The sequence below is a fragment of the Cenococcum geophilum genome (assembly GCF_001692895.1).
Source record: "Cenococcum geophilum 1.58 unplaced genomic scaffold K441scaffold_3, whole genome shotgun sequence".
NCBI lineage: Eukaryota > Fungi > Ascomycota > Dothideomycetes > Gloniales > Gloniaceae > Cenococcum > Cenococcum geophilum.
In genome coordinates this window covers 191,631-261,157 of record NW_027137561.1, presented here as the reverse complement: position 1 = coordinate 261,157, position 69,527 = coordinate 191,631, and the positions used below count along the sequence as shown (strand labels likewise).

General features: G+C 42.3%; 10 protein-coding genes across 10 annotated transcripts; 6 read left to right on the top strand and 4 right to left on the bottom strand.

Moving 5' to 3' along the window:
* Positions 1–2,066: 2,066 nt before the first annotated feature.
* On the bottom strand, positions 2,067–2,708 carry K441DRAFT_536484 (uncharacterized protein; the record flags this gene model as incomplete). Its single annotated transcript, XM_067642419.1, has 2 exons — positions 2,067–2,439; positions 2,512–2,708. Coding segments are annotated over 2 exons (570 nt in total), but the record flags the coding sequence as incomplete, so codon positions are not given.
* Positions 2,709–5,464: 2,756 nt separating this feature from the next.
* K441DRAFT_155550 (uncharacterized protein) lies at positions 5,465–6,122 on the top strand. The gene is made up of 2 exons (XM_067640223.1): positions 5,465–5,795; positions 5,872–6,122. Exons 1-2 carry the CDS (start codon positions 5,551–5,553, stop codon positions 5,918–5,920), a joined length of 294 nt encoding a protein of 97 aa, XP_067509093.1. The 5' UTR covers positions 5,465–5,550; the 3' UTR covers positions 5,921–6,122.
* Positions 6,123–36,643: 30,521 nt separating this feature from the next.
* On the top strand, positions 36,644–39,017 carry K441DRAFT_651722 (uncharacterized protein). Its single transcript, XM_067647241.1, has 3 exons — positions 36,644–37,515; positions 37,565–37,682; positions 37,731–39,017. Exons 1-3 carry the CDS (start codon positions 36,962–36,964, stop codon positions 38,571–38,573), a joined length of 1,515 nt encoding a protein of 504 aa, XP_067509092.1. The 5' UTR covers positions 36,644–36,961; the 3' UTR covers positions 38,574–39,017.
* A 2,967-nt stretch (positions 39,018–41,984) lies between these two features.
* Positions 41,985–44,397, top strand: K441DRAFT_155352 (uncharacterized protein). The gene is made up of 6 exons (XM_067640222.1): positions 41,985–42,012; positions 42,078–42,686; positions 42,741–43,210; positions 43,268–43,385; positions 43,442–43,620; positions 43,687–44,397. Exons 2-6 carry the CDS (start codon positions 42,309–42,311, stop codon positions 44,144–44,146), a joined length of 1,605 nt encoding a protein of 534 aa, XP_067509091.1. The 5' UTR covers positions 41,985–42,012; positions 42,078–42,308; the 3' UTR covers positions 44,147–44,397.
* A 318-nt stretch (positions 44,398–44,715) lies between these two features.
* K441DRAFT_536448 (uncharacterized protein) lies at positions 44,716–45,900 on the bottom strand (the record flags this gene model as incomplete). The annotated part of the gene is made up of 2 exons (XM_067642415.1): positions 44,716–45,629; positions 45,693–45,900. The coding sequence occupies 2 exons, from the start codon at positions 45,898–45,900 to the stop codon at positions 44,716–44,718; spliced, it is 1,122 nt and encodes a 373-aa protein (XP_067509090.1).
* A 119-nt stretch (positions 45,901–46,019) lies between these two features.
* On the top strand, positions 46,020–48,282 carry K441DRAFT_651720 (uncharacterized protein). Its single transcript, XM_067647240.1, has 5 exons — positions 46,020–46,248; positions 46,300–46,347; positions 46,401–46,582; positions 46,633–46,901; positions 46,951–48,282. Exons 1-5 carry the CDS (start codon positions 46,194–46,196, stop codon positions 48,014–48,016), a joined length of 1,620 nt encoding a protein of 539 aa, XP_067509089.1. The 5' UTR covers positions 46,020–46,193; the 3' UTR covers positions 48,017–48,282.
* A 340-nt stretch (positions 48,283–48,622) lies between these two features.
* K441DRAFT_626512 (ribonuclease M) lies at positions 48,623–50,844 on the top strand. Its single transcript, XM_067646136.1, has 3 exons — positions 48,623–49,292; positions 49,353–49,647; positions 49,740–50,844. The coding sequence occupies exons 1-3, from the start codon at positions 49,033–49,035 to the stop codon at positions 50,445–50,447; spliced, it is 1,263 nt and encodes a 420-aa protein (XP_067509088.1). The 5' UTR covers positions 48,623–49,032; the 3' UTR covers positions 50,448–50,844.
* A 181-nt stretch (positions 50,845–51,025) lies between these two features.
* K441DRAFT_155278 (uncharacterized protein) lies at positions 51,026–51,403 on the bottom strand. Its single transcript, XM_067640220.1, has one exon. The coding sequence runs from the start codon at positions 51,316–51,318 to the stop codon at positions 51,064–51,066; it is 255 nt and encodes an 84-aa protein (XP_067509087.1). The 5' UTR covers positions 51,319–51,403; the 3' UTR covers positions 51,026–51,063.
* A 457-nt stretch (positions 51,404–51,860) lies between these two features.
* K441DRAFT_155306 (DEAD-domain-containing protein) lies at positions 51,861–53,899 on the bottom strand. Its single transcript, XM_067640221.1, has 4 exons — positions 53,681–53,899; positions 53,554–53,629; positions 52,902–53,498; positions 51,861–52,858 (listed from the first exon to the last, which is right to left on the bottom strand). The coding sequence occupies exons 1-4, from the start codon at positions 53,722–53,724 to the stop codon at positions 51,995–51,997; spliced, it is 1,581 nt and encodes a 526-aa protein (XP_067509086.1). The 5' UTR covers positions 53,725–53,899; the 3' UTR covers positions 51,861–51,994.
* A 681-nt stretch (positions 53,900–54,580) lies between these two features.
* Positions 54,581–55,916, top strand: K441DRAFT_155260 (rhomboid-domain-containing protein). Its single transcript, XM_067640219.1, has one exon. The coding sequence runs from the start codon at positions 54,701–54,703 to the stop codon at positions 55,505–55,507; it is 807 nt and encodes a 268-aa protein (XP_067509085.1). The 5' UTR covers positions 54,581–54,700; the 3' UTR covers positions 55,508–55,916.
* Positions 55,917–69,527: the final 13,611 nt, after the last annotated feature.

Below are 69,527 nucleotides of genomic sequence, written 5' to 3'. Positions count from 1 at the left end.
TACTAGAATCGCATTAGTTCTAACGGGGCTTCTACTTTCCCCGTTCCTGAGTTAAATAGACCGGTTTTTCTGGCTAAATGAGAATCCGCGAAATACCTGCCGCACTTAGCTGGCGCCAGATTTAGTATATAACGCCGTCGACTTAGAGTATACCGTCACGTGCGATATTATGGGGGTAGCCTTATAATGATTAACAAGCCCTACGACGGGCTAAACGGGTGGCCTGGACTTCTATATAACTTAAGGCTGTAAAGCCTGACCATATTGCACATCTTAATGTTCTTTAGGGAGACTTGATGATATAGACCTCATTACGCCCGATGCGAAGCTGAGAATACAAGTTCGCCTTTGATCTACTCGTTGCCTTACGGCCGCTTTTTGCCCTAGTTGCCTTGTTGCACTAGTCTCCTTTTTAAGGATACACACTCTCTTTGCTTCTATTCCATTGGCGCTCTTAATATCCTCAATTTTGTGCTGCATTTGGGTTGCATATTGGGCTGCCCATTATGCTCGATCCACGACCAACCCTATACGTTGGGTATCTCTTGTTGCTCTCCTTCTATATATAATTTTAGTCTACCTTAGACTAGCAGCCTCTATATTTACTGTATTTAAACCGTCTGCTAAGATTGCTGGCCTTTAGAATCTAATGGCTCTCCAAGCCTTGGTGGGCTCTGCATTCCAATAGCTACTTAACTATAATGTTAATTCCCTGCTATACTGTCACATATATATACTAATTTTTATAATAGTTTACAAAGGAGATCGCGCTTTTCAATTGCTTTTTGGGGAGGTATAAAGTTCCAATACTTGTTATCCCAAGCTTAACGGCATCTATTAGTGTAGGTTTAATAATGGGTTTTAAATAGTACGTGATGAAGAATATATTATAGTGGAGGCTAATATTTTGCACAGGCTAAACCCTTTAGTACCCTATATTTTGCGATTGGTATTATCAACTATTGAAACCACGTTTATTTTATTCTTTGTGCATAAGCTAAGGTAGGCTCGCTATTTGACTAAAGAGCGTGTAAAAGAGTGCAAGGAGAATGACTGTACACATCCCTTTCTATCTGCAAATGAAGTTGTGCTTTTACTTTTAATTGCTACGGAGCTTTTCACCTTTATAAGTTCAATTGTATGCCTTATTATATGCCTTTTTAATAACGGACAGGACAATCTTATTTTACTCGATCTTATTGTACTTAAGGTAGGTTTTGTAATACATTGCAGTTTATAAACTTACTAATTAGCTTAGATCTGTCTCTTCTTATCCTCCCTTAGAGCTGCTCGTTGGAGTTACCCGGTTGCGCTTATATTAAGCCAAAGCAGTAAGCGTATTAGGTCGAGATCGAATCCTACCGCCCTAGCTAAGAAGCTTACTCCGAACCCGAGCCTAGAGTATATCATCATATTTATAAGGGTTCTTACACGCGTCGCATCTTAATCACGTCCACCTGAAGGATCCGAACCTGCACAATGGCGTGCTTTCTGGGACAATGTGGAAATGGGGATGGACCAGGAGCTTATAGAGTATACTGGCAATCCATTAGATGATTTTCGTTGCGTAAGCTATTACTTTATTGGTATCTATGCAATGATTAACTCCTATATCTAGCTTCTTTCCTGCAGTGGCTACGATATAAATTGGACAAGAGATGAAGTTATTCCGTTTCAGTGTTGGGTCTATTTGGATGGAGTTAAGGAGGCGCTTCTTGGAAAATATCACGCTAGCGATCAAAAAGTTCCATACACAATCCTGGATGAGCGTGGCTGGGAGTCGTTTTTTAATTTAATGCGGACTTCAGGTTCATGAGCCAAACTTCTTGTATTATCTAACGCACCAAGGCCAACCGCAAAATATCAAATCTCCTTACATATTCCGGGATCAGCCAAATAACCTCCAATAACTCGTATAGCAAACTCCTGGCATTGGAGCCATCGACTGCATGTATGTCTCGGCTGGCGGATATATATTTTGAGCCACTCCCGCATTAAGTTCAAATCCGTGATATACTGCTCACTTGAAGAGGCCAGGCCCCCACCCCTGCTCTAGCGTCCCTTCTTTAGGCTGAGGGCGGGCTCTGGCAAAATTTGGGCGGGGGGTTCGCCTGCTGAGCGACAGTGTCAGAATTCACCATAGTAACTGCGCTCACAACACCACTCTGTTGCATGTTGAGGACGATTAAATTATGGACCTTCAATTCATGGCGGCATGTGTAGCACAGCGAGGTCGGCAGTTCTCCAGAGAATCCCGGATTTCTCTCACCAAACGGTAGAAAGCCATCACATCCACAGGAGCAAAAGAGGATAGGACCAGCCGGAACGATGGCACGCACACTTAATTCTTGCTGTCCTAGCTGCCAAGCCATAGGCTCCACGGCTCTCCAGGGCATTTGCGTTTCCGTAACGATCTTTTGCCACATTTCGGGTTTAAAGCTGAGGGCATTATTAGTTTATTTATTTTTTGGGAAAAGGTTAGAGGAAGGGAAGATGGTTGAGCATGCTTACCGATCATATAACCTAGCCATCATATTTTTTTTTTCGGAGTCCCAGGGAGCCCTCTTTTCGGGGTAGTTTTGGTATCGCAAACGGCAACTTATTAAGCTTCTCCCCGGTATTCGCTTCGCTATATCATCCCATTTCATGCCGTTCCCCCAGTGCATAATAATTAAAGCATCTTCAGCTGGAGCCCACCTTTTATCTTTAGGCAGTGGATTTTGCGCTTCTCCTTATGTGCGTTTGTGTCGATCGGAAGACCAAAAGATAAAAAGAATAATGACTCTGTCTCATTGTAAGAGGCCATAGATATCACAAGGGTACTTAACACTCTTATCAACATGAAATAGGCATGGGCATGGCAAACGGTAAAGGTTCAACTTTAGAAATACACGGAGCAGCTTGCATTTTATTGTTGGATCGGAATCGGCAGACTCGAAGATGTCATGAATATATATACGGAAGACAGATTGTAAGGAGAAGGAGGTTGTATGGGATTAGACAGCTTATGCGGCTAGGGAGGTGCATATCACGGCGCTTTAGACGTTTAAAAGGATAGGGAGCCCTCGGTAGTATTAACAAGGCAGGAGCATGGCAGACTTTAATTCCGACAATACGCAGAGCACTCCATATTTGTTCCATAGGCAAATTGGACACGCCGAATCCTCTGGCACGTTGTTAATGGAATTGGCGTACTTTCTCTACTAAATTTTGGTCTCTGGTAGCTACAAATATGCGTCGCTCTAGACATGGAAAAGGGTCCTAGGGACCCTTTATTAATAGGAAAGGGCAATGGATGGAACTCGCATAATACGATTTTCCTACTATCTAAACTGCATTTGGTTGGAGTAAACAGTCGCCTTGTGTGAAATAAATCGCTCAAAGCAGTGCTTCTCCCAAGCGAAACCAGTTTCTTATCCAATTCCACAAACAAAGCTTCTACTTCAGACAGGCTCATGAGACGCCCAGGATACATCCCCCGTATAGTTTGGCCAAAGTCTAGCATGCTGTCAACAAGCAGCGTACTGACACCGGCGGCAAAGTGAACAACTTAAAGGCAGCGCAAATAACCTTCATCAATCTTTACTACCCGCAACATCAACAGTGGCCCCACATTCCATCAGCCTTTGGAGCATGGCTGGAGGCGAGACGATGTTCGCCCTGTGAGGGCTTCCCTCATACTGGTTCGCATACACATCTGCGGCACACTCGCCTTCAATTCAGGCCTTAATTCCTCCAAAACAGGCTCACCGGTCTTCGTCACCTGCAGCGCCAGCATGTGAGTCATCCATCGTACACATGCACTCCAAGCCAGCTTGGCTGATACACACCGCAATCTGCGCCTCGCCGTTATAATGCGGCATTGAGAGCTTCGGTTTCAGGCCGATCAGGCCTTCTGCGTACATAACAGTCTGTGTCTTACAGCAAAGGTATAAATAATGGGCATAGCTTGTTTTATACCTCCCGAGTAGGTTTTGAGGCTCCGAAATAGAAGTTCGAACAAGTGTAAGCTTTGTCAATATAATCCACAGGCCTGCAGAGAATAACGCAGATGTTCTACGCTTTACTCTGAATTCCGCAGCGACGTCCCAAACCAAATTTTCGCCTTCATTTAGCTCGATACTCTCCATCTTTCTTTTTACCCAAATGAATCAACAACACCGCTTCAACTATTTTAAGATAATGCTTCCCTATCGAACCGAGGATGAAGCCGATAGAGCGAGAGCTCTGGAAAATTGCGTGGGCGAATTTAATATGGCGGTGGCCACACAACAATATCGTCGCGCAATCCCTTTACTGATGCGTATTTCATCCTTATTGTACCTAAAATTTGAACTTCCTCGCGACACTCATCTGCAGCTTATGAGGCTTTCTTTCGAGCTAGCGTTAGCACAAGGGTTGGATATCGACTATGCAAAATACTTTGGAAAATTGTTTATTGCTCTAGCAGGGTAATGGCTTTCTCAATCGTTTTTCCCGGTTTAACATTTTATTCACTAATATATTACTCACAGGCGAAAATACCGCCCCCGGGATGGGAAAGTCCCAATACTTGATTGGAGACGTCCTGTTAAAGAACTTAAGGCCGGGTTCCTGCCTGACGAATCCAGAACCGTTCATCCTAAAAACATACCCCGTCTTACCAGTTCTTTGATCCAAGTTTGCAAGACCGCAAGTCTTTATTTCGATCCGGAACAGGTTCCCGCCATGTTTGAGGAGTTGCTGCCCTACTTCAGCATTGTCAACCCGGAGCATGTACATACGGTAATTACGTTGCTCAATCTGTTGTTCCCAACAGCCCCTATGAAGCAGACTGCCGAAAAGCAACACCAATGCTACCTGCCAACTCTCTTTAATACTTGGTCCCAGGTTGCTTGCTCACAGTTTGCTGACGAGAATTTTGTCGATCTATTTTCCAGACTCGCTAGAGACTCTTTACTCGCAAGACATATCGCGTTCTCAGAGTATGGTGTCTTTACTGACCAACAATCTGCGCTTATTTTCACTGCTATTTTTCGGCTTCTAGACATACCTGATGAAAACTCAAACTCTGCTTACCGACAAGTTAGAGAACATTCTCAGAGAGCAAGCTTTCTTATGCAGGCGCAGTTTGATGACACTGAAAACCATCCTGCTGCCCAGAATGTCGCTCAATTGATTATAATGTCTTTGTCTCCCGCCTGTTTGGTCCATTCGGTCTCGGTTTTATTAAAGCTAGAGAACCTCCTACAAGCTGTTGAGATATACTTCCATCCATCAAACTCTGGCAACTGGACTTTAACCTTGTCGCAACTGATCTTCCATTTGGCTGACATGTTCGTCTTACGCTGGAATCAAGAGCGAAGTGGTGAGATGGAGGTACCAGATGAGAGGAAACTCGACAACGTTCTTAAGCGTCGATTCGTACAATGCTTACGGGAGGCTGTGTTCATGGGAATTTTCGCTGCGACACCTTCTGCCATGGAACTTGCTATATCAACTCTTCGACTCCTGGCCTTTCTCGACCAGAACTTGATCTTGCCTGGAGCCCTCCAGCGGATATATCCAGCCATGCAGGGTCTGGTCGAAGTCCACAGAACAATACCCTCGATCCGAGCGTTGAGCGTATTGTTCAACATTATGGCAAAGGCGAAAGGCTACAGGTGTCACATTATAACACTCCTTCGGCTTCTCCTTCCGGGCATTGACGCCAATGATCTGGAGAAGACTTCACACGCATTGTCCTGCATAGAAGTTGTATCCTACATAGTACCGTTCCACAACTTGACAAAGGAGAATATAGCGGGTCATGACGGGTAAGTGCAGGAAGATGACACAAATACCCTAGCGGAACACGACTCATACCTGGCTGACCGGTGGATAACTGAACAGATCGTCCGGTTGGAAAGCGGCGACATTATCGACTACAATGAAGAGTTAAACGACCATCACGAGGAAACAATCCTAAGGTCGTCCACTGCAAAAGTCCCAGGATTTGTCGATTCACTATTTGACCGAGTCTTCGTCCTTCTGGAGAAGTTGGAGAAGTTGGAGAGGCCTAATAGTTTCCGTTTATACAGCGATGACCTGGAAAATAAGGTACTGGACATGCTTGCAAGAGTATCTACTGCGTTTCTTGCAACATTATCGCCGGATCTGTTTGATATGGCGCTAGGTAAAACCGCCGGATTCGCAGCAAGTACTGGTTTTCAGCAAACAACATCCGCGGTGGGTTTTTTATGCAACGCGCTTGTGAAGGTTAACCCCGAAAAGTCTCTGAAGCGATTGCTACCCCTTCTCACTGCTGGTATTCGCAGAGAAATCGACATTCACGGAGCCGGCGCAACGGCAGATACGGAGATACTACCAGGGGATCGCACATTAGTGTGGAACATGCATCTGCTCCGTTACTCCTTGACCGAAGTTGGAGACTCTGTGCTTGCTTGGAAAGAAGAGCTGTTCGCTATCATCAAGTACGTGCAACTAAAATGCAAAGGGAGTCCTAGGATGATTGCCTCCAAAATCACCAAACGTCTCCTACATAATTTAACAGCTATATACACCGTCGATCACTCAATGCATGAGAAGGACGAGCTTGAGAATGAACTTACGCATGTATGGGGTAAAACTGCTGACCTGAAGAAATTCAATGTCACATGGCACAAGCCAAATGACAAGGAAATCAACTTTGCGGCCGAACTGTCCAGCTCGCAGTGCAATATGGCAATCAATTCTTTGACTAATTTGATTGGACCCACGCCATCTATCAAACGAGATGGTTCTGGGAAAGAGTGGTCCGACGAAATATCTCAATGCGTTTACCTTCTTCAATCAGTAATATCAGGCATCTCAAATCTTTTCGATCCTAGAGCTGACAACAGCGATCCTACCGTGAGCTGTGACGCCTTACGCCAGAAGGACGGAATTGACACAGATGGTGAGGAAGATAGTACCAACTTAGCTGAAACGGATGATGAGGAGCCAACCTTCCAGCTTATGTCGGGTTACCCCTTAGATCAAGGATGTGAGAATTACCAGTTGGTCCACAAGCTGCACCACGAGATAGGTAAAATTATTCACGAGATCTATCAGTTCCTATTCGCAAAACAGCAGAATAATCTGGAATGCTTCGAGGCGTTGTGCAATGCATCCAAGTCATGGTTCACCGAAATGTGTTCCTACAATGATGAAATGTTTGAAAGGTCCGAGATTCTCAAAGCTCGGCTTGCTCCATTTAAGTTCAAAGGGCTCCAAAAGGAATATCCAAGGCCGCTACTTGTTGAGCGGGCACAGCTTTATCATCTTCAGAGGTTGTATTGTAACGTGTACTCTGGGCCCCTAAAAGAACCAGAGCTAACCAAGCTACTTCTTTCTGACCTTGTTGATTTAAGCTTGTCTGCTTACGAGGAAGTTCGCCAGAGCGCAAGGGATGTAATTGATTGGATAGTGAACCGATTTTCAAAGACCGCACCACTCGTTATTCCACCACTTCTGGACGCGTTCACACGAGCAGTGGAGGAGAAAAATCCCACAAGTATTGAAGGCGCAATGACCTGTTTGTTATCCAACAACATACGGCGCGAAATTTCCCAGCATTGGGGATACATTCCACGTGTCATGAAAGCCTGCGTTGAAGCTACTCAAATTGAGAGCGATTCTGTGCAGAGTCTTTTAATAGACAAGGAATTGGAAATCATGCACATTGTCAGACCTCGAGAATGCGTGGTTATTCACCAGTATAACTTCGGAGACGCCATTGTCTTAAAGAAAGTCGAGGCCAAGATTCAGACAAGAAATAGCTTTATAGCGAGTGAGAAAGCAAAGTTGTCAAGGGATCTTATCCAATTGACCAAGGAATCTAACCAGAAGACAAAATGGTGTCTGATTATAAAGATCACAGAAAATCTCGAAGTTTCCTATGGTTCGATTGCTTCTGAAGCGTTTATTAACATGATTGTAAAAGCCTCCATAGATTCTCATCCTGACCTCCGTTGCATCTCTCGACAGGTTATGTACGAAATCTTCAAGTTGGTGGACATACGAATTTTCACTGAACGCAAATACAAGAATTATCTCCAAGACGCCGTCTCAGATCCTAATAAAACCCTTTGGACCAACTCCAATTATGAGCCGGATTTAGAGTCTGAGACTCCCTATATGGATAAGGACCCTTGAAAGATAGTGCAGAGTAAATCTCCGCAGATACTACGGCTCATCCCCACAATAATCATATATGACGACCTTGAGGAGAGGGTACTCTCCTGTATTGCGCAGCGATTGGATTAAGAATGGTTATTGAAGCAATTAGGGTTTATGAAGATAGAATTAAATTACGAAGTCCAGGATTACGAATTCCAGGAGTCGCATTACGAATTCCAGGAGTCACATTATATGTTAATTTATTACGTGTGTCGGCTTTTCTTGACTAGGTCCAACTTTGCAGATGTTTAAAAATTCGCAGAGAGTGTTTTCGAAACGTGCAGTGACGAAAACTACTGCGGGGTCGCTGCAGAAGCCATAACTGCGTTGTTCCTTCTTCCTACGGTTTTGGCGCCACATACGCGGGAAACGTTTTGGGAATCCGTCTTACCCGAGGCTAGAACGGTTTTACGAGAGCGGTTAGCCGATAAGAATTAGGAGAAGTTTTTAAGGTGTATAATGAAAGACAACAACCCAAGACGATTTCAGCCACTTATTAAACCTGTGTTTCGCGTTAACATGGAATCTAATAGACCCTCTCGAGATTCCCTCCAGATCAGTATACTAGGCTCAATCATTCATTATGCCGGTCCGCGCTATCCAGAAAAGCAGAAGGTTTTGCAAAACTTTATAGATCATCTTAATCATCCATATAATGCTGTCCGTTCGGCGATAGGCATAGCGCTGGCCCGCATAACAACAATCAACGAGTCATATAAGGATGTTGAGCATCTCATCGACGCACAGATAAAATATTCTTCAGTCGGTATCCGACCGTATTAGTCAACGGATGAGGAATCTACAACAAATGCTAAGATCCTTTGCCAACTTGACATATGGCAGAAAAACGACCAAGATTCGTACGTCCGGGCTATGCGCACCCTTTTGGCATGGTGGGATGCCTGTCTGTCATCTCACAGTTGTACTCAGCTGCTCAATTTCCCACACGTGAGGCTTATCGAGTTTATCCTCTCAATGGTCGCCATCGACGAAGAGATCAAACTCCTAGCAGAAAACATCCTCAACAAGCTTTCCAATGTCCCTTTCCGCATAGATGAAGTTGGACCATTTGTCTCTGTTTTAATCCGCGTGGGAGCCAAGGCAGAATCTTGGCGTCATCGGTCTCTCGTTCTACAGTTTATAGATGTTTTCAACTACCGCAACCTGTTCCTTATATCGGACAATCAGCGGCGGGACCTCATCAAACATGTCGACAACATGATTTTCGACAAGCAGCCGGAGGTCCAAGCTAAGGCCGCCAATACGCTCACTAGTATGATCAGGGCTTCACCTACAGCGTTTAGCATTGAGTGTCGGCGGCAATCATACATGGCGATGTTAAAAAAGAACCATCAGCAACAATGGCAATTTTGCGAACTTCCGACGTTGCGAGCAGAGTGGACTTGCCAAATTCATGGCGCAGTACTCGGCCTCGGTGCTTTACTACTGGCATTTCCGTATCGGACAGCCCTAGCATCATAGCAACGGGAAGTATTGGTTACACTTACAGAGACCTCATGCTCAGGTTTAAGGCTGGTGGACAACAGCGTAAAGGAAATTTTGGCGGTCTTCAAGGAGAAAAGACAAGATACATGGCTTACGGACAGAGAAGTAATTCTCCCCCTTTAGATAACTCCAAATAATGCTAAATCGCCTATTAGGGATTCTCTTCAGATCAGCTGGAGGCCCTAGGGTATATAAAACCAATGAGCTACATCACCTAGAACTATCATCCCCCAACCAGCTAGAACAAAAGATAAGGGTAGAAGCTGAGGAAAATCAGAACCGAGTAAGTAAGAAGGCAAGAAATTAGCAGGCAGTATAGTCCTCATGAATTAATTTAATAAAAATTTTCATTATTTCTGTCATGTGTCAATACAGTAGATAGCTAGCAGTGGCCTATAATAATTATAATAATAAAAACTAAAAATTAAAACTATTATTTTGAAAACTATTATATTAGAGCCACTAAAGCCCTATATGTTAACCGGACAATTATAATGAGAACTCTATCTTTTGAAACGAGGCTTTAAATAGAACCCTGGAACGCGTTGCCTACCTGCCACTATCCAATATCAGCTTGCTAAATCCAACAATTGCAGCAGGGATGATGCAGACGCAAGACGCAGCGGTTATATTGAGATACGGAGGAGGAAAGCGGTAAATGAGCACGACGCGAAGTGAAACGGGGCGAATACTCATGGCAGTCCAATGGCCTGTGGACACCGAGTTTCCCATTTCAACGCTACCCCAAGGCATAGGAAGGACGCCTTGTTCCCCTTGTGACGCGTCGTCTTGCCCTTCCCCTATGGAACTGGCATTGCTGGATCTATTGGAGAGACCGCAAATATTGTATTCGTTTCTTTGACCAAATTCTTTTAGGTGTCTGTCACGGATGAAGCCCCATCTTTGCAACCAGGCCACGCGGCTGGCCCGCTCAATGTTGAGGGATTAGTTAAGACGTTGCCCAGATACCCTCTTGCATTAGGGCGCCCATTTCCTTAACGCTACATCTTCGATTCATGCTTACCAGGCTGTAAGCTAAGCCTCACTTCAGATACTGTCGGTGAACGTCTCCAACGCAATGCCTATTAATCGGCTTCGACGAAAGAGTATATAAGACCTTATACAATTATGGCGTGTTAGTGGACTTAATCCAAATAAAGAGTGAATGGAGTGGTGATGTAGGAACATATTGATTATATTAGTGGGGCAGCACGCCGGTTGCGATGTAGAAGTGAGGATCGGATGGCTTGCAGAACGAAAGGGTTGCTGTAGATGGGTGCGTTATTAGTGAGGGAATTTCCGGTCAACCCGCTTGGTCAACTGATTAGTTAAAGCTGAAAGCGTATGCATTACATGGCCAGACACCAAATGGGACGTGCTGATGCTTTGATATTGCATGCGCCCAAAAATAGTATTATAGACGAATCTAGAGCTAACTTAAAAACGGGTATACGGAAGGCATCTTAGTTACCGTGATTCGGCCCCCAAAGCAGCGGCTGCAGGACTCTAGGCATTGTCGCCTTTTAAAAGGTAATTCCCCACAAGCTAAAATGCCGTAGCCTCAACTTAGCCTCCTCTACTGCCTAGATACGGGAAGTATGGCTCCTCACGATAAGGAATCATTGCGGTGTAAGCATAACCCGTAATTAGCAAGCCATTATTAACATTATTAACCGCATTCAGTGGAGGATTTTCGCCCCGGCTACCCTCGTTTCACGGAACTGCTTCGTAGAGAACCCAGCTTATCCATTTTTCGCCGATTCTTAGGAGCTCGCCTATGACTACTTCTGCTCAAGCAGGACGAAATATGCAGAATCGAGGAGGAGCTACATAAAATTGATGAGGAGGAACCACATCAAATTTTCTTGGGATGCGTCCGAGAGGACCAAAGTCCTCAGCGCCGTAAGAAGTTAGAAGAGTTGACGATAGCAATTTCTGCATATGGTAAGTGAAAGGAAGAAGTTGGGAGCATTTTACAATAGTGTTCACTGGATTGCTACAGATACCCTAACCAAAAACTTCTCCAATGCGTGTTCCCGCCAACAAGCGGCGGTAAGGAACGTGAACAATCTAAAAACCTGGCTCAAAGGGACAAAAATAATCGGGTGTCCAGAGACTTTATACCTAGATAAACGAGATAATCTTATAAATCTTGCCGTATGTGAAGACGGGGCCACTGAACGTGTATTGTGGTTATTTGAGGATCTGAAGGTCTGGTGCTATACCAACGTGCGAATAGTAAGTACATCATACTGCCCAACAGTCCATAGCCGCGTATCTGCCTTACTTATGGGTTTCGCCAGCGTCTCTAGAATACCGCGAAACGCAAAAAGCGGTTTCAAACATCTAGTGATTATGTATTCTTCTCAGACCCAGGGCTAAAACCGGTGTGCCGTGCCTTGATTATTTATCTCGTTATCATTATGCTGCTAGCGCCGTTTGGCGTGCTAATCAGTTTGGCCACTATATTTGGGAAGGTCGCGATGATTATCATCTCATTAACAATACTTGTGTTTGTGATCTCTTTTTCGGAAGCCTTGACGTGGCAGAGTATTCCCTTTGGCCTAGTGTAAGTTACTGAGCTATATCTCTTATGCACATTACGCTAACGTCTATAGATATGCGCTTCTCCTTGGGTATTTTACTTCTTTAGACCGCCTTGCATAGTAGCAGCCTGACCCTTAGTTCGCCACACCTTCTTTCTCTTCCTCGCTTACCTCAGCAAGTTCAGACCATAGAATCAATTAGCGGACATACATATATCTGCAAGCGGATATCGCTAACCTTTTTTGTCAAAAAGCTGATTCCATAGTAACTGTGGTTGGCGCTAGAATCAACAACTGTCTTGAGTGTGGCGTTGTGGCGCGGTTGCTAAGTCAACTGAACGAGCCGAAACTCCCAAACCCCAACTAGGTCTCGCGACGATCATCGTTCAACTTCGCGATGCGGCCCAACTCATGCTATGACATACGGCTATGTCTACGTCGTAGATGCCTCTAAAAGAACATGAGAGTATCACACCCCTTCAAGCTTTGCAGGCGCGCCTTTGACGCCTCCCGACCGACGAGAAAGCCTTCACCCAAGCATCTCGAGTTGTCGCGCTTTTCAAAGACATCCAAGCGGGAAGACACATTGAACGAGACCCGTGGACATCCTTTCGACTTGCGGGAGGGAAATACGAAGAAATAGAGCGTCAGCTCTGGCGAGACGAGTCGCTATTTGGACATGTTAAGGACAAGATACGGTGCGTGCCTCGGGTAGGATAGAGACACCAGCTAACGCCACGCCTGAAACAGTTCAGCTAGCTCCAATGCCAACCACAGTTCCCCATTTTCTCTACTTTCTCTATTCTTCAACCTCAAGAGTAGGCACTCACAAGTGTGCGCTAAAGGTAACTGCCAAGATATTTGCTTATGGACTGGGTAAAATCCAAGCTGCACGCTTGGAGGGAAAGCCGACTTATCGACCTGAATCGGACTTCCTTATCACCATCGTACTACTGTCTGTCGACCATAGATCGTCTGTACGAGCTTTGTCTTAGTTATCAGTCAACTTATAACTAAATGTCTCATCGAATGTCTCATTACCTATTTCTATTATCAATTACTGACTAAATGACGACTCCTTCGTCATTCTATTTGCCACCTACCTAATATATATAGAGAGCTTCTAGAGCCCTCTTTAATAGACAGAGTTCTCATTCTTAATTGTCCGTTCAACACGACTTGACTGTAAAAGGTTGAGAATTAGCATTCCTTGACTACCGAAGATTAAAAGATCATATTAGAGGTCATCGACAGTCGACTTTAAAGGTATTTCGTTGCCAGCATTCAAAGTGCGAGGGAAAGACCCCTTCAAAAACAAGCAATCATTAACGGCCCATATTAACAGAGCTCACAAATGCTTTAAGCCTGTCGTATGTAGAAGGTGGTTCGAGAAGGAAGCAGCATATAAAGGGTAAGGTAACTCACATCACCACTTGTAAGTAACTCTAATTAGAATTTAGTTACCACTGTAAAGAAACTAAAAGAAAAGGGGAAAATATCCATTGCGGAGACTCCAAAAGAAGAAATGGCAAGAGAGAAGGTGACTAAGTAGTTTACCTAGTGGAAAGAAACGGATGGCGCAAGAAGCCACGGCACACCTATGAAAAATAACTTGTTAGCAGGCAGACAGAAGTTCTGGGTGCATGGTTGCTTGCCTGGAAGTTGAGTGCAGCTGGCACGACTGTTGTTGTGAGGCAGACTGTAGCGAGGCCTTCTTGGATGCGAAATTCTTAGGAGCCTATTTGTGCGCGAAGAAGCCCTAGTAGGCCCAAAATCGAAGTCCTATTAATGGTGACGAAGACTGGTAAATAGCTGCAACTAGCGAGCGGGAGGCTGTAGATTAGACAGAGGGAATAACCACCAAATCGCTGGCTGTTTTACTCCTTTTAAGTCATTTTGAGCATTCTGAGAGGCGCCATTGAGGCGCTGATCGTTCTTAACGCCGCTCTGAATCTCACTAGCGTGATGATTCATTATGTGCATTTCTGAACTATATTCAAGAGTTGTAATTACAGCCTTCTTCAGCTCCCTTCCCAATTGTTCCACATGACATGCTAATGCATCCATCGAGCGAATTTGATGCATTATACAGTAGCTCCCATTGCGCCTCCTTAAGTATATTGCGCACGATCATCAGCATACCTAAGCATGCGTTTCGGTGCGCTACCATTCCTAGGTTATCCGGCCGGTTCACTCCGCCAACTCTTCGCAGAAACTCCTGCATATCGCGGACCCTATCCTTATAGGTCAGAAGTTTTGGAGGACGTTCAATAGGGCCTTCAAGCGCATAGCTAAAACACTAAATAATAAGGGTTGCAAAATACAGCACCCATAGTCTGTAAAGAGAGGAGTCATCCTAAGCCGAGTAATTGGCCTCCTTAGTAAGAATCTTAGATACGACTCGAAGTGCATAAAATGCAGCATCTTGTGCTATAGCTGTATTCGCCCAATTACGAACGTAATTCGAAGTATCGAGATCGGCTTGAGGTATAACTTTCCAGCCCAGTAGATCGGTAGCGCCAGCAAAAATCCGGCACTGGGATATACTTAGAGATAAAGGCATCAACATACGGGCGACGTAATATAATATCTCCTCGCTCCCATCTTGGCTTAACAACAAAGTATGAGTGCCTTAGCGGAGGTATTTGAATGCGCTTTTAAAACCCTCTTCCCGGGATAATATATAAGCACCCGTAATAAGGCTTCTTGTGCTTCCGTAAGCTAAATACAAGCATACATTCAACAATCCAGCCATTAGGACTTGTCTTGTAAATGAGCTTTATATAAGTGAGCCTCCCGTCGTGGTCGCTTTGAGTCCATCCAGGAAGAATAGGGTGGGGCTCTCTGTGCGCAGTCGAGCTTCGAGCTTGTAGTAATTTGTCTCAAACCAGAGAGAGTCATCACAGGGGAGAGGAAGGTTAATCTCCTAAGTGCTCATAATAGCTTTGCGCCCGAACAAAATAGCATCTAAGGAATCAAAAAAAAATACCGCAAAAACTAGTCGACGTGAAGCCTCAAAGGAAATCCAGCTTTTGAGGTCGTTCTGGGATCCCCCAAAATTAAGGTTTGATAGGACACCTACCCTGACCAATTGCACTGTTTCTTCGTGCTGGAGATGAGAAGTTTTGAGAAGTGTTGAATGTCTCTTCTAAAAAAGCTTAAAAAGAACTTTTGTTTGAAACAGCCAGAGCTCTACATCCAGATTCCCAAAACAATCCCGTGTAATTATTGGCGCCAAGAAACCTGCGAGCTCGATGCAAACTTAAGGAAAATTCCCCTGGCTACTTCCGAGGCAAGATGCCCCCAAGATACTTAATGTGAACAGCTGTAGAATATGAAAATTAGCTGCATTAAAAGTAGGTTCGTGTAAAATTAGGAACTGAGGGTGGATTTTGATCCAGAACATGTTAATATATTCCTGTACTATAAAATAACTGAGTTCAAAGCTATTGGTGGCCGTCGTGTCCGGAGTCCGCTAAAGCGAGTAGGCTTGTATCATTTCTAGGTACTTGCTCTCAGGCAAGGCGTGTTTTGGGGGGCCTTTGTTGGGAGTATTAGTGGCGCATAGATGATCGTTTGTAGACGGACCGTTCAAGTTGTAGATTCGGTCTTCCATTCCGTTGGTCGTGGAGGGTCCGGGTTGGTAGTAGCTGTTTAAAGCTCCCGGTTGGATGATTTGTAGAGCCTCGGGGCGCTGGTAGTTTCCAGGATTGGGTTGTTAAAATGTCCCATAGTAATCGTCGCTTTAATGGTTGCATAGCCATATCGTGTTATGAAGTTCCGGAGGCCATTCGATTTTCCCAGCTGGTGAGGAGTTCTGGAATTCCGCGAATGCAGGCCTGGTGGTGGCCACAGCCCCCCCCATAAGCGGCACTTGCGGGGGCAGCACTAAAGGCAGCTGGCTGCTCGCTGGCGCTAGCATGTTGACTTCGGTAAGGGGGGACTTAGCCATAATCATCTGGCTATTGGCTTTAAAGCGCCTTGCGAGGATGCCATTCCGTAAGGAACTGTGTGCGTATCTTAAGGAGCTTGTACTGGGCTTAGATGGTTCCATAGCTAGGGTTTTCGGTTTAGCAGGAAAGGCATAAGGCGGCAAATGAAGGCTGCAAAAAAGAGGTAAATAAGCGTGTATAAAGGTAAACGGGGCGAAATAAACTCTATATACCGAACTCCCTCCTTACCGTACTTTTTACATCTTTCCTTTTAATCGTCACATAGCCAAACCTAAGACTTAGGAGTAGCGTCGATCAAGTCTAACAAACTTGTCCAATTAGTCCTCCCCAACGAAGAGACCTCATTAGAGCGAGCACCTCTTTCTTTTTCAGGGAGCGTTCGTGAGGCATGCCGGACTCAACGTCCGCTGAGCTAGCTGATCTGTATTGAGTCGTCGGAGTCCTTAGGTGCTTTAGGGAAAGCGTTGCTTCATATCATATTCATTCCTTCTACGGGCTATTAAACTTTTAAAAGGACGCTAACCAAAAATAACCTGTTTCGTTGCAAAATGCAACGAAACGGGTTGTTTTTAGCTAGCGTCCTCACAGAGATCGGCCATCCCCACTTTGCTCCTTGCCAAATTTAGCGCGCAACGTTACAAGGGAAACCCGCTTCCCCGTTCTCGAGTCAAATAAGACTGTCCGGGAAGAGAAAGATCTGGCCAAAAACAGCCCACGATCGGGGGATGTCTGGAATATTATATATTTCAAAAAGAAAGTGGAGCTCTATATATGACCTAAGGCTGTGAAGCCTGACCACGTTGCACTTTACGCCCCGTATTGCCTCCACTGCATTAGGTCCTGCTTTGTTGCCTTATTGCCTTACTCCCTATCCAGCATAGGCCCTAATAGTCGTCCTTCAACCCCGGAAAATATCTGCAAGGTACTAGTACTGATCCCTTTCGTTGAATTGGAGCTAAGCCAACCTCCAGGGGAAAGTGAGTAGAATCGTTACAGTGAAGATCGCAGAGGAATCAGGCTATGTGATCTTAGTAAAAGCGCTAATGCATGAAAACCTCGAGAAACCGCCAGATGCAGACTCATTATCAACATACCACTTAAAAGATTTCAGCTGGTGGCGCGGAACTGGCTAACCAGAAGAATCTGCTAGTGCCGTGCCCTCCTTTGCAAGCAGCTTTCCAATAAGCGGGCCGCCATGTTCACAACTCACTTTTAGGCAACGGGCATCACAACGGATGTCGCAACGGACGTTGCATATATAAGGCCCAAAAGTTAATCGATCGATTATTTTAAGCCTATATGCAGCCCTAGGCCTTACATAGGTAGCTTTAACAATTTCGTTGAAGAAGGTAACGGCTCTACATACAAAACAAGTCGGATCGCCTAATAGTGTGTTCGATTGCAATCTGGAGCTTTTTCAATCTAACGTTGGTCCATGCTTTGACCGGCGTCAATTAGTAGATAATTAGTAGCGCTTAATCTGGTAGTCGTACTCAATCTAAAATAAAGCCAACTGTTCGGTTAATCGTTCCGAAAAGGCCTCGGATGAGGCTCAAAATTAATGACGTCTTCTGCCCGTGTGTTGAGTACGAATACCAACTGGTCGGATCCGAACGGCGACAGTAAGGATTAAGAAGAGGACGTCGTATAGGGCCTGCAGCTGCTGCAGTAATACCGTCGTCGGTGAGGGTGGTGGTGGTGGGGGTATGGTGGGCAATCGGATGGGTGCACAGATTGACCGAACAGTTACCTCCAGATCAGATTGAGGCTCCAGATTCAATCTGGAGCTGCAACCGAATACACCCTAAGAAACCTTGTGAAACCTTGTGAAAGTCCCTCAGACCATAGAATCAACTTTTTAACAAAAAAAGGTTAGCGATATCCGCTTGCAGATATACGTATTTCCGCTAATTGATTCTACGGTCTGAGGTTAGTGAGGTAACCGTGCGATGGTGCGCGCGCCTGCTTTGTAAGCTCGGTTGGTGTGTGGGGTTTGTTGGTATTACAAGTGTACTCAGGCACCCGACACGTAGATCAGCTTCGTTCTTGATTGGGGCTTATTAAAGGAAAGTATATGCCTTAAATGTGCGTCCGGACAGTAGTGCTGGCACCATACGGTTTACTCGAAGTTTTCATTAGAACCTTGCCGCGAAGTAGCTCTATAAGTCCAGGTTTGGAGTGCCCTTCATAGTCTTATTTAACTTCTTTGTTGAGAGCGTCGGAAAATATAAAAATTACTGACTTTGGGAAATGGCAGGTTCTTCGCTTTCAGGCTTCATTCCAAGACGGCATACACTTATCTACCGCTTTTTAGAAAGAAAACTGATCGAAACGGAACCATAAACCCTAGTAACGAATCAAAAGAGCCCCAGACTAGCGAGAGTTCAGATGCCAAGGCTACATTTACCCTAAGCGAGAAAATTCGAAATCAGGAACACAGTAAACATTCCACTCCTTGGAAATTCCTGCAAGCACTCTAAAGAACTTTAGGTTCGGCTGCTACTTTTCTAAAGTCCTCAATTCTGCTTTGGTGGATAAGACCATTATAGAAGGGGCATAAATTTAAGGACGACAGCCGGTTCGAAGAGATCAAATATGAGCGAAGTCAGTCATTCTATTCGAGCGTCAAATATCTCAATATTGACGCATCTTAGTCGACCAGTATGCCAACGGGTATCTAAGGCTTGCAGCGTTTTACAACAGCGATCCAGATTTTCGCGTGTTCCGACAGTTTAGGACACTCCAAAACCGACTTCTATTATACAGACAACATAAGCTAGTGGTTTTGGAAAAACGTCTATTCGATATAGATAATACTAATAGCAAAAAAAACAAGTACAGAATTCAGTCGATACGCAGAAATAAGGCAGATAAGCAATCGGAAAGGGAAAAACTAATTAATAAAATTAACTGCAAGCTTAAGCAATATGGTGAGTGATTTAGTGCTATAAAAATCAGAAAACTAGCATTTCTCACGTTTATAGACGAGCTTTTAGACCGTGAACGGAATTTAATGTCACTGAAAAAGCCAAGAACTAGTGCATATTATAGTATTATTAATTACTACTAGAATAAGAAGCCAATAGTAAAGTCAAAAACAGAGTTCCTCAACTTAGCAGATGATTTTGTCATTTTATCTGGAGATCAAGACTCAAATTTCCATTCGGCCCTCAAAAGATTCATTAGAAAGTCTCGTATAAAACCGCTAAAGATAAGATTCTCCGATACTAAACAGCTAGGGATGTCGCTAACCATACTAGAATATGTTTTTAACTCCTGGGACCTTAGCAAAAACCAATAACCCTGCCATTAGGCTTCTAGACAAGACGAAGCTGAACTACCTTGCGATAGCCATAGCGGCGGTAGTTTCAGCCGTTTTACTTATAATTCCAATCTGTCTCCTTTTTAGGCTTATAGTTAGCGAGAAAATCAGGCTGGCTATCGTACTACTTTTTTCCTTCCTCTTTCATGCCGTTATATCCTACCTGACAAAGCCGGATAACTATTAGTTATTTATAGCAACTGCAACGTAAGCCCTCTCCAGAGCCATATCTGTTTTCTCCTTAGTATTCCGGAACGAGATTAACTAAATCCATTTTAGGTATTATGCAGTGCTCGTCGCATTCTTAACCAACCTTAAAAGTAATTCTTCTAGAAAAACTTTAAACGGATAATCCGGCGAAACCGCAGCTAGGCAACTTATCACGACTTTACTGGAGCCGCTGGCGGATATAATTTTTATTTCTCCTACCCCTCTAGATCTCTCAAAGGTCTAGGTGTTTTGGTAATATCTCTATACCCCTAGAGGCACCTCTACGCCTCTACGCCTCCGCGTATCTCCGCGTGTTTACGTCTTTATATCTACGTCTATCTCTACACCTCTCTACCTAGCCCCCTATAAGACGTGCAAAGAAACGCACAAGGAGACGCAAGGAGACACGGGCAGAGACAAGAGCCACGAGTAGAGCCATGAGTAGAGCCATGAGTAGAGCCATAAGTAGAGGAATGAGCAGAGGGAGGAGCAAAGAGAGAAGCAAAGAGAGAAGCAAAGGGGCAAGTCTAGATAGGAAAGTGGGTCGGTGGGGCGGTAGGTCTACACCGCCTAGGCGCATCTCGTTGTAAGTGCTTACTAGCGCTGCCGATCGTTCAGAGAACACCGCCCGTTTTACTAGGTAAAATGGGGTTAATCTCCGACAGACTAGCATGCTTAAAAAACCGCCTAATATCAAAATCAAAATGAAGCTTTTCAAATTAAATGAATGTGCTGGATTTTGCCTATATACTGATTTCTATAGTATAGCAACCAAATGAGTGTCCTGTTCCTTCAAGCCCTCACCCAAATCTACCATTTAGTTATACCACCTTCGGCTTCAATTACGTCGCGTACACGTTGCCTCATAGATGCAACAAGGCGATACAAATCCTCTTCATTAATCTTATCCCACTCTTCCTGAATTGCCTGTTGCATCTCCTCCTCCATACGAGGCCTTTGGCGGCGGTGGGCGATTCGTTCCTTCATTAATTTCCAAAGCGCCTCAATCGGATTAAGATCAGGGCTATTTTAGGGCCAATCAAGGAGTTGGATTTAGTCAGCTTCAAACTTAGCTTTAGTAGATTGAGCTCTATGCGGGGGCGCGCCGTCCATTTGTACAATAGATGGGATAGGATCAAACGGCTGGGCTTACTTGCTTGCTTGTTTATTGCTTATATATAGTTAATTTAGTGGTAGCAGTGGTTAGTAATAGACCTTTGGTTTTTTTAGTAGCTGACGCAATGCAAATGGTGCAAATAAGCCCTTTTAGGCAGCCGCTAAGCTTATTTAAAATATTTTTCCGCGCTGACCTAAAGTCTCATATAGCTTAGACACCTTCCTCTCCTTATCCTCCATACCATGCCAAGATCGCGATATACGCGCTGCCTTTACCGCGTCTGCCTTATAAACTGCCTCTAAGCGGCGCGAACGAGCTTACAATTAATTAATGGTGGAGGAGCTTAGTAGGCAATATACTGCAGCTGGGCGGAGCCACGGCAGATTTTCTATAGAACTTCTAATTTTAGACTGTCTTGGCAAGCAATTAACAAGCAAGCAAGCAAGCAAACGTGATTTTAAGGCTAACAAGCAAGCAAGCAAGCAAAGGGGTGTTTTGCTTGCTTGCTTGCTTATTAGCAAGTCTGGTAGTATTCGTAGAAGTTCTTTAGGCTTAGGTAGATGTGGCCTTGAGCCGTAATATTACCCCATTCCTGCTTATTCCAAAAGACTAGAGGCCCTTTCTCAACACCCGCAAAGCAAGCCCAAATCATTATATGAGGTATATTGCGGAGTCTTGGCTGAAGGCAGTGGGGGTGATATCGTTCGTAAGGTCGTCGAGTTACAAAGACGCGCTGGTGGCCGCCACGGTGCATTGAAGATTCGTCTGTCCATATGATCTTAAACCAGTCTTCAATCGTCCACGAGCTTACCCTATGGGCGAATGCGAGTCGCTCTTGGCGCTGCCTTTGGGTGAGCCATGGCTTTGGGTGAGCGACACATCGCCGGAAGCCTTCCTTTTTTAGCAATCGCCCAATTGTAGAGTCGGAAGCGTAGAGTCCTGTTTCAGCAGAGAGCTCGGCGTAGGTGGCAGTACGCGCCCAATCGTAAGATTCAATAAAGTCGACCAAGCGTCGGCGCGCAGGCGTGTCGTATCTGAGGCGATTTCTAAAGCCACCACGTCGCGGAGTTGATGGCTCGTTACAGATGGCGTGTACAGTTGATAGAGGCTCTTGTAAAGTAGTCGCGATAGTAGTAAAAGGCATAGAGAGAACGTTTCGGAAGGCCTTGATTGCGCACCGTACTTTGTATGGTACGGAGCCACGTCGGCGAAGATCGCGCGCCCGTGCAATTACGCTCTGCCGATACTCATCAATATGGCGGTAGTGTTGCTCAATCCTCTGGTCTTCGTGCCGTAACTCTCTCTGGGCTTCGTGTAAGGTGTTCTAAACGATTCGATTACGAGCTCGGCGCTCCCGGCGATTGGGTATCAAAGGAGAGGCTCAAGGAGAGGCCTGAGGAGAGGAAGAAAACGGTACTGTAGATGCATCTAGTGACGCCGTATCGGGTATTGTAGTTGCATTAAAAGCAGGTCCAGTAGAGGCCTAAAAAGGCGAAATCAAACGGAAGACAATATCAGAAAAGCTAGGTAGAGCTCTTTAAGTTGGCTGCATATTGCGTTCGGTATACAAGGGAGGAAGGGTAGGAGAATACGCAGGGGGAGGCGTACTTGAGGGTCGATTTTCGTCCAAATTCTCGTTGGAGGCCATATCTAAAGAAGTGTATATAGATTAGTGTTGGAAACAATTAATTTTGGTGTAAAAAGGGCTGGTTTTAATAAGAGCAATATACTGTCCTTTTATACAACCTTAAGCTCGCCATACCTGCCAAAAGTCGTCCCCTAAATCGTCCCCTAAGTCGTCCCTCTGACCCAATTGCTCACCCGACCGCTCACCACCACCGTCACCACCTCACTACTTTGTCATAACCTCTACTATTACGGATAAGGCCGCTTAAAGAGGCGTATGAGTCTTTCTATATAAAGAAACGCGTTGAGTATCGTGAATATTAGTTAGTAATACAAAATCAAGAAGAGCCTCGTCGCGACCGTACCGGGAGAGCACCTAATCGTGGAGCTGAAGAAAATGAGTCAAAGGCGTCGCGGTCGCATCACGAGTTGAGGTTGTTCGGATATTTCCATTTGATATCGGCGATCGATCTACATACGGCTAGTAGAAGGCTTGATTGACACGCACTTACAACGAGATATAACAAGGCGGTGTAGTAAGGCTCCAAGGCCTAAATAAGACCCTTTTATAAGTATCATAAGTGGTAAGAGCTTAACGGTGGTGCTGTAGGGAAGGAACTCTGTTATGCCATAGAGGGAGGCTCTTTGTACGCTAGGTGCAAAGGCGATAATACGAACGTAATTTATAGGTAGGAGGGGTCCTAAATATTTAAAAGTAGCCACAGCACACGACTTGTACGGAATTATAGTAAAGCTCGACGTGTGCGCAGAGTTATAGTCGCTTAAAGTCAAAGTACCCCTCATATTTTCCGGTACGGTGGGTTTTCCGCGACCTAGGGACGGACGTTAATAACGCTTTTTTTTATTATCGAAAATGACCGCAAGACCTAGAAATACTTAAGTAATAAAAATAATATATTTTAAAAGCCTAAATTCTATTATATAATTGATGAACTTTGGGAAATAATATAAAATATTGGGGTTAAGTTATTCCAATATCCGTAACCTCTGCAACATAGATATCATTAAATTTACGTTAGTCAGCTTACGGACCGATTAAAAATCCACACCAACAGAATCATATCTAAGCTTGCTAAGGTAAGTCTACCAATCCTTACGGTATTCCGCCTCTTGTGTGTGATTTCTCAGGCTTATTATCATCAGGATGGTCATCCACATCTCTATCCTCTTCCCAACACTATACCCACCTCCCCAGCCTTTTCGGAGGCCCTAGGCGGGTAGGGTTGGTCGTATAAAAATCACGGAGCTTGTGCGGGCTATTTTTAAAGTTACACGCGTTATACCACTCCGGATCGTCCTCATACCCAAGCCATTTAACACGGTACTATAGCTTTCTACAATAGACATGGGCTTCGAGGATCTCCTCTACCTCGTATTCGTCGTCTTCGTCCACTTCGGTCAAAGGAGCTATCTCAGACTACAAGCAGAGTGCAAAAGCGTGCTCGTTATTCTGAGGTTCGGATAATACTTCCTCACCAACGCTATCGCTCGAGTCGGTAGCTATAGGTAGGCATATCGGACCAATTACCTCCATTGGTTCAACAGAAGTATTTAGTCGTGAAGCCCTACCGCAATCGCGCTTCCGCTCATATCTGCCCGAGCGATAAAGGCATACAGTCGATTTTAGTCGCTCGTTGCTTCGAAGACGGCAGCCGCGATCACTGCTTTCTTCACTGCTCTCGTCGCTACTGTCGTCGCCGTAGTCGTCGCCGTGAAGTATCTCGGTATCGCAACTACCAAACCGCGCTCCTGAGGTAGGTTTTAGGGCCGAAGGACGGTTGGGGAGAGGTCTGCCGCGGAATAGAGATAGCTTTTATCGCCTCGCAGAGTGTATAACGCGCTTAGGATGCTGCTTCGATGCTATATTCAACTTTTGACTGTGCCGCTTGCGGCCAACAGTATGGGCGGGCGGAGGGCGTTTCCGCTTGCGCGTCGGCAACGTGTCGCACGTTATGTAATTGTCACTGTCGCTGTCGCTGTCGCTGTCGTCGCCATCGTTACCGCTGTTACTACTTGCATTTTCGGGTATAGGAAATTTCTTCATCGGTGACTGCAACTAATATATTATAACTTTCGGGACAGTGCGGGTGCTAATTTCTTGCGTTGGCTAGTCGATAGAGCAATTAGACCGCGCATCACTATCAGTCTTTAAAATTATGTAATGGTGTTCAATGGTATCGCTAAATTCAGTATTCGCCATCGACACTTTATCGGCAAAATGCACAGTTTCCTTTGCTTTACCATCGCAGTTCGTGCGGGGTGGTGAATTACCTACAGTAGACTTGGGCGGCGTTAACGTGGGCTCACGACTTAGGAGCGGACTAACTAGAATTTCTGCTCCTTCGACAAAGTCAATGGCATCTTCTATGCCTATAGCATAACAATCTTCGCTAAGATGCTCCATAGCTGACGTACCCGCATTCAACCCTAACTCATTCCCTAGGATCTTGTTAATGTCGTGCCAATTATTAACGGTGGACGCGGTATTCTTTGGGTTAAAACGTTAAGAGTATAGTTTTAGCGCCGGTGGCCTAAAATAATATATAATTCGGAGGGATTCTTACGCCTAAGAGACGGGAAAAGTACCAAAAGATGTTGCCATTGCTGCTGCCGTCGCTACCGCCTCGCATAACCTGCTGGAGCAAGAGCAGAGTAACAATGGCAATCTTAAGTAGTTAAAGGGTCCATGGTCGAGGGGCGGTCACTGGCACGGATTTCCAGGGGTTTAGATAAACAATCTCTCACGGTTAGCAGGATATAGTTAACAAAGACCACAGGCGAAAAGTACCCATATTAGGAAAACCGCCTGGCGCCAAATCACTTTCCCGCATGCAACCAAGTTCATCATCCGGCCGCGAAGTTCCGGTGGCGATGCAGCTCTCGCATAAAGCCCCTCTTTATCAAATAAAAACGTGCGCGAATATCCCACTAATACTCATAAGGGAAACAAGGGATTGCGGCGCCAGCTCCCCGGAGCCAGGCTGTGTTGCCAGATACGCCTCCCCTTTTCCGTCAGAGTCCGCCTAACAATCATACAAGTCTGCAGACGCCCGTTCCGTATAACCCGCGCCTTATAAGCTAAATAGGGAGATTCTAACACAACTTTTCAAATCGTCGGCAACCCCAAAACCTAAATTTAGGCTTAAACCCACGTCCAGGCTCCGGACTTCAGGCTTCTGGCGGCGTGGATTAAACCATGTAAAGAGATTAGCGCCTAAACAAACCCCTACTGTACTAAAAGCCCGCTCTAGCCCTTCGCTCCCCCTGATTTGGGACGCCGTAATGCGACACTGCCATATAAATAGTCATATAGACCAAGGCATAACCAACCTAATACACGGCGCAACCTAGGCGAGTACCTTTCTTAACCGCCACCTACATAGCTTAACAAAGGGTCGTAGTCGTGCTTACCTGGCCTGACTTTCCGGTAAAACTAGGCTAGCAACACTTAGACGGTTCAAGACCAATCGTTTCCCCAGGGCCATGTGGTCCCGTAAGCTTACTAAGCGTCTAGCTAAAATTACACAGGCTTAACCCCTCCTGCCGAGACGTTATCGGGGCGTCCAAGGCGTCTGTTGCCGTTCCGTGTGGTTATTAACGTGGCAGGTGGCCGAAGATCACCAAGTTGAGCAGCTATGGGAGGGGACGTCAACTTCCAAAGAGGGGAAACCAAAGAAATGGGAGTAATACGTATGGGGAAAGGAAATCAGTGCCCGTTCATAAGCGATTCTCATGCAGAGAGTGGAAGATTCCATAAACACTGCTCGGCTATGGGAAAGGCGAGGGAAGTGGAGTAGACAAAACCTAGGCAGAACTCGCTAAATGCCAAAAAGGAGGCACGGACAGGGACTGCCAAGGGACACAGCGCAGCGTCATCGTCGTCGGTCCATAAAGGGAGGAAAATTAGAGGCAGCCAGGCAGTGCAGCGGTTGCATAATTGCCAAGGGGAGAGAAAATGCCTCACGGATGCAGTCCAGGTGTCCAATAAGGAGGAAGTGTGGTGTTGGGGGAAAAGAGACAATAGAGGGAGGAGAGTAGACCAGCGAGGGAAGCATGCTTTTATGTGATAAGGTCGGCGCACGGGCCAAATAAAAGCGGCGAGATGCTAAGCGAGCATCCATTTCCTGTTGCGGAAGCCTCCATTTCCTAATGCAGTTCCACTCTCACAGATATACCTAGTTATATAGTTTATATATAATATAACACCTTAAGAAGGAATAGGCATATCACTATTTAAGGCAAATTATAGATATAAGCTAAGAATATCGTTGTTACTATAGCAAGTAAAGAAAACGAGTAGTATAGCTAAAGAGAGAATAAAGACATTAATAAATCTTTATATAAACCTTATGGAATTAGTAAAGAAAGTATAAAAGAGAATAAAAAAGTACTATAATACTAAGAGATCTAAGGGACTAGATCTTAAGGAGGGAGATAAAGTATGGCTACTATATAAAAATTTTAAGAGTTAATAACTAAGCAAGAAATTGGACTATATTAGACTAAGACCTTTTAAAATTATATAGAGGATTTCACTGGTTATATTTAAGTTAAACCTACTAGCCAAAATAAAGATCTACCCTATATAGTATATCGCGATGCTAGAGCTAGTATACGGAGATATTAAGCTACTAGTTTATAAAGCAGACACGTACAGAGGATAAGAGGAAGACAAATGGTAAGTATTGAAGATTGTTAATTATAAGGATATTAATGACGAAATATGGTATAAGGTTAAGTAGATAGGCTATATTAAGACTACCTAGGAGCTACTAGAGAATTTAAAGAATATTATAGGAAAGGTATAGGAGTATCGGAAGAGATTAGGTTAGGCAGCATTAATAAAAAAGGATTACTAGAGAATAAGTTACCTAAGGGGGACCTAAGAAGAGTAGTTGCTGAGCTACTCGGATTTATTTCCTTCTTTATTAAAAGAGAATCCGTTCTTTTATTACCTAGTTCTTATAGACCTTATTTTATAAGTTTCTACTCCTTAAAACGAACCTTCTTATAAACCTTCTTAAGACGAAGCAGATAAGTAGACGCCGTAATTTAAGTATTTAGGGCCTTCTGTTCCGCATTACGGGAACGTTTCAACTTAGTAAGGGCTTATGATAGTTTACTATCCAGCCGTGTAGTAGTAGATTAAATATAAGACCCTAAGATAAATTAATTAGGGAACTAGACGACTATTAAGAGTAATAGGTTGTGTATATTTAGTATTAGAAGTAGAGCGAACGTTATAGGATAAACGAATATTTGCTTTAGTATACTTTAAGTAAAAGGACGGTTGTTATAAAGATGGGTTTATTAATATAATATAAACCAATCCTTTTTTTGAATAATAAGAACACGGAGATAGTATAATCTTACTAAGAGATAATATTACAGTAATAGTGCGAGCACGACGTTAGGCGTATGAAGAAGAAATTGCTTTAGGTATAATAAGTAATAATATTAACTAAATTAATTAAACGGATATTATACCTCTAGTAAACGACTTAGAGATATTTTAAATCTTTAAGGACAAAGATAAAGAGGAGGGAGATGGTGTTACGGACGCTTTAAGTACGATATTATAACTACTTGGAGAAGAGACGGAAGAAGCTAGTTAGTTAATTTAGGCACGGTCCGGAATGGAGCCGATAGAACTATATAATGAGGAATGGTAACTAAGGTTATATAATATGCTATATATTAAATAAGAGGAATGAGAGAAACTTATATACCTTATATATAAGACGTATATTATATATAAGAAGGATTTTATAGGAGTATAGTTATGTATTTAAGGACCCTTAGTCCCTACCTAGATAGTTCCTTCCTTGTAGTAATTCTTAGAATATAATTAGAGTTAATCTATTAGGCAACTACTCCACCAGTTATTATTACGTTGTTGACTTTTGTACTTGCATTTCCTATACACCTAGCCCATTAACGAACCTATTATAGTTCTTGCTATAAGGTTCCGTTATATCTAAGTTAGAAAGCTAAACTGTAAAATAACAAGAAGCTATTAGGGGCTTTATTGCGAAAAGATATAGATGGATTAATTAGGTATAATTATCTAAAAATTATAACAACTTAGGAAGGACTAGAAAGAGTTTATAAGATATTAGAAAGCTTTTAGGTATAAAGAATTCTAGAAGTATAGCTAAAAGATCTATAGATAGATATATACGAAAATTGAGAAGCGAAGTATATCCTAAGAAGTATAGCAGAGCAATTTATAGAAGAGTTCTATAAGGGATTAACTTAGGGACATAATAGAGCTACGGGCTTAGTGTTAAGACTCTAGAAGGAGTATATTATTAATAGAATCTAGAGGATAGCTAGGAAGGTCACTAAGGAGTGTCTAGATTACTAAAGAAATAAACTAATAAGGTATAAGCTATATAGAGGGCTACAACCTATTAAAATACCAGAGAGACCATGGGAGGTTATATTATAGGACTTTATCATTAAGTTACTAAAGTTAAGAAATCTTATTACCGGACAAAATTATAACGCGATTTTAGTAATAATAGATAAGCTTATAAAGTGGGGATACTTTATAGCATGCATAGAAGAAATATTAGTAAAAGATATCGCTAGAATCTATATTAAAGAAGTGTTTATAAGATATAGAGTACTAAATAAGATTATATTAGATAGAGATCTAAGATTTATAGTAGTATTTTAGGAAGTGTTCTTAGCAGAGCAAGGAGTTTAAGTAGTAACTTCTACCGTATATTATCTACAGACAGACAGTTAAACGGAAAGATTAAATTAGACATTAGAGCAGTATCTAAGGCATTATATTAATTATACACAGAATAATTAGGTATCGCTATTACTAGTTATATAGTTTACATATAATATAACACCTTAAAAGGGAATAGATATATTACTATTTAAGGCGAATTATGGATATAAGCTAAGAATATCGTTATTACTATAGCAAGTAAAGAAAATAAGTAGTACAGCTAAAGAAAGAATAAAGATATTAATAAATCTTTATATAGACCTTATAGAATTAGTAAAGAAGGTATAAAAAAGAATAAAAAAGTACTATAATACTAGGGGATCTAAGGGACTAGATCTTAAGGAGGGAGATAAAGTATAGCTACTATACAAAATTTTTAAGAGTTAACAACTAAGTAAAAAGTTAGACTATATTAGACTAAGACCTTTTGAAATTATATAGAGGATTTCACTAGTTATATTTAAGTTAAACCTACTAACTAGAATAAAGATCTACCCTATATAGCATATTATAATGCTAAAACTAGTATACGGGAATATTAAGCTACTAGTTTATAAAGCAGACACGTATAAAGGATAGGAAGAGAATAAATAGCAAGTTTTAAGGGTTATTAGTTATAAGGACATTAATAATAAAATATAGTATAAGGTTAAGTAAATAGGCTATACTAAGACTACCTAGGAGCTACTAGAGAATTTAAAAAACGCTATAGGAAAGGTATAGGAGTATTAGAAGAGATTAGGTTAGGTAGTATTAAAAAAAAAGATTACTAAAAAATAAGTTACCTAAGGGGGACCTAGGAAGAGCAGTTGCCAAACTACTTAGATTTATTTCCTTCTCTATTAAAAAAGAATCCGTTCTTTTATTACTAAGTTCCTATAAACCTTATTCTATAAGTTTCCACTTCTTAAAACGCACCTTCTTACGTACCTTTTTAAGACGGATTAGTTAAGCGGACGCCGCTAGACGAGACTTAAGGGCCCGTTACTAAGCATTAGCAGCCTCCCGTTCAGCGTCCTAAGAACGGCGCAATTTAGCTAGAGTAATAGACAGTTTATTATCTAGCCGCATAGCAGCAGATTAAATACAAGACCTTAAGATAAATTAATTAGGGAACTAAATAACTATTAAGAGTAATAGGTTATGTATATTTAGCATTAGAAATAGAGTAAACGTTATAAAACAAACGAATATTCGCTTTAGTGCACTCTAAGTAAGAAGACGGTTATTATAAAAATAGGTTTACCAACGTAATACAAACTAACCCCTCTTTTAAACAGTAAGAACACGGAGATAGTATAATCTCACTAAGAGATAGTATTGCAGCGACAGTGCGAGCACAACAAGCAGTTAAGGAAGAAGAAATTGCTTTAGGTATAATAAGCAATAATATTAAATAAATTAATTAGACAGATATTATACCTCTAATAAACAACTTAGAGATGTTTTAGATCTTTAAGGACAAAGATAAAGAGAAGGGGGATGGTATTACGGACGCTTTAAGTACAATATTACGGCTACTTAGAGAAGAAACGGAAGAAGCTAGTTAGTTAATACAAGTACGGTCTAAGATGGAGCCGATAGAGCTATATAATGAGGAATAGTAACTAAGGTTATATAAGGTAATCTGTATAATCTATAGGATCTATATAATCTATAATAGAGCAAATAGAGTATATATATATTACGTATAAGAAGGATTTTATAGGAGTACGGTTATATATTTAAGGACCCTTAATCCCTACCTAGATAGTTCCTTCCTTATAGTAATTCTCAGAATATAATTAAAGTTAATCTGTTAGGCAACTACTCCACCAGTTGTTATTTCGTTATTAACTTTTATACCTGCATTTCCTATACACCTAGCCCAATAACGAGCCCATCGTAGTTCTTGCTACAAGGTTCCATTACACTAAACGACATTTTTCTCTATTAAATAAATCTATAACGCACCGATAAAGCATTTAAGGAGCGACTATTTCTAATCTATAGTAATTAAAAGACCGTAAAGCTTATTCGGTCATATTAGGGAGAACGTACTAAGTTAATATCCGCCTATAATAGCCTACGTTAGGCTCTGCCTATTCTAGCTCTTTAGCACCTAAAGCTAAACTACCTATATATAGTTATACGGTATTACTATAGTGGTAAGCAATCAGCCTAAGAGTACTCTACGCTATATACCTATATAAACCACCTAGGTTAAAGAAATATCCCAACTAAGCGCGCGCCGTTTTATTATATAGAGGAGCTAATTCTCCATAGCTTTAACGCTCGTATTATAGCGTTACTCTATACTTAAATTAAGGAGTCTTATAACACTAAGTCGCCTATAAATATTAAGTAGTACCTTAAAAGCCTATCTTCGCAACGTCTATTAGTAGTAGTTAAGGATATTTATACAGTGGTTTTTAGTTAGGAAGTCTCTTAGGCAGCTAACTATATTAGCTAGCCTATAGAACTACGGCAAAAGGGTTACCTTAAATAGGCTAGCAGTGCTATATTCTTATAAATACTTCCTAAGCCTACTAATGCAGAGTTTCTAACGCACGTCCGCTTTTTATAACTGGTAGAGACGTATAAGGTCCTTAAGCACGCCATTAAGCTTGCGGATATTAGCCTGCTTAGCCGCGTACTCCCCTACATTTATATCTATTTTATAGGTAATTAAAATAAGAACTATTTACTAAAGATATTACGTTTCTTCTAGTTAACTTTAATAGATGCTTATTCCCCTAAGCTCTAGCAAGCTATCCTAGTAAATAGTCTAGTAAATATCCGCGGTAAATAGAATAGTTACTACCCGATAGATCTTAACAATAAGCTACTTAATAGGGAGCTAAAGTAGCTTATATATACTTATAGCAATTTAACCTTTAACCTAAACTTACTCTTCCGCTAAAGTATTTATATAACTAATTATATAGGGCCACTACGTGTAAAGTTTAAGATTATATTCGGCAAACGGATATCTACTTAATATACTATTAAATCTCCTGCAGTGGATATTTAATTGCTTATTAATGCAATTACCAAAGGTTCTATTATCCGCCATTAAGCATAGTAAGCAAAGATAAAAGCGCCGCCTCTACTATAACTAGGTATTAAACAACTTAATTAATCTACCCTTAACAAGTTCAATTCACGGCTAGGCGGTAATCTTTCCGCTATATTTAATAAGCTTAATCTCCATAACAATAATAATAAGCTAGGTGGCTTCGTACTCCCTACTAACTTTACTTAAACCTAGCTTTAACCTATATATAAGTTGCTCGATAAGTAATATAAGATATTAGCTATAAGCTATTACTACAACCGTTTAATATCCGCTATAGTTAGTAGCACTAGTATATATTCCTAAGTAATTAATATTATTAATTAATTAATCTATTTAGTTCCTAGGCCGCGCTTACTAGGGGTATAAGGTATAAAGGGAAGGGGGGGCGTCATCCTAATAGATATTAGCTACTATAGTTGCAATATCCGCTTAGCGGATATAAGGTAAACTTACCTAGTATTAGCTAACCCCGCCTAATATCAACTAACCTCGCCTAATATTAGCCCGCTATATACTAATTGGCGTTACCATTAATTTCCTATAGTACTCTTTATATACATTTACCTCTATTTAATTATACTAACCGCCTTTATAGTACTAATAAAGACGTATCTAACTAGCGGGTTATTAGCGGTATAGATATATCTAACGGCTAGTATAAGGGTAATAATAAAGAAGTAGGAGCTGGAGACCTAAGAGTTAGCAAAAGTATAGGTATATCCTCTTCCTAAGTTATTAGTAAGAGGTCTATAGCTAACTATTAACTAGCCTATAATATATTAGCGCCATAGTAAGGCGCTAATTACCACGGTGCTAATATTTTAAATCTCCTATCTAAAACCTGTAAAGCCCGTATAAGAGCCTATAATAAGCGCTTATCTATAGCAGCGTGCTGCTTTAACGCTTAGGAAAACCGCTTTAATATCTGCATAATTAACCTAGAAGAACCTAAGAGTTGCCCTATTTCTTTCTATTTCTACTTTTATTCCTTATCTACTAAAAGCTTAATAAGGGACGGAAGCTCCTTACTAAGGATATTAGGATCCCACTTAGGCATTACTTACCTTAATAATACCGTATCTAGAACCCACCCTATATTATAAAGGCGATAAAGCTGCTTATCTAGTATAATATAATTAACTATAGGCGTTTATAATGTATCCTAATACCTAGCCTCCGCCTATTACGTAAACTACTTCTATATATTACTTAACATAGGCTCCCGGTAGGTTTTCGTAATATCCGCACTATAGCTAGTACGGATATTATACTCGCAATCTATAAATATTACTAGGTTGCAGTTACTATAATAAAATCTTTACTAATAGTAGACTGTAGGTCTCTATAGTATATAAGTTATATTACTTATAAGTATACCTAATCCTCATTAACTAGCCGCTATAGGGTGAACGGCAGTTTACTACGCAACTGCGCATTAGTTAACCGCTTCTTTAGGTATAAGGTCGGTATAATAAGCTCTTTAGGTAGGCGTACTATAGAACTACTAGGGCTTAACCTATACCCGCTTCTTATATTTACTAACTACTTAGTACTAACTAACGCTATAAATAAAGCATTGCCTGCAATATCCGCAGTCTCTACATTTTATTGCCCGCGGATATTATTACGCAGCGCGCTTACGCGAAGATCGCCTATATACTAAGGTTGTATATACTTAGAACTACCTAATTTATTATAAGGACCCTACCAGCGGCTCTTAACTATAAAGATTGCTTCGCCTAAAAGGCCTTCTCCTTAGCCTACCCGGCTAAACCGCTGTGTTAGTATATTATAGGATTTATAGCGAGGTATTCTATATTAGATTAAACGGTAAATATCCAGAATATTTATACCGTATGCTACTACATCTAATATAATAAAAATTCAAATTTAAGACGTTGGGCGCACGTATTCGGCGTATAAGCAGTCTTTATTAATATCCGCAAGCGTTACATAGTAGCTCTATACCACTTCTCTAGCAATAATAGCATTATAGCCGTAATAGATTAACTAGCTGCAAATAGTATTACAACAAGTAGCTATCCACTCCTTAGAATTTGTTGGTAGGGGGGGGGTACTTGGGGCAGTCTCTTTGAGCTCAGCGGCGTGTCACGTGACAGCGCGCGGGCCATCGTGTAGATACCTTCTCGGGGCCTTCGAGCCCCTGAGATTCTTCCTCATAGAGCATCATATGTATCATTCCATCAGCCTGCTCAGTGCCCTGACAGAATTAAAGAAGATAATCATCTTTAGAATTAGCTAAAGTTAATTAAACTATTAGCGGTATATCTACTGTGCGGATATTAAGCGGCTTCTTAATTACTCGCCTTCTCTTTAGTTATTATTACTAGCAGTATACAAATATACTAGAGCAGCAGTAATAGTAAAGTAAAGAGCTCAAAAGTCCTTCTTCTTTGGCGCGGTTATAACCCTTTATATAATCTTTAGCTCCGGCTAATTAATTAGGGTTTTAATAACTTATATATTAGGTTTAAACCTAGCTAGCTTATATATAGTCTAAAATATAAATAGGTCTAGTATTACGGTACATGCAAACTAAGGCTTATTAACTAAAACTAAATATACTTTAAAGAGTTATATATACGCTATACGGAAGGTCTCTCCCNAATTAGNAAGTAGGTNTACTTTATTAACNACTATAAGGGTAANATAGGAACGAAATATTGGGTCTATTAGAACCTTATATAGCTTATTACTAACTAAAAGCTCTAAGGAGATAAGGATATATATATAGCTGCCTATACGGATATCCTTAATTAGCTCGGTAGATATTGTTTTCTCTTATATATAAATAGGTTAAATATAAGGTAGCTTTATAATCTTTTTTACTTACTCTAACCTAATCGCGTTAAGTAGAAGAATAATAATAATAACTGCATTAGGTATAAGATATAGTAGTNCTTATATTATTATACTCTTNCNAAAANANGTCTTTNCTATAAGNATAANATCTNACCGCTTAAATATNAGCACCNTTAGGGCCTTAAGCTGCTCNNTATAACCGCGGTANNGATATATCTCCGNAATAGCTTTATCTAGCTTACTTATTTAAAGTTTATAAGAGCTGCTTATAAGCTAGGGTAGCTCCCTCCGCAGGCTATATAGCTATAGAGACCGCTAGGAATCTATTTTAATATAATCCCCAGCCTATTACGTACTGCTAGCTTATTAATCTACTTAACTAGCTTATAGTTTATAACCTCTTTACCTTATTCGCTTTAATAGAGATATTAGTAAATAGCACTTAAAAGTAATAGAGGGAGAATAAAGGGTTAAATAAAGGCAGGGAGGACTTAAACACGTTATAATAGATAGATCTTAATAGGTTTTAATTATTAGATTATAGATATAATGGATAGAGAGTAGGTAGTTAAGATTAACGCGTTATTAGTGCGGATATTGCTAATTATTTACTTTAGCAAACCGCGTTACGGCTATTTTAAAATTAATATCAGGAACGGGAAGGCGGGGAGACTTCTTACGTAGACTATTTAATTCGCCGGAGCCTAGTGTATAATTAATAGATTTTTTAAGCTGCCTAAACTTGTCGTAAGAATAAGAAGTAAATATCTATAATATCAGCCATATAGATATCGCGATATGCTTTATAAACGTCGGCCAAAGTGTCTCAGACCACACAGGGACAGATGGCCTAAACTAGTTTAGTGCCATCGGGCCGGATTTATCCGGCGTCCCATGTGGTCTAAGCATGCTGAGACAAAGGGGATCATGAGTTCTATGAGAGCACGTGACTAGTATGTGACCGTGTGGATCAAGAAACGACAAAGGGTTGGGGTGCCACGTGCCCTAATAAGAGTGCAAGCGTGCACTTGGGCCATTCAGTGATCTCTATTTGCTCTCGCTCGACTACTCCTCGGGCCACCCCACCATTTGTACAAATACCGCTATCGTGATCATTATCGATAAGGATCTAGCCAATAGGATCCTTTTAATTAAATCCCCTGTGTTGTTGTGCGTACTTTCAAAACTGATGTTCGCGCACAGATCACTTCCTCTGAGCACGCCAGTGTTGCAAGGGATAGCGCTATTCGATGAGGATTAGCTTCTAAAAGAAAACATAAGTAGGATTCCACTATTATCGGCGATACCGAGGAGAGTTGATGGTTCTTAGCTGTAGCGAAGCTTTGGTGCACCGTGTCGGTGATGGGGACGAAAACGGCTTGAAGGAGGAAGCAGGAAGTGCTAGTGTGGCTGCAGTTTTTCCGCCCACTGGAATAATATATGTAGAAATATCACGTGATCGGCGCCAAACGCACAGACACGATCGCCAAAGAGACAGCGGAAGCCGGGCCGGGCGTCATGTTTAGAAGATTTGAATAATCCTGCATCTCCAGCGCTCTTCCTGACACTTCCGGCGCCATTTAGTTAAAAATTTCTTTTCCAACTATCCTGTGAATTCTTTTCCTGCCTTATCCCCCTTGATCCGTTGTCTCCAAAGTCTGCAAGCCCGACCACCAGGCCGGATTGCTGCGGATAGCGCCTCCCCACATCTCGAGCTCGAGCTTTTCTAACACCTCGATGCTTCTCGGGCAACTTGACTTCTCCAAAAGGTCATGTTCGACAATCTATAAAGCTCTATCATTTAATTACCTTCTCTACTCCTCCGCGCATACCCATCGAAAACAAACACCGTAGTCATGGGCCTCATCAACATGCGGGAGCTGTTGCAGTTCCCCTCTGGAGACAACTCCAGCGACACTGTCGTCAACGGCGTCCACTTCAACCTCACAGCTCTCAATCTATACAATTACACCATATATTCCAACCACACGATATCTAACGCATCGAAATGCTACCTCATATTCGACCATTACCAGCCTCACATGTTCGAGAATGGCAGTTGGGTAAACGGGACATCATGCTATAGGCCATACTACCACATCCACGGTCGCGGTATCTCGAGCATTGTCTTCGGGTCGCTATTTATGGCCAGCATCATGTTTTCTCTGGTGAACCTCAGGAAACACGGACGCTTGTTCCTTCGAGAAGATAAAAGGTTTCGGGTAGTTGGCAGGCGATGGCAGTGGTATTGGATGTGTTTCGTGGCGGCTTGCGCTATAATCAGTTGTCTGACGGGGATTGATGTGGATCGATACTATCTACAAGATATTCCGATTATCCTGCAAGGGTTTTTCTTCTCGTTAATGTTGCCAGGGACCCTTGCTATGGTGTGGGAAGCAACAAGGCATTGGTGCGTACCTTTACATCCAGCATTTAGATCGATAAACTAATTTTCAAAGGGGCTCGTGGCAAGAAAGGCAAATTTGTGATCGCGATCCAGTTTTATTACCACAAGATGACAGGAGGGGTAAAACTGAATTTTGGATACCATTAATCTTCTATCTGTTCGCTTGGCTGGTTTGTACGCCTGATAGCATATTTTGAATTCAGTGCTAACAACAAAAGAATTTCTTCATGGTCATTCCCCGTTCATGGACGCCGATCGAGAAGCAGCACTCTCCAGACCAGCAAGATGCCGTGGCTAGACCCTCGGCGACTGATACCCGAGGGAAAGCGGGCGCGATACTTGCCGCTCTAGCATGGTTGGTCATCTGCTTCTCCCTCCGGCACTCCCTCTATCATTATAAGCCTCGCGCGACCGGGATATGGAACAAATTCAACTCGTTCTGCCATTACTGTCCGACTAAGCTGTTTTTAAGTATCATCATCCTGGCAGTACGCATCGCTTACGCTATCGCATCGGCCTGGGTGTGGGAGATTAGTATTTTCAAGTATAATGCGAATCCTGGCTGGCCGTTTGGACTCGGTTTTGGTACAACGCTGTTAATCATCCTCGTTTTAGAGATCGCTGGGTATGTGGAGGAGAACGAAGACAAAGTCATCATTGAGCAACGAAGAGAGAGAGGTCGGTCCGCTGATCGAGAGCTGGGTCTTGTAAAGAAGCCGAACTGGTGGAGTAAATCGCATGGAGACAGTCACCTTACAGACGAACAGAGATTGAGGAATCTGACGACTGAAGTTGGGGGCGGGAGACCCACCGGAGGGAACATCACAGCTAATGTCGAGCTGGGCAACATGGGGACTTTGAGAAACAGATCTAGAGATAGGTCAGCCCATAATCCTTTTACGGATGAAAGTCCTCAGGACCCTATCACCGGAGATAGGCACACGATTACGAGGACCGAGAGCGATAACTCGAGTACCATGACAGGAGTAACTGGCACATCAACACGAACGTTGACGGAAAATGCCCAACCACAAACTGTCAGGAGCATGCTGGATGTTTAAGGGAATTTAGCAGCTCGACCTCGGAATTGCTTGTACGAAAAGTCGCAGGCATCTGAAGCTTCTGGTTGTCCATTTTTGGAACATTCGTTGTATATTTTTGGGGCTGTTTTAATCAGGTTACGGAGATTTATGATGTAAATGCCAGGCAGTCTATCGTTGATGGCGGTTGCACAGATTATTTTCGCTAGCATTGGTGTCTGATATGGGATCTGATTGTCTGTCAGGTTATGTAGCTCTGAGGGGTGAGAGAATTGACTTATCTCATGCTTGGTTGTGATGCGTGACCCCGCGCAGGTGGTACGTCACGATTAGAGCATGCCACTATAGTTAGGCCCGCTATCGATATCACTGGTCTTGGCTGCAGTTTCAGATACAGTCGCTTCGGAAAAGGATGGGTTTATGTCAGAAACCATGATCAAGTACAGAAATTTACCAAATCCTCACCTGTTTAAACCACTTTTCTATACCCACGCATGACACCACCCATCGCCTTATTATTATCTTCTATTTAAAGCTATAGGTAAACCCGCCTAGTTAACTAAATAGAAGTTGATTATATAAGCTCTAATTAACCTTAGCTGCGACAACTTCTATATAGAAGTTAAAACCCGCGTTCCTCCATCTACTCTTTAACGCTAAAGGGCGAATTTAAAGAGGTATGGCTAGATTAATCCACCGATTAGGGGAAATGGCAGGCCACTACTACTTATAGATAAAGCTCTAGATGTATAACGTTAAGTAGTAATATTAATGTTAATTTTACTAATAAACGCGTACTAATTAGGGCCTCTTTAAATACCTTATATATAGCCCAGACGCCTATTTTAAAGAGATACTCTGGTTTCTATACGACGAATATAATATAATAGTAGCATAAAGTATACTGTTGGCTGGATTAAAGCGAAGAAAATAGAGTAGAAAGGTTATAAGGATAATTACGCAGCAGCGTAACCTAGGCCTAAGGGACGACTAGATTATTTAAATCTGTAGCTATAGACGCGATTAGTTTATCTTTGTTAATAAATCAGCTTATAATAAGAAGATAATAAATAGGAAGTATAGATGGGCGCCAATTAATAAGCCTACTAAAGGAATATCGGAATTAAAGAGATCTAAAAGATGGAGCTTACTGCTAGCGTATACCTATTAGGGCTATATACCTAGCTAGTTAATACACTAGGGCGCTGTTGACGGACTAATATTTATTAAGTAGATAAAGAATGAGGTTCTTACTCGTATATAGCCTTATCTATAGCCTTATTTAGTTCTAGTAATAAATAATACGTTAATCCATCGCAATAAGGTATATAGTGTCTATAAAGGATAGGTATTTAATACTATTACTTACTTAAACCTAGGAAGTTTAACGCCTCTGTAATACTACTAGTGTTAGACTTTAATATCTTCCTCCTTACTTACCCGATTTTAATCCAATTAAAGCTTCTTTCTATAACTTAAAGCAGTGGCTGCGTGCTTATTAATTTGAAGCTAATCTATAGAATAACTTTAGTAACTTTTTAAGCCATGCGGTAGAGTAATAAGGGTTTAATAAGAGGGTAAAAGGCCATTTCTTATAGGTAGGAATTAAGAGGTAGTATAAAAAGGATAAGGTCTAGTCTTTTGTAATATATCTATATAGGGTGCTTGCCAATTAAGACGTTAAGTAAGGCCTCTGCTGTAGTATTAGAACGTCACTAATCCGTTCTAAAGTCTTCTAAGCAGTTTACCATGCGATTAATAAGCCCATATATTAAACCAATCCTATACAGCTTTATATGGCCCATACTACTATTAAGTAGCGCGTGCTTAAGTAACTTAAAGTTATAGTCCTCCTTAATCAAAATTAACTCCGCTTTAGTAAAGGCGTTGGCGATAACTAAGTAATAGCTTTATAGCCATTTAGTAAAGGCACTAAGCTTACTATTTAATTGTTTAATATCGCTATAGGCGGGGCTACTAGGTAGTAGGCTTATAGGTATAGTTAGGGGTGGATAGTAATGGGTAGGCGTTTTAGAGGATGAAGCTAGAACTAATAGAGCGCTCTATAATAACGGCACTAATAAGGATCTTGTATTTAGTATAGGGTCCACTATAAAATAACTATTAGCGATAGTTGGTCGTATAGAAGGAGGCATTGCCGCCTATATAGCATTCTACACCTATTATAGTATCTACTAGTTCTGCTACTGCATCTAGTTTATTAAAATTGTTACTGCTACTAATTAGTCTTGCTGTGGAATAGGATTAGCTGGTGATTGTATAACTATGGTATAAGCCTCTCTTTATCGCTGCCGTTGTCTTAGGGGGGAGCTAATTAATTTGTTTGTGCTGCTAGAGTTACCTTAACGGTGCTTATAGCTATCCAACTTTATATCTTTTTTATTCTCCCTATTCTATATGCGTTTACTATACCTAATCTTTAATAATAGTAATAGATCTAGTATATTAAGCGTGGCTTTCTTCTATTTAATTACTTTTAACTAGCGCGCCTAGTAGTAAGCATATAATGGGTAGTGCTTTAATTTAAATTTAAGACAGTGTATAACGCCATGCTTTTTATTCTTACAGTGCTATTAAAGGTAGCAATAACGTTTAAGTAGCGGGTATATATGCTTGCCTTTAACTTCTACACGGTCGCGTTATTCAGCAGCCTCTTTCTATATTTTAGTGGTAGTTAATCTCTTCTTTTTGCCAATAACTTCCTCTACTATACCTTTGTGATTCTTACTAGAGGACCCTTCCTTATCGGCCGCTACTTTGGTTAAAAAACCTGCCGCTTAAAGCGCTGCCTTAACACGCGCATTAACAGCCGTAGTAATTTTAGCATCTCTGGCTTTAGTAGACGCGTCAAAAGGCGTAGCAGCGGTCTTATATTTGACTATAAGATTAACCCAAAAAGCCTTCCTCGCGTACTTTAATTGTGTCTCTATTATTCCCTCTACTTCACACCATTCGTCTATATTATTAACTTCTTTAGGTATTATAGGATCCTTTGGACTTAATATAATAATAGCAGTTAATTAATTAAGCTGGAAAGAATAAAGGCCGTAATATTCGCTGGCTTAACGTGCATTTTCGGCAATAAACTCCTAGAATTTAAAGACTCCGAATAAAATAGGTAAAACATTACTAAATAGCGTTATGCTATCAGCATACACGGCTATATTTAAAAGAAAGGTTTAAGGGCTTTTAGACTGTTCTATAGTAGTAAAAGGCATTAGTGCAGATTCAATAGTAAGGTCTACTTCTTAAGGCGCTTTAGAAGTATTCTTTATAGTATTCTTAGGTGCTTTAGCTCTCCTCCTATATACCATAGCGCTAACTACAATAGGAAAAAATATAGGCTTTAAATAGCTTCAAAAAAAAATAGGCAACGGCGATGTATTGGTATGGAGGATGGGTGGTGTCATGCGCGGGTACAGAAAAGTGGTTCAAACAGGTGAGGATTCGGTAAATTTCTGTACTTGATCATGGTTTCTGACATAAACCCATCCTTTTCCGAAGCGACTGTACGCGAAGCGGCGAAGCACCTCCAGCCATCCAGCCATCCAGCCATAATCAACCTGCAAAACCAGACCGACCTTTCACATACGAACTGCACACCACCTCACCGCACTCCTCTGACCTGTACTCCCCTACTTGTATCTCCATACCGCTTCCACCTCCCTTCACCTCTCAATCCACCTCATCCTGACACCAAACCCCTGCCTATTCACACCACCCCCACATGCGGTAATGGCAGACCACCCTGCCTCAGAAGAGCCGCCCGCGAAGAAGCACGAGAGGAACCATTTGGTCCTGCACTCAGTGCCGAATGCAGGGCCGCGATCGCCGCCCGACAAGCCCTCGCTGCGGACATCGTCCAGTCCCCACATGGGGCACCGGCAGAGCTTCGCGGAGAACCTGCGGGGCGTGCCGCAGTCGCCGCGCGCTCACAGGAAGCCGTCGCTGTCGCAGCAGGCGCTGCAGGACCTGCTGAACAACCCGCCGACCAAGAACGGCGCCCCGGAGTTCGTGGGCAGAGAATGGCGGACCATCCACGTCGGCGAGATCGTCCATCCTGAGCAGGTCCGGTTTGTCGAGTACGATACCAGCGTGGAGGAGGCGACCAAGGTGAGCTGGGAGCTGCGGTGCTGTGAGGATGAGATGGACTGATTGGAATTGCAGATACTGGTCGGCTCAGGCTCTCCCAATGTCGTCCTCGTTCGCGATTCCCCTAGCTCCACGGCCGCGATTGGCACGTTCGATTATAACGACCTAAACGCCTATCTCCTGCTCGTTGTCGGGCTTGCACAACCTCCGGAAAGTGATGAAGCTTCATTTAATGAAATTGCACGGAAAGGGAGGGAAGGGAAGCCTATTCCTCTCAAGGATGTAAAAGATCTTGGAAGGAAAGAACCTCTCATCACACTCCCGCATACTGCCGATCTGGCCAAGGCAATGGAGGTCTTTGGTAGCGGAATCCACCAGATCATAGTCGTTAAGGAGAATACAACGGAGGTTATGGGTCTATTATCACAGTTGAGGTTGGTGCAGTTCTTCTGGGAAAACCGCAAGAGTTTCCCGGCGATTGACCAGTTGTACCCTCAATTAATTAAGGATCTGAACATTGGTTCCCATTCAGTCTTTGCGATCAAGTAAGCTGGCCCAAATTGACTCTGCTGGAGGAATTGAGAGCTAATGCGCCGACCCAGCGGCGATAAACCTCTCACAGATGCCCTCGAGCTCATGAACAACGAAGGCATCACCTCGCTCCCAGTTCTCGACAACCAGAACAACGTCATCGGCAACATTTCCCATGTAGATGTTAGGGTGAGTAACACCCGGCTCTGAGTGCTTGAATAGCCAATTAATCAATCGATCAACAGCTCCTCACAAAATCCTCCTCCCTCCCCCTCCTCCGCTCCTCCTGCATCCACTTCATATCCGTCATCCTCTCCGAGCGCGGCATGAACGACGGCAAAGACCCCTTCCCCGTCTTCCACATAAACTCCTTCTCGACCCTCGCCCACACCGTCGCCAAACTAGTAGCCACCCGCTCCCACCGGTACGTCCCCACAATCGCCCTACCACCCTGCCAAAAAAACCCCAACTAACCCCCCCGCGTATCCAGGATGTGGGTCGTCGAGATGCCCTCGCCCGCCTCCTCGGGTCCCCCGACCCCCGCCTCGACCCCCGCCGTCCTCGTGCCCCCGTCCCCCATAACCCCCCTCCCGACCACTACCAGCACCCCCGGCGCGCTCGCCACGCCGTCCGCAACGCCGCTACTGCCGCCCTACACCGCCGCCCTCGCGCCCGCGCCCGCCATCTCCGCCGCCGTCCCTGCCGCCAGCATGTCCGGCCGCCTGTCCGGCGTCGTCAGCCTGACGGATATCCTGAACCTGTTTGCGAGAGCTAGTGGGCTGAGTCCGCATGACCCCGCGGAGACGAGGCGCGCGAGGAGAAGGAGTAGTAGTAGTAGTATGAGGCGCAGCCTGGATAGTACGAGGAGTGAGAGTGTGGAGGTGCAGCGGCGGGGGAGCATGAGTGGGGGGGTGGTAGGGTTGGGGGTTATGCGGGGGCGGGGGATGTGAGGGTTCGGTGGGTAGATTGTCGGGAGAGTGTGGAGAGCGATGGGGAGAGGGAGAGAGAGTCTGGGTTTTTGGCGAGCGATGCGTGATGGTTGGGGGGTTCTTGTTCCAGAGGTTGTTTGGACAAGTTGATGCATGCTGGTTTCGTCCTGACCTTGTCTCTTTTTTTTCTTCCTGCACCTAATATACCTATGTAGAACGCTGCTAAAAGCTGGCAGGATGGATTTTGCTTGCGGTTTGGTGCCCGACCCGGTTTTTTAGATTATGGGAACGTTCTCTTCACCTCTGTTCTTCGAAGTGGTCTTGGATAACTGGAGACTTTTGCTGTGATGGGAATATTGAACCTCGTGCTCTTAGTTAGAGAAAGAGATGTATTCGCAGTGGCTGACAGTGTTGGTCTACTTTGGAAATCGGGCCAATTAAGTCCGGTGGGCTTGTAGGTATCGACCTGCTTATGCTCCTGTAAATACCGTACAGATACGTATCGTGGCGTCGACGACATCTTTCAGGCGGGATTATGACCACATTCGGATACGCTTTGTCTTTCTGCCTTACATCTGAGCGCTGTAGTTTCAATCAAGAGCGTACCGCCGTAAAGCGTACTGGCGATTTCGCCACGGGATCCTATCCTGAGGATACGGAGACCGTCTATACCCGCTATCTCCCACCACAGCATCAGCACCTCTCGACGCCGCCCTGTCAGCGCAGCCATTCCCCTGACCACGGCCACACCCCCGCCCGCTTTCGTCAAAGTGCGTTGGAAGCGCCTCCCTGTACTGCACGTGCCGGTCCCAGTCTTCGAGCTTGGTGTACGGGCTCCGCAGCCACGCGCCCAGCTCGTGCAGGAACAGCCGCGCGTTGTCCCGTCCGAGGAACTCCTGCAGCATCTCCTCGGCTTGCCCGCTGCTGCCTTTGGTGTCGACCGTCTTGAGGATCGCGACGATGTACTCGAGCAGGAATTCGGCATTGTTGGCGCGCCGTGTGTTGCTGTTGGCGTCGCTGCTTTCAGCGCTACTGCTACTGTGGGTGGTACTGGCGCTGGCACTGGCACTGGTGCTGGCGTTGTTATTGTTGGCCGAGCTGGAGCTGCTGGTGTCGGTGTCTGGGTTTAAGAAGGTGAAGACGCGTAGTTCGCGGCGGATCCAGGCCCGGGCGCGGGACTGCAGGTCTGGAGAGCTTGCAAAGAGGGAGGGCGTGAGGTTTTTGTAGCGGGAGACGCGGTTGCTGCCGACGTGGAGGGAGTAGAGGCCGTGCTGGTAGATGTGGCGGCGGCGGAGGAGAGCAGTGTCGGGGCTTAGAGACGAGGATGGCCGCGCTCGGTTGAGTCTGGGGCGGTTGGGACGATGAGAGGGTGTATATGTCCTGGATGCCTGGGTGGTAGAGGATTCTGTAGATTTGGGTGGGGGTTGGGTGGAGTGGACGGTATAGGTCTTGAAGTCTGTTGGAGAGCGCCAGTCATATTCGACGGCGGTGACTTCGGTATTACCTGTTCAAAAGATTATTAGCACGAGTCCAAAGACCAAGAGAATAAAGAGGTGAAAAGGCGTACATAGTGGACATGCTGAGCGCTCTTGCAGCCAGCTCACGAGGCAAATGAAGTCGAAGGTGTAGTGATTGCATGGAACCGTGATTGCTCTCTCTGAGACAGCGGAAAGGCAAATAACGCAGGCGTCCGAAGACCCATTATGTGCTGTAGAGACGGAATGTGGTGGGAGTGCTTGCGGTGCATCCCTCTCAATTCCTACGATCTCGTCCATACGCTGGGTTGAAGAAGTTCGGAAGTGATGCGGCGAAATAACGAGCATGATGGCGCGAGACGCTCGGGCCATATACAGGGCTGAAGAACTCCCATCATTACTCTTGCCTTACGCCATGACCCTCATCCCCAACGCCTTCTTTTTTTTCCTCCCACCTTTCTCCCTTTCGCTCCTGGAGCCGTTGAATGCTCTCCGCCTTCTCAAGACGAATACCAATACTTTCGCAGTCCCGGAGGATGTTAGGATCGGGACCCATTGGGGTATCGAACGGCACGAGCAATGGCAGATCAGTGATGCATACTGTTACTGCGCTGAAGCGGTGGTCATGCGATGACAAGGACTTACCTAGTCAGTGTGCCTGGGCTGAGAGAGCAGTATCATGCTGATAGTATTCGACAGGTGTATCGCAGATCAAAGCTATTCACATTTACGACTTCGATAATACGCGTAAGTCATTCTAGGTTGGAGGGGATGTACGGTGGCTAACCATTTTTCATAAGTGTTTGCAAGCCCCCTACCGAATAAGCAGATATGGAACAGTCCTACGATCGGCCAGCTTGGATCCCCAGATATCTTCGTTAGCGGAGGATGGTGGCATGATGCTGCAATTCTAGCTTCAACGGGCGAGGGCGTGGAGAGAGAGGAGCCGAAAGCTTGGGAAGGATGGTGGAACGAGCAGATAGTGGGTTGGAATGCTGGATTGATGGAAGGAACCCGCTAACGGATGTGAAGGTCAGCCTTGTGGAGCTCACCATGCAGCAAAAAGATGCCCTAAACGTTTTACTTACCGGTAGATCTGAGAGTGGATTTGGCGAACTAATTAAGCGCATTGTTCGAAGCAAGAAGCTGGACTTTGATATGGTTTGCCTAAAACCTACTGTTGGTCCAACGAACCAGAAGTTCTCAAACACTATGGCTTTCAAGCAAGAACTACTCAAAGATATTGTTTACACATACAAGGACGCGGATGAGATCAGAGTCTACGAAGACAGAGTGAAGCAGTAAGTTATAACTAAAACAGTGGTCTTCACTAATGCTCAGATCTTTTAGCGTGAAGGGTTTCCGCGACTTCTTCTTTGCATTCAACAAAGCCTTGATGTCGGCAGATGCTCCAACGCCACGGAAACCTATCACTGCCGAAGTAATTCAAGTTGCCGAGAATGCAACAAGCTTAGACCCGGTTTCAGAGGTTTCAGAAGTGCAACGAATGATCAACACGCACAATCTTGCTGTCAAAGGCGGGAATGCGCTTCCAGGTGTACGTCCTTACCAGATTAAGCGGACAGTCTTCTACACAGGCTATATGATACCGCCGCCTATGACCGACAAGCTGGTGGCTCTTGTCAATTTGCCTTCAAACACACCTGAGGGTGAGGTACGCTTTCTTGCTAACAGCATATTAATCACACCAAAACCATGCCCTAGAAGCATTTTGGATAAGGTGGGTGGCATAGGCAAAAAGGTCATTTGGCGCGTCACTGGTATCTCCGTCTTTGAGAACAGACTTTGGGCTGCACGTGTTGAACCCGTCCCTCATACTCAAAAATACTACTCAGAGAACCCAACTCCGACAGTTGTTCTCGCTCTTCGTAGAGGTGCGAAGCCAGCGGATGCTGTGCATATTCAAAACTGGCATCCCGTGCCAGACGACAAGGCGTTTGAGTTTGAGACTGTGGTAGGCGAAAAAGTACTGCTGAGAGTCGAAGAAGAGCAAGCGAACGAGAGCGAGTGGGAAAGCTATTTCCCAAATAAGAACCACAAGCGCATGCATCCTCGCGAAGAGGAGTATATTTCATTAAACGGAACGGGTCCTCAATCGCAGAATTGGCAGCCCCAACATTCACGGCCTAGAGGGTCGGATGACAAGCGGCCCGGTGGGGTTTCGTCAGGCTACAGAGGCGGGAACCAACACCGAAACCGCGGAGGCCAGAGGGGCTCGTCACATGGCGGCAGAGGCGGAAGAGGCGGATACTCTCGTGGCGGTGGAGGTGGTGGCGGAAGGGGCCGTGGTAGAGGCCCTGGACAGTATAAGAGCTTGGACGATGTGGGTGAGAAGAATCATGGGAACGGCTATCCGAGTTATGATGACAGCAGCATGCCATACAACGGGTATTAAAATCGACTGCATGTGTTAGTCACTGTGCGGCTTATTCTGCCTTAACGGTGCGGGAGCTAGGCGTCCACATGTCATAGATTACAGCTATGTGTGGAGGATGTTCGCTATGGTCTTGTATATTTCCAGTAGTATTACGGCCTCAGGTCATATGGCCTTGTAATCCGTTGGCAATTATCTCGTCAACTAGACTGGTGTCGTGGCATCTGCACGGAGAAGGCTTTACTGCAAAATAAGTTGTCTAAGCAGTAGCTGCGGAGTTCGTCGAGCTGTACGATAACAAGTTTTATACGAAGTGAATCGGTAGATACCCAATTACCCCAGGGTTGAATGATACTCTTCTTGGCAATTTGTCGTCCTTTTTCCAAATGCATCGACCTAATAGCTTCACGGGCAGACTGTATCCAGCCATCTGTGCGACTAGAAATAGAGGAGCTCACAGTGAAACGGGTAATTTGGCTGGGATAGGGTCCGGCCATCGCCCCAGAACAAGCAGGTCCAACGGGTCAGCCCCGTGCAGCAGTTAAGCCACTCCTGCAGGCGCAGGCCAAGGCGAGTGCCGCTGATCGCCATGGCCCGCCCACCTTGCAACGACCTCAATCCCTCCACCATTGTCGCACGCCCCGTTAGACCTTATCGCCGCTGGTTGGTCGTCATGCCGGAGCCGGGAGCGATCCTCATCATCTTCCGCACCTGGCATGCCTGGGCAATGCCCTGTTTTAACCCCCCATGAGGCCTCGGACTGCTCCCTGACTGGACAGCCACTAAACAATGTAGGACTGCCTTCCACAGTGTGTTCTATGCATACAACCACCTCCCTTTTTCATCTCTAGTAGTCTCGTTCTTCTGTCCAATACGAGAAGTCTACCTCTAGTCCTTCCGTGTGGGGATCGCGCTGCAGAGCTCCGTCTGGCTTATTGTGCCCGCGTTCAGCATGGCCCTTCTGGGCACTGTTGAAGCAGTACAAAAATGCGCCTCGGTCTGCCCTAGGAGCAGATCGCGCTGCAATCGCAAAGACCATGGCTTTCTCAATTCCTTCTCTGCGGTCAATTTCCAAGTTCGCCTTTGGTGGCGCCCAGCTGCTTCTAGGTTCTGGATCGAGAGTACTGGGAGGGACACCCAAGACATGCTCGAACCCCCAGTTGAGCTGCCAGAATACTACTGCGGTGTCGGATTTGTGCTGCTTCAATGCTCCAGGTGGACAGCTCTTGCAGACGCAGTTCTGGGATACTAATCCTTCAACGGGCCCGTCAAACTCTTGGACTATTCATGGATTATGGTAGGCAAACATTGCTTAAATAAAGCATCCATTAGAGGCTTTGTGCTAACATATACACAGGCCGGACCACTGTGACGGCACCTTCGATTCCAACTGTGATCCCAACCGAGCGTATACCAATATCACAGCCATTCTGCAATCCTTTGGAGGGACGGATCTGCTGTCATATATGAACACATACTGGAAAGATAACCAAGGAGATGACGAAACTTTCTGGGAGCACGAGTGGGGAAAGCACGGTACCTGCATAAGCACACTATCACCTAGCTGCTATACCAACTACCAAGCGACGGAAGAGGCTGTAGACTTCTTCCAGAAGGTGGTAGACCTATTCAAGACACTGCCGTCTTACGATGTATGTTCTGTCCTCCCTATCCTTATTACAGCCCTCTAAATATCCGAGCCACAATCTCTAAAAGAGCACCCACTAACCCACACTCCCCCCAGTGGCTCTCAGCCGCCGGCATCGTCCCCTCCAACACAGCCACCTACACCTCAGCGCAGATCCAAACCGCGCTCGGTGCCAACCGCGGCGGTTTCTCCGTCACTCTGGGCTGCAGCTCCGGCGCCCTCAACGAAATCTGGTACCATTACGACGTGCGTGGCTCCGTGCAAACCGGCACCTTCGTTGCGACCAACCCCGACGGCTCCAAATCCACCTGCCCCTCCACGGGGATCAAGTACCTGCTGAAAAGCGGCTCCCCGGTCTCCAGCAGCCCCGCCGGCGGTACCAGCACGACGCTCGTGACCGGCACCAAGACCAGCACTGCCACTACCCCGACAGGCACCGCGGGCACGTTTTCGGGTAAAGGCTACCTGAACGTCGTCACGGGCGGCGCGACGGACGGCTGCATCATCAGCGGCGGGACATGGTACACTTCCGGCACGTGCGCGACCTTCACGGCGGCGGCCAGCGGGTCCGGCTTCACGCTGACGTCGTCGAAGGGGAAGTGCGCGATTGCGTCCTCGGGCGCGCTGACGTGCGGGTCCAGCGTCAGCACCGCGACCGTCTTCACGGCTGTGAACGGGAATCTGGCGGCGGGGGGCAGTACGGCGTTTTCGGCGGATGCGGTGCCAAGTGGCTCGACGCAGGCGACGGTGTATTCGGGGAGCGGGCATGCGGTGGGTTTGGTGGTTTCTTGGCAGGGTGTTTAAGGGTGGGGGTGTATGATCTGGGAGATGCTAAGGGACCTTTCTTTTTCGCATCCTTGGGTTCTCGGATTGCATACGTATATATGCATATGAAATGAAATGATTAAGATTCATCAACGGGCTCAATCGCAGGTGATAAGGGTGGTAAGTAATTTCTAGGCGTTGATGTACGGCAAACGGTTTTTGGTCAAAGTAATGCGTGTTATGCAGCAAATACTCGAAATAATGCGAGGGATGGTACTACACATAGGAAGGTCGAGAAATTTTGGAGGTATGCAAATGTACGGGATGCAGATGCATAGATGTACAGATGGCAGGATGGCAAGATGGGAATGTGCAAGTTTGGAACAATCCAGGCAACCTAATCCGTTAGAATGTAATCATTTTCACTTCACCATGGAAGCACGAGTAGAGAGAAAGTAATTTTGCATTGAGGAAAAAAGCTACACGATGCCGGGCCACAGACAATCTAATCGACTGCTTCCAGCTCGAATCATGCCATCGCCGTTGCCTCAACCAAGTCTTTCTAAAAAATAAAAAATAAAGTAATTTTTCTTGCGGTTTTTCCTTCTACCAGGCACGTCCAATGCCCTACTACCATTTCTGCAGATGAAACTGGTCAAAAACTAGTCAAATCCGGAAAAACGGCTACACAAAAGATCGGTGCCCAGACTGATCCGGTCCTTATCGAGGCGAAAAGGATGATCAACAATAAAGTGAGATGAGCCGTTCCGTAGCGCCCATGAGATGACGTATTGATGGGATGAGAGCACCGTTTAGGGAATGTCTGATGATGCATGGTCTCGAGGGACAACGAGACCAAGTGTTGAGGAATGAGAATGGCTGGTGAGAGCCCGGAGGCGTCTTTTGACATGCAACGCCTGAAAAGATTTGTGTGTATGAGAAAGAGAGGGCCGGTTCCCTGCCCAACAAAGGCAGAAAGTATATCCCGTTTCTGTCAGGGGAGGGCCAGAGTTGCTGAGGAATGTTGAGAAAGGGTGGTAACTGAGAGAGCCAGAAATCCTAACAAGAGAGAATGAACTTTTTAAGAATTACACCGCCAGTCGTCGATCCAGCTAATCGATGGGGACGCAAGTCGGTGAAAGACGCAGGAGGGATATCTGGATACAGTAAAACAAGGGAATGGAAGACCGCCGGACGTAGAAATAGAAGGCGGCGTCGTGAACTTGGGTGGAAGTAACAAAGAAATAGAATGAACCAAAGATCCAGGAGAGACCAGACATATAGTACAGATACGAGGGACGGAAACCGTTAACTCCATGGCGCGCCGGTTTTTCGATTCATAACATCTCCGAAGAAAAACCAGGTATCCCGTTTCGAGTCGTGTCCCACTCCCGTAATCATGAAGCAGAAACCAGAAATATGTGCATGTTGAGAAAAATACCAAAATCTGCCCCCAGGTCCACTGCGCAAAGGGAAATCACGCCAGATATGTTAAAAGAGGGCCACAAAGCCTAGGTTGACGAGAACTGCTCAGGTAAATGAGGAACAATACGCATACAACTCGAATCACTTGCAAGCTCAAGGTTTTACGCCGGAGCAGCAGGTGGGGGTCGAGTGTTCCGTTGAGGATTGTGTCCGTTCTGGCGGTTCTGCTGGTTTGGAGGCGGACCCCGCCGTTGTCCTTGGAACTGGCCACCACCACGCTGATTACGCTGGTGGTTTTGCCTATTGTTGGATTGGTTAGAGTTGGAGCGGGAAACAGTTGCATTGTTGTCCTGATCTTGAGTTTGGGCTTGACCCTGAGCTTGACCTTGCGCTTGATTTTGGGTTTGGCCTTGATTTCGCTGGCTGGCGTTGTTGGAGATAGGACGTGGGATAGTCTCCGGGGACTCATAAACATAGAGCTTCTTTTCGATGACTTGTGGGATAGGCTGAATCTCAGTTCCCAACTCTTGTTCGATTAGATAGAGGTTGAAACGATCCTCCCAATTAATCAAGTTAATAGCCAAACCCAAATGACCAAACCTGCCAGAACGACCAATACGATGAAGATAGGTCTCAGCGTTCTTAGGGAAATCAAAGTTGATGACGACATTGACAGCTTGAATATCGATACCGCGAGTGAGGAGATCTGAACAGACAAGATTACGACAAACGCCATTCCGGAAGTCGTGGAAAACACGGTTACGGTTGTGCTGAAGCATACGGGCGTGTGAGTAAAAGCAAGAATAGCCAAGCTCTGTGATCTTCTTGGCAAGCAACTCGACGCGGTTGGTCGAGTTACAAAAGATGATGGACTGGTTGATCTGCAACTTGTTGAACAGGGTATTGAGACAGTGAACTTTTTGCTTTTCCTCAACAAAGGCGTAGTATTGAGTGATACCTCGAAGCGTGAGTTCATCCATGAGGTTAATCTCGTATGGTGAATTCATGTGTTTGTCCTGTGAATGCTAGTTACCCGGTGAGCGACTATAAGCATGGTGGTTTACTTACCTTGAAACTCTTAACCACAATTGGGAAAGTGGCACTAAAGAGCATGACCTGACGATCCTTTGGATGGAAAGCCAAGAGTTGTTCGATGACTGGAGTAAACTCTGGGGACAACAGCTTGTCTGCCTCATCCATCACAAATGTTACACAAGCTGAGAGATCTGCGACGCCCTTGCTTGCAAGATCAAGAATTCTTCCAGGAGTTCCAACAATAATGTGCACTGGCTCACTCAGTCGAATAATGTCGTCCTTGAGGCCAGTGCCTCCCGTTGTTACCATAACATTTACGCCTAGGTGTTTTCCGAGAGTTTTGCAAACTTGGGATGTTTGCAGCGCAAGCTCTCGCGTTGGAACAAGTATGAGGGCCTGTATCTTGGTGCTCTTAGGATTGATACGTTCGAGGGTAGGTATGACGAAAGCGGCAGTCTTTCCAGTTCCGTTCTTTGCTCGTGCAAGAATGTCTCGCCCTGTCAGAGCCACCGGAATAGTCTCTTCTTGGATGGGTGATGGCTTCTCGAAGCCGGCCTCGAAAATCCCCATCATTAGTTCGCGCTTAATATAAAAGTCTTCGAACTCGAGGCCTTTGGTTGCTGTAACGTCCTGGAGAAAATTTAGTATCCTAAGCAGTGCCAATCCAAACACTTTCACTCCGTACCTCAGTCTGCGGTCGAGTGTCCTTGGAAGAAATTTTGAGTCCATCTTTCCAGTTCGCGTCCGATGATGATGGCTCGCTGTATGACAAGTCAGTTTGGCGCTAATTGTCCTAGATACCTCCCACCTACCCTAGTTTTGTCGCCGCTAGTTTGTTTGTGATATCGGATGTCATTTTGCAGATATGCCACCTAGGGTGAGCAAAGGCGAGTGTCACTGGAGTGTGGAGTGACGGAAGCGTAGTTTGTCGGGCTAGATGACCGCAGACTTATATATTTTGTTTTAAATGTGGCTAATAGCTCAGAGGAGGGCGTTTCTGAGTCAAGGCAAGTGGCCGCCGCTGGCGGTGGGAAATGAGATCAGGCGAAGGAGGTTGTGCCTGGATGCGCGTCGTGCGGTAGTAAAGGTAGAAAGGTTGATTCGATGATTTTAGGCAGGTCGTCGCTTCATGCAACTGTCCGAGGACGCAGCTTCTTAGTTAGCAGGAGGCGTAGAAGCAGTATTTGCGCTGAGGATTGAATTTGTTCACGGGCGAGCCTTGCAGTGCGGAGACTCTAGAAGGTTGCGTGGTGAGAGAAATATCTTGATTGTCAAGGGTGTGGCGGTCCTGGCAAAGGCGTCACGCAGGTTAGGCGCAGTGAGGAGAGCTGTGAGGTAGGTAGTCGAGTCAGGTTCTTTATGAAGGGAAGTCGTGGGCAAGCGTGAAGCCGGTCAAAGCTAGCCCATGCCTAGGGGCCCTGGGCCAACCGACATGATTGGACAGGGGAACGTCGAAGCAAACAGAATCGATCGATCGCAGCATCTGCCTATTGCCGCCTCCCCCTCTCCACGTTACCTAGTTGCGAAACGAGTGCAACCCGAAAATCACTGTTATACTGCATACTTAGCCTGCTCCTGAATCACCTTTCCTGAAAGCTCTCTTCGGTGTTGCCAATTAAAATTCAGCATTTTCACCCCTTGCAGCAGAAGCCCTTGGAGCTTGCCACGACCGCATACTATATCTATCGTGACTCCAGCGACATCGCAACCCAAAGCCACTGCAAAGCTCCTCCAAACAATCTTTATCCAGCAGCGTCAGGTGCTTCATTCTGTACATCAAGTCCGTTACAGACCATTGATTACCCTACGTGGCGCTCTCTCAACGTGCCACCATGTCTTTTTTCCTACGGCGATACTCTTCCACCTCCAGACAGTTACCCGTCCATGCACTCAGGTACAGTCGCCAGATGCTCCGCCGAGGATTCTCTCGCCCGTATTCAAATTACTCTAGCTATGGGTCTGGAGGCGCCGCAAAAGTCCTCTGGGGTTTGATAGGCGCGAATACTGCTGTTTTCGCGGTATATAATTACGCGGAACCTGCCAAGACCAAATCAGTTGGTCCATTTGCTACGATTTCCAACTATCAATTGTATCAAAAGATCTTGAACAATTTTGTCATCTCTTTGGACGGGGTGAGAGCCGGGAAATGGTGGACGGCACTCACTTCTACATTCTTCCACATGAATATATGGCACCTTCTTGGAAATATGGTCTCCATGTATGCTTTTGGCAGCATCCTTATCCGTCATCCAGGCATCAAAGCAACTCACATCGCCGCTTTGGCTGTTGGATCCGGTTTATCCGGAAGTGCCGGCTTTCTTCTACACCAATACAGTCGAGAACAACCGAATGTAAAAGAGTACGGTCTCGGAGCTAGCGGGGCCGTGATGGGTATGGGTGCAGCTGCTGCTTGTCTCTCCCCTAAACAATCTATGCTTCTTTACGGCTTTATTCCACTTCCTTTATGGGTACTTATCGGAGGATATTTCGTATTAGACTCCTATTATCTCGATCGGCCCGGAACTAAGATAGCGCATTCTGGACATCTAGGTGGACTTGCCTTCGGACTTGTATACTATTTTCTAAGGTTGAGAAGATTTGGGGGGATTGCATCATTCGTGAGACATTCGCGGCGATGATAACATCATGTCTTCAACATGTTACTTTAATTTTCGTTCACATTTGGTGCATCGCATTTGCCAAGCCTCAGGAAGGTAGCGTTGGAGTATAGGCGTGAATAAAAGGTGAAAGGTTGCGGGGTTTGGAATTAGACGCTGGATCTGCTGTCTCTGTTCAACCAACACATCGCATTTTTTGACAACTCATCTACTAGAAAACGTCACTGTCTCAGCCTTTCGCCTCTTTTTCGGTTTTAATCTAGCATTACCGCAGGAAACAAAGAGGCATATCAAATTTCGCAAAGGACGCACAATTGTTATCGCGAAGACGTTGGCACGAACACAATGCAGTTTCGGAGCTTAGATGAGGAACCTTATCTGGTATTCACGTTATTGTAGATCGTATTGAGTGGGGTTGAACGGACCGAGGTGTACAATGGAAAATAATGGGAAAGGGAAGCTTTGGTGGTTGGGTGATTATCGAGAATGAGGGATCTGAGCGAGAACTCATGCAGTAGTGTCAGTGCGATAACCCAGCGAGACTGCTGTGAACTATTTACTTTGGTGTTTAATCATTCTACGGCTTTTCCTTGAATCCATCCCACGGATAAGCCAAAATCATTCGACGCAGTTTTTCCGACGTGGTTTTATTCCACATTCTTGCTCCAACCCCTCAAAAGTCTTGCGGAGAACACTTCGCAATAAACATAGTTGAATAAGATTTTTTGCTGATCGACTAATAGGGTAAGTGCTTGGGTACAACTTTACCTTTTTTTCATTCTCTCTTTCATTTTGTTTTGGAGGCACGCAGAAGGTCTTTAAACAACATAGATGAATATATTGTAGCTGTGGAAGTATTCATGTTAGTGGCTGGTATAAAAAAATACCCCCGAGGATAGTTCGTGCAAAGACTCCTAAGTGAATTTAAGTACAGGACTGATCCCTTTGAGAAAAGGTGAAGTTGAGGTGATGAAGACTAATCAGATTCAGATTCGGATGAGTTATGGTCTATAAGTCATGATTACCGGTGACAATTTGAAGTGCCGAAAGAAATTGGAAATGATGGATGATTAAGGGTTGTGTTTGATGCGTGTAGTCTGCTCTAAATGACCCTAGAGGTAACGTAGGTGATAGGGTTATGACGGCGATAGGGTTATAACGGTCGGCTAGTACCGCCTTCCTAATGTAGCATATTGCCGGCTCCAAAATCAAAATATACGTGGTTTTCCTTAAATTTTAGGATTCTTAATGCGTAGTTATTGCAAAGCTTTTTGAATCTAATTCTAGGAGGAGGAATAGAGGCTTCAATCTCTATAGCTTGGCTAGGAGATCCTCGCCCCTTTACTTAAAGATATAGCCTAAAACTAATATCTAGCTAAAACGTATAGAGACTTACTACCTAAAGAGAGCTAATAATAAGGTTGTATAGCTTAACCTTATAGGCTTAGGATTTCTATACCTCCTTTACGCGCTTAGGGTAATCCTATTATAGGACTTAGTAATTCTATATAAGTAATTCCCGCTCTACCCCCTATAAAAGGACTCCCTTTTTAGTTATAAGGGGTACTAAAGGTTTACCGCGTGGGTAGAAAGCTTACTAGCTAGCGTAGTTATACTAGATAAGATAATAATATAGAAATATTAGCCCGCCTATAAGGCTATAGCTAAGCTAAAATATAAGGCCGCGATTTTAGAGATAAAGGGGGTTTAATTACGCGTATAAATAATTTTAGAACGCCTTAGCGAGATAAAAAGGTTATTAGTATTATTTACACCTATATAGATCTAGTAAAAGAAGATAAGTATCTAGATAGGGCTTACAGAGTCTATATATCCGTCTTTAAACGGCCTTATACCCTTACCTTTACTTATACCTATACTTATACCTATACCCACGTCCGTTCCTAAACGCGTTAATAGCTAAATTCCGTCTTTAGATAAACCCTCTCCTATATATCTAACCTCTAAGAAGATACTAGGAGGTCCTTTACTATCTGCTACTATAGAGCCTATTTAGCTATCTACTATAACGTCTACTATACCCCCGCAGCAGCTACTATAAGCTTTTACTATATACCTACTATAGCTACTATAAGCTAATGCTTAACCTCTCCTATTTATTCTTAACCTATAGGCGCTACTAAAAAATATATATATAATGCTTTAGGGCGGTAATTTAGTATTCTAGCTCTAGGCTAAGTAGACTTTAGGGCTAGTAGATAGGCTATTAATTAAAGCTCTTAATCGCTACTAGGGAGTACGCTAATAGGTTAATAGCGAGGCTATATTTTATAGCTGTCGCTATATAATAATTAAGGATATAAAATGGCGCGTAGAAGACAGTATAGTAAAAAAATAAGAGATAGGCTATTAACTAGCTGGAATAGCTATAAGGCTAGTACTCTTTAAATTAGCTTTATAAGTATATTTAAATAGTTATTTTACTATAGTAAAATAACTATTTAGATCTTTTTATAAAGCCAATCTAAAGAACGCTGACCTTGTAGCTATTCTAGCTAGTTAATAGCCTATCTCTTATCTCTTACCATATTATCTTTTACGCGCCGTCTTATATCCTTAATTATTTTACGGTAATAGCTATAGAATATTGCCTTGCCGTTAACCCGCTAGCGCGCCCCCTAGTAGTAATTAAGAGCTTTAATTAACGGCTTACCTATTAGCCCTAAATTCTACTTAGCCTAGAGCTAGAATACTAAATTACTACCTAAAAGCATTTTATATTTCCTTAACGGCGCCTATAAATTAAGGATAAATAGAAAAGGTTAAGCGTTAGCTTATAACAGCTATAGTAGGGGTATAATAAAAGCTTATAGTAGCTACAGTGGGGTATAATAGACGTTATAGTAGACGGCTAAGTAGGCTCTATGGCGGTAGATAGTTAAGGACCCTTTAGTATTTTTTTAGGGATTAGATATATAGAAGGTTTATTTAAAGACAGAATCTAGCTATTAGCGCGTTTAGGAATAGACTTAGGTATAGATATAGATATAAGTATAGGGCCGTTTAAAGACGGATATATAGACTTTATAGGCCCTATTTAGATGCCCGTCTTCCCTTACTAAATCTATATAGGTATAAATAATACTAATAACCTTTCTATCTCGCTAAGGCGTTTTAAAATCGTTTATACGCGTAATTATACCCCCTTTATCTCTAAGATTGAGGCCTAATATTTTAGCTTAGTTACGGCCTTATAGGCAGGCCAGTATTTCCGTATTATTATCTTATTTAGCATAACTATACTAGCTAGTAAGCTTTCTACCTATATAGTAAACCTTTAATACTCCTTATAGTAAAAGAGGGAGTTCTTCTATAGGAGGTAAAGCGGGAACTACTTATATAGGATTACCCTAAGCGTATAGAGGAGGCGAACAAATCCTAAGCCGATAAGGTTAAGCTATATAACCTTATTATTAGCCCTCTTTAGGTAGTAGATCTCTATATATTTTAGCTAAATATTAGTCTTAGGCTATATTTTTAAATAAAGGGCCTCCTTTAGCACCTCCTATATACAGGGGAGAAAGTAGCCCCCCTTTTTTTTAGGAAGCTAGTAATTAACCGTATAAATATACACGGTAGATAGCTAAGGTAGGCTCCCACTATTGCATCTATATTCTAGCGTTTAGCCTATTTAATTTAGGTCTTCTTAATACCGCTAAGCTTAGTATACTAAATACTTTACTTATAGGCGCTATAGGTTTTCTCTTTTAAGTAAATTTCTACCCCCTAAAATATCTTTTATTTTATTTAAACTATATATAATAGCTTAACGGTTATTATAGTACTTTAATATTACTAGGGAAGATATATAGGTTATAGTAGTCCTTTAGCTAAAAAGGATAAAAAGCTCTTAGTACTATTCTTACTTTAGTAGTTAAAGAAGTAAAAGGCTATTATAAAGAGAGGGTAGAGAATAGGGTTAGTATTATATATATAGCCTATATACTTAACCTTACTATATTATTAGTATAATTATATATAACACTAGCTTATCTAGCTTAGGCCCTTTATTCTCTAGTTTAATAAAAATAAGGTTAGTAAGCTAAATATCCTATTTACTTTTACCCTAGATAGTAGTAGCATCCCATGCGCCGTCAAGGTGCTCCTTTTATCGTGGCCCATGCGCGAACACCAAAATATTAACATGCGTCTCTACCGAAGTATCTTATCGTGATTAAACCACCACAATGGATCGCAAACGTTCTTCCAATAATGCAGACCTTGTTTAACCTGGAGTTGAATTATATATCAAATTTAAGCTTTATTATCATAATATTGGGTTATAATTAATTGATTAAATCTACAGCTTAATTTTACCAAGACTTAATTAAATCTAGAGCCTTTAGTTGGCCCGGTAAAAGGAGCACCTTTTGTAACGGCGTATGGGATAGCCTAAAAAATAAGTTAGAAACTAGTAGCTATATAGACCGGATATAAACCTAATAAATACTTAGCCGTAGTTTAAAGGTAAGATTTAACTAAACTTAGTATCTTAAAGCATATCTCTTAGTACTAAGTAATTACCTTTTAAGCTCTTTAATATTATAGCCGCTAGTAATTATAAATAGGCCTTAATTAATAAAGTTAATAAATTAAATCTGGTTCTTATTACGGCGGATACTATTTAGTACCGTTTCTGGCCGAAACCGATGCTAGAGGCCTGGTACTCGCCACACCAAAAGGAGAGCCTATATGGAAAAGAGGGCAATAGGAGAATGTAATAGACCTCACGTTTATATCACCAGATCTATACAGAAAAGTCAACTTCTATGGTATAGTTGAGGAATAGGCCCTTATAAGAGACCATATACCGATCCGCATCCAAATTAATAATGCCAGCTGTCCGCCAGCGGAACGCCAGCGCCTCGCCCTTAAGAAGCTAAACTTATAGGGCTTTCTCTAAAGCATCCAGGAGCTTAACTAAACCACATCTAAAGACCCCTTTTAAGCCCTTTAGGAAGGGATTAAGTAAGCACTTAAAGAATACTGCCCACAAGCACAGCCTAGCTGGCAGGCCCGTTAAGAATAGTCGCCACAGGCTATATAACTCCACGCCGGCGCCTAATAGGCGCGACGACAGCTCTAAGCCTATAACAACCCCAAGGACCACTAAAGATATTTAGCATTAAACAATCAACTACAAAAAGAGACTAGGAGAGTTAGTTATAATAACTAGAGACGCTTTATTTATAAACTTACTAAAGATTAGTTAAAACCATATAATTGTAACGAAACCTTATAGCAAGAACTACAATGGGCTTATTAATAGGCTAGGTGTATAGGAAATGCAAGTACAAAAATCAACAACGTAATAATAACTGGTGGAGTGGTTGCCCAACAGATTAACTCCAATTATATTCTAAGAATTACTACAAGGAAGGAACTATCTAGGTAGGGACTAAGGGTCCTTAAATATACAACCGTACTCCTATAAAATCCTTCTTATACGTAATATACGTCTTATATATAAGGTACGTAAGTTCCTCTTATTCCTCTTATTTAATATATAGCACATTATATAACCTTAGTTACTATTCCTCGTCACATAGTTCTATTAGATCTATTTTAGACTATGCCTAAATTAACCAACTAGCTTCTTCCGTCTCTTCTCTAAGTAGTTATAATATCGTACTTAAAGCGTCCGTAACACTATCTCCCTCCTCTTTATCTTCGTCCTTAAAGATTTAAAATATCTCTAAGTTATTTACTAAAAGTATAATATCCGTTTAATTAATTTAGTTAATATTATTGCTTATTATGCCTAAAGCAATTTCTTCTTTATACGCCCAACGTCGTGCTCGCACTGTTGCTATAATATTGTCTCTTAGTGAGATTATACCATCTCCGTGTTCTCGTTATTTAAAAGAGGGGTTAGTTTATATTATATTAGCGAACCTATCTTTATAACAACTATTCTTTTACTTAGAGTATACTAAAGCGAATATTTGTTTATCCTATAACGTTCGCTCTACTTCTAATGCTAAATATACGCAACCTATTACTCTTAATAGTCGTCTAGTTCCCTAATTAATTTGTTTTAGGGTCTTGTGTTTAATCTACTGCTACGCGGCTAGATAGTAAACTATCGTAAGCCCTTACTAAGTTGGAATGTTCCCGTGATGCGGAACAGAAGGCCCTAAATACTTAAATTGCGGCGTCTACTCGTCTGCTTCGTCTTAAAAAGGTTTATAAGAAGGTTTATTCTAAAAAGTAGAAACTTATAGAATAAGGTCTATAGAAACTAGGTAATAAAAGAATAGATTCTCTTCTAATAGAGAAGGAAATAGATCCGAGTAGTTTAGCAACTACTCTTCTTAGGTCCCCCTTAGGTAACTTATTCTTTGGCAATCCTTTTTTATTAATACTACCTAACCTAATCTCTTCTAATACTCCTATACCTTTCCTATAGCGTTTTTTAAATTCTCTAGTAGCTTCTAGGTAGTCTTAGTATAGCCTATCCGCTTAACCTTATACTATATCTCATTATTAATGTTCTTATAATTAACAATCTTTAATACTTATCATTTATCTTCTTCTTATCCTCTATACGTGTCTACTTTATAAACTGGTGGCTTAATATTCCCATATACTGGCTCTAGCATTGCGATATACTATATAGGGTAGATCTTCATTTTAGCTAGTAGGTTTAACTTAAACGTAACTAGTGAAATCCTTTATATAATTTTAAAAGGTCCTAGTCTAACATAGTCTAATTTCTTACTTAGTTGTTAACTCTTAAAATTTTTGTATAGTAGCTATACTTTATCTCCCTCCTTAAAATCTAGTCCCTTAGATCTCTTAGCATTATAGTACTTTTTTATTCTCTCTTATACTTTCTTTACTGATTCTATAAGGTCTATATAAAGATTCATTAATGTCTTTATTCTCTCTTTAGCTATACTACTCGTTTTCTTTACTTACTATAGTAATAATAATATTCTTAGCTTATATCCATAATTTGCCTTAAATAGTAATGTGCCTATTCCTTCTTAAGGTGTTATATTATATACGAATTATATAATTAGTAATAGTAACATCTAATTGTTCTATACATAATTAATATAATACCTTAGGTACTGTTCTAGCGTCTAATTTAACCTTTCCGTTTAACCGTCTGTCTACAGATAATATACGGTAGAAGTTACTACTTAAACTCCTTACTCCGCTAAGAATACTTCCTAGAATACTGCTATAAATCTTAGATCTCTATCCAATATAACTTTACTTAGTGCTCTATATTTTATAAACACTTCTTTAATATAGATTTTAGCGATATCTTCTACTAAGATTTCTTTTATGCATGCTATAAAGTATCCCCACTTTATAAGCTTATCTACTATTACTAAGATTACGTTGTAATCTTATCCGGTAATAGGGTCTTTTAATTTCGGCAACTTAATAATAAAGTCCCATAATATAACCTCCTATAGTCTCTTTAGTATTTTAATAGGTTATAGCCCTCTGTATAGCTTATACCTTATTAGTTTATTTCTTTAGCAATCTAAATATTCCCTTATAACCTTTCTAGCTATTCTCTAGATTCCGTCAATAATATATTCCTCCTAGAGTCTTAACACTAGGCCTATAGCTCCATTATATCCTTAAGTTAATCCCTTATAGAAGTCCTTTATAAATTGCTCTGCTATACTTCTTAGGATGTACTTTACTTCTTAATTTTCGTATATATCCGTCTATAGATTTTTTAGCTATGCTTCTAGAATTCTTTATGCCTAAAAGCTTTCTAGTATCTTATAGACTTTCTCTAGTTCGTCGTCTTCTTAGGTTGCTGTAATTTTCGGATAATTATACCTAATTAATCTATCTATATCTTTTCGTAATAAAGCCCCTAATGGCTTTTCCTTATTTTGTAGTTTAGCTTTACGGCTTAGAGCATCTGCCCGTGTATTATCTGTACCTTTAGTATACTAAATCTTAAAATAGTATTCCGCAAGCATCTCTGCCCATCTAACCTATCTTTAGTTAAGTTCCTTTATTATTAGGAATCCTATTAGGTTTTTATAATCCGTCTTAACTATAAATGGTTTCTTTATGCCTTATAAGAATACTCTTTATTCCTTTAATACTATAACTATACCTAATAACTCCTTATTGTAGATGTTATAGTTTAACTCTGGTAGTATTATTTTCCGACTATAGTATACTACTAGGTGCTATTTATCTTAATGCCTTTATATAAAGCACGCCCCTAGTATATAGTCTAATGTATCTATTTTTATAACTGTCTCTAGTCCTAGTTAATAGATCTTAAGAACTGGCTCCTGGGTAAACAACTCTTTAACTTTCTTAAAGAGTTTTCTTTACTCTTCTCCCTATATCTATAGTTCTTCTTTCTTTATTAACTACGTAAATGGCTTAATATCTTTTAACCACTGCGCTATAAACCTTCTATAGTAATTGCAAAACCCTAGAAACAATCTTAACTATATAACGTTCTCTAGTTCCTACTAATTTACTATAGCCTTAATCTTTTTTAGATCTATGCTAAGTTAGCTTAGTTTAATAATAAATCTAATAAAATTGGTCTTCTTAGTAAAGAACTCGCATTTCTTAATTGCTACTGGCATCTGTTCTTCTTATAGTCTCTTTAAGACCCATTTAATATGTTCCCTATATTCCTCCTTAGTTATAAAGTAGATAATAATATCGTTAAGATATACTATAATAAATTCATCTAAGTATTTTCCTAATATATTGTTAATGCGCTTCTAGAACGTTACTGGTGCGTTTATAAGTCTAAATTACATAACTAATAGTTTATATAGTCCTTCCTTTAACCTAAAGGCTGCCTTTTATTTATCGCCTTCCTTAATCCTAATCTAATAGTACGCCTATCTTAGATCTATCTTTATAAAGATTTGCGTATTACCTATCCTATCTTAAATTTCGCTAATTAAGGGTAAAGGATACCTATCTGTTCGGGTCACGGTGGGGGGGGGTTTTGGTTTTAATTGATTTCTTCTTTTCTCTCTACTTCTATAGGTGGAATTTGATGGACCTCCTGAGCTCGCTTAGCTTACGTGATTAACCCAATTGGTTACAAGTAACCGTGTCTACTGTATTACAGAACCTTATTCAGACACTATCCTTCCTAGTAATACTATTTAACTGTCTATAGTTAATACACAGCCTTAGTTTACCATTTTTTTTTGGTACAAATAGTACTAGATAACCCGCTAATAACTGCAATGGTCTAATATATCCCTTTTATAGATTTTCCTAGATAAACTCTTTTAACGCTCTACCCTCTTCTTTAGTAAGCTTATAGATTGGAAAGAACCTTAGACTTATTCCTAGTTCTAACTCTATTTTATAGTCTTATACTATATATTCTAACAGCTTTTTACTTTCCGGTAACCATAGTTTCTTACCGTACTTATAGTATCTCTTTAGTACCTAACTTAGTCCTTTTTCTATTTCTTTATAGGTTGCTCCTACTTAGTACCATACTATCTTGGCTTATTATCGCATCTTATAGCGTTAAGTATCTCTAATATTGACCTAACCTATAACCTAATCGATTTTTAGATTGTATTCCTATAACTAAGGCATACCTAATACTGCCTCGTTCTGTCCCAATAGTAGGATATTAAAAGACATCTTAACTTGTCTTCCTTTAATAGTTATCTAAATAGGTCCTATTTTAAGATTAATAATCCCTCCTTTATAAGTTATTAGATCTCCTAAAATTATAACTAATAGGTAAGGTTGCTCCTTTTGTCTATAAGGTAGCCCCATTCTCTTAACTACTACTAGTAAGATATGGTTTTGTATTACTCCACTATCTATTAGCGCTTTAAACTGCTAATCTTACTAATTAATCTATAAATTTAGGTATTGTCCTTAAATTCCTTTAAGGGTCTAAGGCTCTATTACTAGCTCCTTCTAGTCCTATAGGCCTCTACTTTTCCTAACTATTAGCTACTTAATCCTAGTATACTTAGCTTACTCTTTAGCCAATACCTAGTTCGCTTTTTATCCTTAATATACTATAGACACGTATTTTCTAGGCATTCCCACCACTATTATCTATCTAAGTATTCTTCCGTAAGGAATCTTCCTAGTTAAAGTACTAAACTTCCTTCCTCTTAAATTTCTATTGGATGCCATCTATATATATATTTAGTATTTCTATACTATTGCTTATTTATTATCTAGTATATCCTTATAGGGTATTTCTAATTCTTTTTTTTTGGATTCTTATATATTTTGCATATATCGTCCACGTATATAATCTATAATATCGTGTAGTATGCTAGGTGCTTTAGGTTAACTCTTGGCTCGTTTTTATTCTTAAGTTTAAACCTCTATTATACTAATCTAAATATTATAACTTTATTTATAGGTATTAAGATGCGTCTCTTACTTCTTTAGTCCTCTAATCGTTCCTTTAGATCCATTAATATTATAATTAAGGCTCCTTTAATATACGTTATAGCCTTCTCTATAATTAGGTAATCCTAAATAACTTTTTTATCTAACTATATATAGAAATCTTCCTACTTATTATTACGTCGTTGCCTATACTACTTTTGGTATAGCTGCTAGAGTATATATAGTCTATCTATAAGGAAATATCTCTTTATTACTACGTCGTAATAGCCTTTAGTATATTATTCCTTAAACCTAGTAGGAATCCCTAAATCCTCTTTTTATTCCAGTTTAGTAAGCCACTTAGCCCTTAGTATGCCTACTCTTAGCCTATTAGTAATTCTTTATACTAGTACTCTATCCTTTATATGTCCTAATATGCTAGATCTTTTGTCTAGTTTCTATTCTTACTATACAATAATTCTTTATCTAAATTCTTCTATAGTTTCTTTTGGTTTACGCCTTACGCTCTAATCCTTAAAGTTATCTTGCTTCTTAATCCTAATATTAGCTTTTTAATCTTTAGTCTAAATACTTTATTTAACTAGTAAATCCTATAGGTCTATATATTCGTCTCCTAGTTTAATTACTGTTTATGCTACAGATTCTCTAATCTATAAAGAAGCTCCTAGCCTCTTGTCTATAGGTGTCCTAATTTATACCCCGAATTTTTAACCCCTTAGGTTCTTTAATCCTGAGCTTACTTTTAATCTAAGCTTAGCCCTTACCTTAGTCTAACTAGGCTTAACTAGTATCCTCGTCTTATCTTAAGAGTCCTAGATCTCACTTATCTTATCTTAAGAATCTTATACCGTTAGGAATTCTTATCCCGAGCTCATTTATATATCTTTAAACTAAGCCGTTACTCTACTTTATTAGTTTCTATCTATTATAGGTCCTTAAGCTTACCTTATTTTATCTTAAGAATCTTAGTCGTCTCTTATCTTATCTTAAGAATCTTAAGCCTTTAGCCTTTTGCCTTTATTAAGTGCNAAAGTANTTCNCTATNCTACTTCNCTTNCNTCTTGTAAAGCGATANANATNNTNTCTAGTNGGGTTTNNATCCCTACTAATATTCCTTATTCTATAATAGAATTATCCTCTACCTCTAGTATAACATCTCTAAGGTCTACTTACTCTTAGTAAGCGGCCCTTACTACCTTATCGTCATGGAATGTTTCGCCTAGGTTAAATTTATCGTCCTTAATATCCAATCTACGAACTAGTTCGTTAGTTCCTCTATATCCTATAGGTACTAGCTCCTATAGCTAATAGCTTACGCTATACTTAGCGTCCTTATAAATTCGGCATATATTATTATAATAAAACGTAAAACTTCTAATTAAACATTCTTTTGTTCCTTTTAGTATATTATTGTCCCTTTATATGTATATATCGTCTACTAGTTTTATGCCTTTTACTACATAGTAACTCTGCCTACTTCTATAGTCTCTAACATAATGACCCTATTTTCCGTAATTTATATAAGCTCCTTCTTTAAACCATTTCTCTTATTATGGAGTCCGCCTAAATATCTTCTACTATTAAAATCCCTAATTCGGCCTCTACTTCTTAGACTTTTAATCACTTAATCCTTATCCTCTAGGTTTCTATAGTTTGCTCCATCTCTTATAGGCTTCTTTAGTACCACTTAGGTCTATTAGCTCTACGCCATATTATAGTTTCTAACTTAGCTTTTGTCGTTGCGTACTCTGCGCCTTATACGACTATAGAACTCTATCCTAGCCTTTCTTAGCCTGTTCCCTTTAGTAGATCCAATTGTTAATCTTAATCGCCTAATCTATTAGTTCCCTTAGGGTGTCTATATCTTTTATTAGGATAATTACGTCTTAGACTTTAGCCTTAAGTCCCTATTTATACTATATTATAAACGCCCTATTATTCCACTCTACTTATATTACTAGTGTTTAGAACTATATTATATACTTAATTACTAAAGTTTATTGCATAAGGTTCTAGAGTTTTCTTTCCGCTATAGTTGTCTCTTTTGGGTCTCTAAATATCTACGTTAGTTATTCTGCAAATCCTTTCTAACTTAAGAATATAAATTGTACGTCTTAGTTTATAGTCGTTATTCTGTTTACCTATATCTCCGTAAGGTAAGGTTTAAACCACTTAAGTGCTTTCTCTAATAAGAATAGTCCTATATAGGCTATCCAATCTATAGGTGTAGGTAACTTTACTCCCTCCTATAAGACCTTAAAATGCATCTATATAAGGAATCCCTTAAGCTTTAACCTCTCTCCTATAAATCTCTTAATTAATAGTAGCTTAATCTTTNCTNCTCCTATCCNNTTAAGTCTTTCTTCNAATANTATATTNTTAGCTATTAGCTAGTTAACTATTTCCTATAGCTGTTTAACCGTTATAGGTTGCTATAAGTTAGTATCCGCCATACTGGTGTTACCTCCTGTCCCTAAAGTAGTTGCTGCCGTTAATAGCATTGTGGTAGCTGCTTTTAGTAGTATATTGTTTAACTTCTTATATTAATACTATAACTAGGTAGTGATTGTGTAATGGAACCTTATAGCAAGAACTACGATAGGCTTGTTAATAGGCTAGGTATATAGGAAATGTAAGTATAAAAGTCAACAATATAATAACAACTGGTGGAGTAGTTGCCCAATAGATTAACTCTAATTGTATTCTAAAAATTACTACAAGGAAGGAACTATCTAGGTAGGGACTAAGGGTCCTTAAATACACAACCGTACTCCTATAAAATCCTTCTTATACGTGATGTACGTCTTATATATAAGGTACGTAAGTTCCTCTTGTTCCTCTCGTTTAATACGTAGCATATTATATGACCTTGGTTACCATTCCTTGTCACATAGTTCTATTAGATCCATTCCAGACCGTACCTAAATTAACCAACTAGCTTCTTCTATCTCTTCTCTAAGTAGTTATAACATCGTACTTAAAGCGTCCGTAACAATAATAAGGGACTTTAGACTCTATTAAAATAGAGTAGAAAAGTAAGTATAGTAAAGGCGAACCCCTATCTACCAAACCTTAGGAGGTTTACTAAGAATCCCTTAACAGATAATAATATTATAAAGGCCGATATCCTTGCAGCTAAGTTTTTTTCTAAAACTAGAATAGCAGACCTTAGTAATATAGAGACAATGGCCGTTAAAAACGGATTCTGCACCTATATGTGGTGACGGCTATAAACCTAGGTCTTTGAAGTTTAGACCTAAAGCCAATGCAGAGACGTTGTATAGCGCGTGCAAGTAGGACCTAGTGGTTGTATGCGTTGTGGGGCGCAGTGAAAAGTTTTTACATAGGATAGTGAGATCTTGAAAACCACTACTAACGGTACCCCTTTATAATACAGCCACTAGTTCTCCTACTAAGCACCTATATAATCTAACGTGGATAAACAGCTTTTAAAAGCATCCCCTAGCCCCCAATAGAAAGTATTAACGACCTTATATTAACGGACGAATGAGCGTATAAGCGAACGAATGAACGAGCAAATATACGGCCCCTCCTAACCCCTAGGGCAGTCGCCCGCGGAGCATATAGTTACTCGCCGTTTTTAACTACTAAATACTACCTAGCAGCTTAGATTGCGACCTATAGTTTTCCCTATCTCCTTTTAATA

Bases quoted from the DNA above. Each gene is read 5' to 3' on its own strand.
- K441DRAFT_155260 (XM_067640219.1), top strand. From the start codon at position 54,701: ATGTCTTTTTTCCTACGGCGATACTCTTCCACCTCCAGACAGTTACCC.
- K441DRAFT_651722 (XM_067647241.1), top strand. From the start codon at position 36,962: ATGGGCCTCATCAACATGCGGGAGCTGTTGCAGTTCCCCTCTGGAGAC. The intron at 37,516-37,564 runs GTGCGTACCTTT...TAATTTTCAAAG, and splicing joins TGGGAAGCAACAAGGCATTG to GGGCTCGTGGCAAGAAAGGC. The intron at 37,683-37,730 runs GTTTGTACGCCT...TAACAACAAAAG, and splicing joins TCTATCTGTTCGCTTGGCTG to AATTTCTTCATGGTCATTCC.
- K441DRAFT_155306 (XM_067640221.1), bottom strand. From the start codon at position 53,724: ATGACATCCGATATCACAAACAAACTAGCGGCGACAAAACTAGG. The intron at 53,630-53,680 runs GTAGGTGGGAGG...CTTGTCATACAG, and splicing joins CTAGCGGCGACAAAACTAGG to CGAGCCATCATCATCGGACG. The intron at 52,859-52,901 runs GTAAGTAAACCA...CCGGGTAACTAG, and splicing joins TTGTGGTTAAGAGTTTCAAG to CATTCACAGGACAAACACAT.
- K441DRAFT_155550 (XM_067640223.1), top strand. From the start codon at position 5,551: ATGCAGGGTCTGGTCGAAGTCCACAGAACAATACCCTCGATCCGAGCG. The intron at 5,796-5,871 runs GTAAGTGCAGGA...ATAACTGAACAG, and splicing joins AATATAGCGGGTCATGACGG to ATCGTCCGGTTGGAAAGCGG.
- K441DRAFT_155278 (XM_067640220.1), bottom strand. From the start codon at position 51,318: ATGTCAAAAGACGCCTCCGGGCTCTCACCAGCCATTCTCATTCCTCAA.
- K441DRAFT_651720 (XM_067647240.1), top strand. From the start codon at position 46,194: ATGCATACTGTTACTGCGCTGAAGCGGTGGTCATGCGATGACAAGGAC. The intron at 46,348-46,400 runs GTAAGTCATTCT...ATTTTTCATAAG, and splicing joins TTACGACTTCGATAATACGC to TGTTTGCAAGCCCCCTACCG. The intron at 46,902-46,950 runs GTAAGTTATAAC...CAGATCTTTTAG, and splicing joins TACGAAGACAGAGTGAAGCA to CGTGAAGGGTTTCCGCGACT.
- K441DRAFT_626512 (XM_067646136.1), top strand. From the start codon at position 49,033: ATGGCTTTCTCAATTCCTTCTCTGCGGTCAATTTCCAAGTTCGCCTTT. The intron at 49,293-49,352 runs GTAGGCAAACAT...ACATATACACAG, and splicing joins TGGACTATTCATGGATTATG to GCCGGACCACTGTGACGGCA. The intron at 49,648-49,739 runs GTATGTTCTGTC...CACTCCCCCCAG, and splicing joins AGACACTGCCGTCTTACGAT to TGGCTCTCAGCCGCCGGCAT.
- K441DRAFT_155352 (XM_067640222.1), top strand. From the start codon at position 42,309: ATGGCAGACCACCCTGCCTCAGAAGAGCCGCCCGCGAAGAAGCACGAG. The intron at 43,211-43,267 runs GTAAGCTGGCCC...GCGCCGACCCAG, and splicing joins CATTCAGTCTTTGCGATCAA to CGGCGATAAACCTCTCACAG. The intron at 43,621-43,686 runs GTACGTCCCCAC...CCGCGTATCCAG, and splicing joins GTAGCCACCCGCTCCCACCG to GATGTGGGTCGTCGAGATGC.